We start from the raw sequence: 60948 nt of genomic DNA on the forward strand, positions 1-60948 counted from the left end.
GCCATAAGGCGAAGATGAATTCTCTGCTAGCTGCTCAGATAGTTCCTGAACATGATCCATTTTGAGGGACTGGAGCTTTGATGAATGTGGCTGTCACCCCAGAGGTGCCACATTCAGTATAATAAATGGATCCACACCACAATGTTTAGTCTCCTATGGAAGAACACAGAACACACTGATTGAAGGGGAAGCTTATTTCGCTTGGTGCTGGTTTTACCTCTGTGCAGGTAGGTGTGTAGTTTTGAAACAGACATCACCAGGATGCTCTAGATCAGCATTGCCCAGGCTGTGAAGAGGTGCATATGTATTGCGGAACCAGAAATGTCTGCAAGTTCTGTCAGTTCTGACTCAACAGGCTCTAAAGTAGAGGCAACAGTAGATCTAGAAGTACTAGCCTTTGCCACTCATGCTGCTGACTCTCAAGCAAAATAAACCAGGCTGAGTGAACATTTTTGTCACCTCTGATTCAGCAGCAGTGCAGCTTAATGGGCTGCTTCCCCAGGGAGAAGGAATGGACATCTGCTCTTAAAATGACTGACATTTTCCCCACCTCACTTTTTCTCGAAAGCTTTTATGCCATAGACTACTTAAGTATCATCTGAAACTTTTGAGAAGTCCTTGCAAAGAGTTAATGAGATTGTAATCTTCTAGTATTGACCAAGTACGTCTTCCTTCTAAGATTGTTTTTTGTTGTGATGAAGATTGCTAGAATGTGATGGCTCCAAGTAGGCTTCCTTTCAGTCCAGTGAATCTGTAAAAATAAATTTTAGTGCTCCCAAAATGTGACAGACAAGCATGTGACAGACAAGCATCTTCTGCCTTGAGCATGCCTCAGAATACACGTTAGATTATTCTGAAGGTCCATGCCACCCTTTCAAGCCTTCCATGAGGCTTTTTCAGGAGCAGTGTCCTGCCACTTTGAGCATAGAAATATGGCTGAGTTCAGACAGAAGCCTCTCCAGAATAGCTGCATCCTTTGAAAGGAGGCAGCAGATTATATCCCAAATCATTGCAGGTCTAAGGTGAGCCCTTGCAACATTGGAGGGATCCTACAGTGGGCCTCCCACAGTGATCAAGAGCCACCACCTACAAAATACGTTTTCAAAAAATAAACAACTTTCATTGCTTTTAAATAGGCCTTCTCAGATCTTCTTTCTTTTTTGCATCCACTCTCATATTTTAGAGTGCATGTTGGGAGCCAGGCTAGGGACTTTGGGTTCTACACAAAACCCAGAGAGCACCAAAATAAGCCCTTCACAGGCATGAAAGTAGGTGGTAGTGAGCAAAAGTTTATGAAGGTGATAGAACCTTTTTTTTTTTTTTTTTGAAAATCCATGGATATACATTTCCTCAAAAGCAAGGGCAAAGTCTTATTCATTTGTGTATCCCTCACGTAGCTAGCAGTGGCTTCTATATGGTTGGCATTAAAAGATATTTGTTGAGGCCATTGATCATTCATAGAGCAAGACTTTATTTATATATACACTGTGAGAATCTCCATGGAGCTTAGAAAGGTGAATAAAACAAGGTCCCAATTCCAGTTCCCACAGAGGCATCATTTGGTCCAGGCTTCAGATTCACAAAAAGCCTAAAACAGACACTCTTCATTTCTCCATATGAGGTTATTTATGTCTTCATAGAGGTAATACTGACAAAATTGACCCAGTTGGGGGTTGAAGTTGTTCATCACGCAAACTAACTCACAATTTATGTGACTCTCTTGATTTTTTTACCTTTAAAGATTTAATTAGTATATTATCCCATATATGTAAACTCATCTATCTAGGTAGTTAACAAGTTAGCCATCAAATATCTATTATCTATCTATCTATCATTTTTCTATCTGAAATAAAAGATTGATGAAGGAATGATTATTATTAATTACTAGATATAAGTATTGCAGTAAGGTGGGATTCCATGGGACTTTTACCCTCTCACTTTTCTGTATGTTTAAAATAATTACATTGAGCACATCATTATATATGACTTGTATAATCAGAGAAAAGCAACAAAATTATATTCATTATGTAAAAAAAAGAAAGAGTGGTTCTGTTAGTAGACACTGAGGGTTAAAGAAAAAGAACTAATTTGGGAGAAAACATCTTTTGCATCCAGTTGTGGACTCATTGGGCTGGACGTGACAGAGGAGCCTCTACATTGGAAATGTGGAAGAAAAAGCTGGTGCTTTTTGGGGGAAATCTGGTGCTTGGGGAAAAGCAGGTGCTGCAGACTTAGGGGTCATGAATGGGAGTGAAACTGCAAAGGGAGAGATTAGTCCAGGTGGGCAGGATGGAACTTGCACATTTAGAAAGTGAAGGAGTACACAGAGTCATGGTAGAAGGAACCGATAATGAGAGAAGAGGAGGACCAGGAGGTAAGGGTCTCACATCACCAGGGCATGGAGGCAGACACAAAGAAACGTCATCCCTCATACCAAAGGCAAGAGTGATGATGAGGAGGATGGCTGGGAAATCTTGTGGTATTTGCTGATTAGGCATTTTTCTACATTCAAACAGAGGAGTAGCTAGGCATTATATTCTCAAAAATAGTTAATATTAGGAGAAGCTCAAGAAATAATAACAAGTCAACAAAGCAGGGCATATGTATAAAATTGTAGTGTGACTTTAGTTTTGTAAAACATAGATACAAATAAGCATGGGAAAATTATGTACTCAACAGTAGTCTTTGAGCAATGTGCTAAAGACACAGAGATAAACAAGACAGATACCCCTGAGTTCTACATTTTCATTAGGTATGATAGTTAATAAAAAACAGAGATAATTTCCACTAATGATAAAGGCTGGGGATAAAATATAGATGTGATGGAGATTCTTGAGGAAGAGGTGAGTGATAGCTTCTCTGAGGACCTTACACTGAAGTAAAGAAAGAAGGAGCCAACTCTGGGAAAATGGAAGGTGGGGGTGGGAATTATCCCAGGAAAAGGCACCAGCAAGAACAGAGTCCCCAAAGCAGAAAGAAGCTGGGTGAATTCTGGGGACAGACAGACTTCCAGTATGTCTGGAGCTGTGTGGTGATTATCATAGAGTTAAGACCTGACCTGTGCCCTCAGACAGCTCACAATCATGACATATAAGATGATAACCCCCAGGACAGAGATAAGTACGAAGTGCTGTGAATACACAGCAAAGGAAAAGAGTCAGTCCAGGAAGAAGGCAGATCTGATCTTTGAGCTAAGGCTTCTGAAGTTTGTGTGTGGGTTTCTGCCAAGACTGCTGATGGCTGAGTGAGAACTATTACTAGAAGGAGAGATCTTTGTAAGGAGCAGGGGGAGCCATCACTAAGGCCGTATAAATATATGCTGTTAAATTAGTAAAACAGGAGAAACTGCCTAGTTTAGACAGATCTGAAAGGAAAAGGGAAAAACTTCCGGGAACAACTGACCATTGTTTCTGCTATAGTTTCTTCTTCTTGACCATGAAAAGTGACCAATCCCATAGCTCTATGCTCTCATTGTCTTACCAGGTGTCCTAATCAGCACTGCTGCCTCAAAGGAAACACTAGAAATCCAGGACCAATGACTGGAGGATGTCTCTGTTCACTTTCCTGGGATCCCTTAGGTTGCGGAATAATCTTGGCTGATGGGGTTATTCTTCTTCCCCTAACCATCAGCTTTGGGTGAGGAAACAGGCCACAACAAGAGGTGGAGGGTTGAATAGACAAGGAATCAATAGTGGAATGCTGTCAATGGAGGGCAGAACTGAATAAAAAGAAATAGAGTACACAAACACACAGTAGTGTAAAGGCGAATGAGGGGAGCATCACTAGTATGTTATGGTGGCAGTGTGTGGGTGTATATGTGTGTGTGCATGTGCATGTACGTGCACGCACACAGTGGTGGGAAACAAGGTTGAAAAGTCAGATGAGGGCCACCTTGTGAAAAGTCTGATATGATTTCCTTGGGACTTTCTGCTTGATTGTGTTGAAAGTGAAGTATCATCAATGTGCTAAGTAGAAGAGACATAGGATAAGTTGTGCATTTTAGAATAGCTCTGAATGCAGTATTGGAATATTATTATGGGGGATTAAACCAAGAGGAGGAATGACAATTTGGGAAATGACTGTGGTCAGTGAGGCAAGAAATGGTGAGACACTAAATTAGGATGGTAGCAATTGAAATAGAGAGGACAAATTAAAATGGAGAAGAATTGTAGGTAGCATCACTGAAAGATTTTGATGGTCACTGAGGTAGGAAGGATAAAAAAGAGGAACCAAGGTTCAAGGATAACTTCAGTTTTAGAACATGTGCCTGAGTGGCTAATGGTGCTGCTAGCCAGTATATGGAACACAAGGAAGGGGAAATTGAATGTAGTATGATATGTATTCTATGTATGTTGAGTGTGTGATGCTTATCCAGGGGGAGTTGCAAATCCAGGCATGAAGTCTAGGAAAGAGGTTGAAGTTAGTAACAATAATTAGGTATTGGTAGGAGTTAGTTGAAACCAAGAGAGCTGATGAAATAATTGTAGCTTTTGACCCAGCTGTTAGCTGTCACTCAGGTCATATGGGAACTCTTGAATAATAGGGAAGAACATTCTTTGCCAGAAGGTAGAAACAACCCCCCAGGTCCCAGAACCACAACCATCTGAATCCTCCAGCTATGCACTTGGCAGAAGCTGAACAAACAGTATCCACAGAGAAAATATATTTTGTCTTGTAGATGCAATTTTCCTTGCCCAAAATTCTTAATTTAGATACAAAGACTGTGTGATATCTGCCATATGGTTGGTTCAGGAATTCCTGTTTTCCTCAATAATTTGATCATATTTGCATATGACCCATTTGATCACTTATGGCAACCAGTTGTAAGCTTAGTAAGTATTAGACAAAAATCTAAACAGCTGACATAAACAATAAAATTAGATGAGCTATGAATAGGGACTTGGAAGCAGAAGCACAGATTCTTTCTGAAGTTTTCTCTTTCGGGGTTCCTTCAGTTCTCTCTCTCTCTCTCTCCTGGATCAGCTTGACTCTGTAATTCAGTATGAAATTCCTCTCTGGCTTGCTTTAGCTGCATAAATGTCAGGGAGTATGAAAGGGTCAGACTGACCAAGGTAAAGTGGTTCCCAAAGAGGTGTTCATCAAGACCCAATGAGTCATTTCAATCAATTTGATTTTTCCCGGTTCTTTTAGATCTCTTCATTATTTCATTTCCCAAGATTTAACACTTCATAGGGCAAACAGAATTTGACATCTTTTAAACCTGTAATTTATCAAATGCATCTAAAGATTATCTACATTTTTGGTGTCAAGGTCTTTATTTTCTTAGATGAAAACCATTGATGTGTGTTTATTTGCAAAGTGAAATGTACATGACCACAATGATCTATAAGTTGGTGAGATTTCTTATTAATAATTGTTTTGGAAATTTCCGCATGATACAGGTCTCAGCTGCGGCAAGGATTCAATCCCTGGCCTGGGAACGTTCACAGGTGTTAGACAGAGCCGAAAAAAAATATTTTAAGTTACAAATGTAATGTGTACTTAAAACGTTCAAATCATGGAAAGTATTAAAGTAAAAAAAAAAAAAAAAGGTGGGACTTCCCATGATCATTGGAAATTTGAGTATCCTTTCATCCATTTACTCATAACATATAAAAGCATAGATAACATTTTTAAAAAGCGTGAAGCTTACCTCATGGTTTGCTCTATGACATTTATGTAATAAAATACCAAGTGTTTATTCCTTATCACACTTATGGATCTACTTCATTCTTTTCAAAAGCTATATGGTTTTATGTAGTACAGCTGTTCCATTATTTAATGATGGCTCTATTGATGGACATGATGCTGCTACTATGGAGAACACTGCCCTGAACATATCTATGCACACACATTTATCTGTAGGATACATTCTTAGAGGTGAATTGCTGGCTCAAATGAGTTTTTAATTCTGACAGATATTGCCAAATTGTCTTCCAAAGCAGTTGTACCATTTTATATCCTCACAAGCAGTGAGTAAGAATGGCTTCTTTCTTTGATCCCCTCCAATATGGCACTCCAAACATTTTTTAAGACTTCCCATTGGGGCTCAGTGGATTAGGAACATGACATAGTATCTGTGATGATGCATGTTTGAGTGTAAGTGAAAGATGCAGCTTGGATTCAGTGTTGCTGTGGCCTGCAGCTGCAGCTCTGATTCAATTGCTAGTCTGGGAACATCCATACACTTCAGGTGTAGCCATAAAAAGAAAAAAAAAATTAAAATTTTTTGAAGCTTTGCCAACCCGCTAATTAAAAAATGGTATCTTCTGGAGTAATCTCCATTTGAAAAATGATATTTCATTGTAGTTTGATTTACATTTCCTTGACTATATCTTTTGCATTGAATTGTGTACTTAACATCTTTTGCTCATTTTTCCAAAGAGTGCTTGTGGGGTTTTTTTTGGTTAGTTTTTCTTTTTTTGTTTTGGGGGTTTTTTGTTTGTTTGTTTATAAGAGCTGTTTGCTCTTTAAGAAAACTAATACTTTGTTATATTTGCAAAAATAGTTACCCAATTTGTTGTTCAGCTTTCGAATTCACATAGTATTCTTGTGACATAAAATTTTAAATTTTACAAGCTGAAATTTATGATTTATCTACAGTTTCTAGGTCGTATCTTGCTTTGAAAACATTCAACCATTGAAATTGTGAAAGCAAAGTTCTCTATGTTTTTTTATCTTTAATGTTTAATTCTTTGATCTATCTGGAAAGGTTTGTTTGTTTGACTTAATTCTTTTTATTGCAAGGATAAAATCCACAGAATTTTTTATTCTTTACATTTGCATGCTCTTCATTATTTTATTTTATATTTTTTAAATAATGATTTTTTATTTTTTCCCTTATAGCTGGTTTACAGTGTTCTGTCAATTTTCTACTATACAGCGTGGTGACCCAGTTACACATACATATATACACTCTTTTTTCTCACATTATCATGTTCCATCATAAGTGACTAGACATAGTTCCCAGTGCTACACAGCAGGATCTCATTGCTAATCCATTCCAAAGGCAATAGTCTGCATCTATTAACCCCAAGCTCCCAGTCCCTCCCCCTTCCCCTTGGCAACCACAAGTCTATTCTCCAAGTCCAAGTTTCTGTGGAAAGGTTCATTTGTGTCATATATTAGATTCCAGATATAAGTGACGTCATATGGTATTTGTCTTTCCCTTTCTGACTTACTTCATTCAGTATGAGAGTCTCTAGTTCCACCCATGTTGCTGCAAATGGCATTATGTCATTCTTTTTTATGGCTGAGTAGTAGTCCATTGTGTATATATACCACTTCTTCCTAATCCAATCATCTGTCGATGGACATTTGGGTTGTTTCCATGTCCTGGCTATTGTGAATAGTGCTGCAAGGAACATGTGGGTGCATGTGTCTTTTTCAAGGAAAGTTTTGTCCGGCTATATGCCCAAGAGTGGGATTGCTGGGTCATATGGTAGTTCTATGTATAGTTTTCTAAGGTACCTCCATACTGTTCTCCATAGGGGTTGTACCAGCTTACATTCCCCCCAACAGTGCAGGAGGATTCCCTTTTCTCCACACTCCCTCCAGCACTTGTTCTTTGTGGACTTAGTAATGATGGCCATTCTGACTGGTGTGAGGTGGTATCTCATGGTAGTTTTGATTTGCATTCCTCTAATAGTCAGGGATGTTGAGCATTGTTTCAAGTGCTTGATGGCCATCTGTATATCTTCCTTGGAGAAATGTCTACTCAGGTCTTTTGCCCATTTTTCCAGTGGGTTGTTGGCCTTTTTACTGTTGAGTTGTGTAAGTTGCTTGTATATTCTAGAGATTAAGCCCTTGTGAGTTGCGTCATTTCAAAGTATTTTCTCCCATTCTGAAAGTTGTCTTTTTGTTTTCTTTTTGGTTTCCTTTGCTGCAAAAGCTTGTCAGTTTGATTAGATCCCATTAGTTTATTTTTGCTTTTATTTCTATTGCTTTGGGAGACTGGCCTGAGAAAACATTTGTAAGGTTAATGTCAGAGAATGTTTTGCCTACGTTCTCTTCCAGGAGTTTGATGTTGTCTTGCCTTATATTTAAGTTTTTCAGCCATTTTGAGTTTATTTTTGTGCATGGTGTGAGGGTGTGTTCTAGTTTCATTGATTTTCATGCAGCTGTCCAGTTTTCTGAGTAATACTTGCTGAAAAGCCTGTCTTTTTCCCATTTTATGTTCTTGCCTCCCTTGCCAAAGAGTAATTGACCATAGGTATCTGGGTTTATTTCTGGGTTCTCCATTCTGTTCCATTGGTCTGTATGTCTGTTCTGGTACCATTACCACACTGTCTTGATGACTGTGGCTTTGTAATATTGCCTTAAGTCTGGGAGAGTTATGCCTCCTGCTTGGTTTTTGTTCCTCAGAAGTACTTTGGTAATTCTGGGTCTTTTATATTTCTATATAAATTTTTGGGTTGTTTGTTCTAGTTCTGTGAAAACATCATGGATAATTGGATAGGGATTGCATTGAATCTGTAGATTGCTTTGGGTACTACGGGCATTTTTACAATATGAATTTTTTCCAACCCAGGACCGTGGAATAGCTTTCCATTTCTTTACATCGTCTTTAATTTCCTTGATTAATGTTTTATAGTTCTCAGCATATAAGTCTTTCACCTTCTTGGTCAGGTATATTCCCAGGTATTTGATTTTTGGGGGTATAATTCTAAAATGTGTTTTTGTATTCCTTTTCTAATATTTCGTTGTTAGTATGCAGAAATGTGACTGATATCTGAATGTTAATCTTATATCCTACTACTTTGCTGAACTTGTTGATCAGTTCAAATAGTTTCTGGGTTGAGTCCTTAGGGTTTTTTATATATAGTATCATGTCATCTGCATACAGTGACAGTTTTACCTCTTCTCTTCCTATTTGGATGCCTTTTATTTCTTTTGTTTGTCTGATTGCAGTGGCTAGGACTTCCAATACTGTGTTAAATAACAGTAGTGAGAGGGGGCATCCTTGACTTGTTCGAGATTTTAGTGGGAATCCTTCAGCTTTTCTCCATTGAGTATTATATTTGCTGTGGGTTTGTCATAAATGGCTTTTATTATGTTAAGTTATATTCCCTCTATACTCACTTTGGTAAGAGTTTTGATCATGAATGGATGTTGGACTTTTTCAAATGCTTTTTCTGCGTCTATTGAGATGATCATATGGTTTTTGATATTTCTTTTGTTAATGTGGTATATGATGTTGATTGATTTGCATATGTTGAACCATCCTTGTGAACCTGGGATGAATCCCACTTGGTCATGGTGTATGATCTTTTTTATATATTGGAAAGGTTTTGGACATAGGAATTGAGGTAGGGATCCAAGTTGATATTTTTCAAAACTGAAGCTATTTATAATACTCTCTCACCCCAGCCCCATGACCTCTCATATATCAAACTCTTTGTGTATTTCTGCTGAATTCTTGCCTTCTTTGTGGTCCATTTTTCTGCTTGACAGAATCAAATTTTCTTACTGCAGCTCTTTAATACATTTAAATATACTGAAAAACACTCTCTTGTTTTTCTTCCTTTTAACATTTTCCAGCTATTCTTTCATGCTTATCATAAAATCTTTGGAATCAGCTTATTAACATGTTACTGATGTCATTATGCAAATTGTATTAAATTTATATACTAATTTTTAAAAATATCAAGGCTTCTTACCACCCCCCAATAGAATATATCTATTAAATTTTCATTAATGATCCTTATGGGAGTTCCCATTGTGGCTCAGCAGAAATGAACCTGACTAATATCTATGAGGATGCAAGTTTGATCTCTGGCCCCTCTCAGTGGATTAAAGATCTGGCATTGTCATCAGCTATGGTGTAGGTCACAGATGTGGCTCAGATCTGGTGTTGCTGTGGCTGTGGTGTAGGCTGGCAGCTGTAACTCCAGCTCGACCCCCTAGCCTGGGAACTTCCATATGCCACAGCTGGGGCCCTAAAAAAAATCATTTTAATGTTTTCGTCACATGAATCTTGACATTTCTTATTAAGTTTATTCCTATATATTTTATGGTTTTAGTTCATATATAATGGAAATCTATCATTCAAATATATATTCTATGTGAAGTTTGTATATATAAAAGCTACTGATTTTTGTGTGATTTTACACAAAATTTTTGTGTAATAGTTTCTTAGGTTTTTCTATGATTTTCTTGGATACTCAAGACTCAATCTTCTATAAGTAAATGACAAATTTGACTCCTTCCTAATTTCCATACCCTTCATTTCCCTTATATGGTACACTGACACCTTTTCCCAAAAAAGAAATTGATGTGTTCATAATACTGTTTGCCATTTAGAAATTTTAAATCTTTACATAGGAAAATCTGTCATTATTTTCTTTTAATAGGGTTTTATATCTTTCTTTGAAAGATATTTCCTACTCCGCAGATGCTAAAGACACAATCTATTTTTCTTCTAATATTTTATAGTTTTTGCCTTTACATTTAGATCTTTAATCCATCTGGAATTTATTTCTATATATTGTACAAGATAAAAATCTAACTTTATTTTTTCCAGATGGTTCTCAAATTTCCCAACATCATTTATATAAAATTGGTCAGTCTCTCCTCACTAGTTTGAAATGCCACTTTAGTCATAATCTAAATAGATCAGTTTTTTTAAAACCAGAACTTAAAACTAAATAAAATGAATTACAGTGGAGAACAAAGACAGGAAATACAGGCAAAAAATAGACATTAAGATAAAATTGTACACAAACTATTTAATGTACATAATATAATACAAATGTCATTCATAACAAAATAGTATAATTATAAATAATTCAGAGAAAATATTCTTATAAAATATCCTACTAAGAAAGATTCAGGAAATGGACACCCATAAAAATAAGACTGAAGGAGTTGATTATTCAAACAATGTTTAGAGTTACTCCGATCATGTGGAAAGTTATTTTAAGCTTAAAAGTTATCAACATCCTCCAGGTGCTTCATTTAACCCCAAATCAGATGTTTCTGAGAGTGGCAGAGAATGTCCATTAAGTAAAAAGCAAAGTCTGAAATTAGAAAAAAAAAAAAAAGTAATTGGCTCATCTGCTCCTATAATTCTGATTGTTTGTTTTTTCTCTTTCATCTCTGAGGCTCTCAATGTATGTCAGTATATACGTCACTTTTCTGTCACTGAAAAAGTGAAGGTGGATGGTGGCCCTGTGTTGTCCTTTCCCTCTTTTAACAGGGAGTTGAGAAGAGTCCCTGAAATAATAAGAGTCAGTGTGAAACTCTGAAACTTGAGTGGAAACCTTAAGGCATATGTACTGAAAGGTGTGCCTTCCCAGGGCTTTGAGAAGTTTCTATGAAATAACAAGTCAACAATATTATGGTAGTGAATGCTGATATTTCTGAGCCACATCTTTTGGTCTTAAAAGCTGAAGTGCTGCTCTATGTTAGTGGAACTACAACAGAGCCACCAGATGAATTTGTGTCACAATCTTCATTTTAGAAGACTAGAAAGATTGTTATCAGCCAATCCAGATTTCCATTTTCTTATGTTACTGGTTTCAGCTTAAATAAAAATTAATAAAATAATCAAAGAGACAGCTCACTAATCTTGCAATGTCAAGTCATGTCCTTAGAGACTTCTCTGGTAAGTAAAGAAAACCCACAAGATGGTTGTGAGCTGTTTTGACACAGCATCACTACAACATGCACACTGTGTTTTCTCACAAGTAGAATGGTACATTTTTAGGAAAGACATTTGACTGAGCTTTAACAAAGCAATTAAATAACAACAACGACAATAATAATAACAACAGCACCAATAACCACAAATAAGCCACTTTCTTCAATAGTTGGAGAGTGGCATGTTCCGTGTCTGGGGGTGGGGAAGCGATGTAGAGATAGGGTCTATATGGAATTATTCAGATGATCTGAGTCAGTTAGGTTATTACAAATCAAATGGAAGCAAGTCCCAGAATGTCAGATTATGGGAAGTAACTTCTGCGCAAGGCACTTACAGCAACCACTTGGATATGTTCGAACAGGACAGTATTTAGCAATCTACAATAATAACATACAATTAACTGAATAGATTTTTAACTTTTCCTTGGGGGCCCAAAGCACATAACCTGGATTTATGGGGATTTTGAAAAAAAAAAAAAAAAACCTTAATTCTTAATAGATTTTTTTTGACTATAAAAACAGTCCAAGAGAGTGGGTGTACTGGAAGTGAGGATAACAAGCACTGCCCTTAGCAGATTTTCCTGGAAAACCTTGCAGAGTACGTGTCTATTTTTGCCACCACTACTTGTCAAGACAGTTTTGGGTGTACTTTGCCTTCCTGGCCCTATAAGTAAAACTAGATTCTGGACTTTCTATTTGCCAGGCTCTTGGACAGGCTCTTGGAGGAGTACTAATTAAAAAAATACTTCACTTAAGTACTAGAAACCCATTCACAGAGCCAAGCCAAGTCTCAGATTCAAAAGCATTTTAAAAATATCCTTGCAACAGCCATACTACTTTATCTATTTTTAGAGGCCCCGTATTTGTTTTGCTGGAAGAAAAAAATTAAAACATAAAAAGTATGCCCACGAGCAAATCTGCAATAATAAGCAGCACATACATGTTGTGGAAGAAAACACTCAACATAAAACAGTCAACATAAAAACAGATTCTGCCGAGGCGTCTTTATAAATAGCACTTATTATTTTGCTTTCAATCGTGAAGTGTTTTAAATAACATGCCCTTAAAAGTTGTCAAATTCTTTATATCATGTAACTTCCTGATCTTCTCTTTCATAATATTATTATGGAAAATTATAAATGTAGTCCATTAGCTTCATGTGCAATTTAACAATCATCATATTGGTAAAATCGGAAACGCAAAGAAGAAAAGAAAGAGATAGAAATGTTATTAGGCAATGAAGAAGTTATTAATTGGAAAATATAAATTTTTCTGTATACAAACAAAGTTTGCCTATGAAACTTTTTATTAAATGTTCTGAACAGATAGGTCACACAGATTTATAGATCAAATTGTCCTAACTGCCTGTTGGAAGGTCACACTCAATTTAAGGCTGATAGCTTGTCCTAACTTCCAGTTCCTCAACATAGTAACAAGGAGGAATGTTGCTTTGAACCCTAAAAGAAGAATTTTGGAGCGGTTTGCCTCATATAATTACTGCTGTAAGGCCAGGTAAATTTTCACACTGTACCTTTAAAAGCAAAAATCATTTTAAAAGGTTCTGAATTGCCTTCATCTGGAAAGTGCAGAGGTGTATAAAGGGAAAGTACAACTGCTTCAATACTGGGGGACCACAGTCTTGATGCAGAGAAGAAAAGCAAATTTCCTTATTTCCATGATGCTGTGGCATTTTCTGACCCCCGTCCCTAATCAAGGGCTGTTGGCCATGAGTAGGGCACATGCAAGCTTCCAGCATCTTCCCAAGACCAAAGGCTGGCTCCAGCAGTGGCAGTTCAGAGGAACTACTACTGCCTGCGGACACCAGCAACTATGGTAACACTTAAAGGGCCTGAGATACTTTTATTCGCTGCTTCAGTGCTTTCCTGCATCAACCCACATAATTCCACTTGGCAATATAGAAAATGGGGAAGTGGAGTTCAGAAGAATCCTGACGAATACTGCAAATCATGTTGGGAGGGGGGATCTGTGACTTTGCTAGCCTTACCAGTCTTTCCTGCCTTGAAACCAGTAGATCTGTAAATGAAATGGCTTGCTGTAGATTTTGCGGTACCCAAGCCAAAGCAATAAAGTTTCTGTAAGAGCATATGTGCCAGGACAGAATACCACATCAGCCCAGAAAAAATGATTTTCCCAGGAAGGTCTGTGCAGCAATGAAGAGGGCTCTTGATGCCGTGACAGCTGGGCAGAGAATTCACTGCTTCCAACCCACAGTGAGGTAATTTTAAAGGCACTTTTCCCTTCATTTGTTCTGCATTCATGGAATGTACATTTTTTTTTTTTTTTTTAATGTCAGAGGGACACTGCAGAAAAGATCAGAGGAGATAGTCTGACAATAGAGCCGAAGTTCAAAGCTTCTCTATTTTCAGGTAACAGCCGCGACAGTTTGTCTGCATTAAATCTCTTGAGGGCATGTCACTGTAACCCTGTCCATAGCTTTTCAAACAGTTCAAGACAAACAAATCACTTAGTCGTGGAACAACTGTAATGTCTGATACCATCACACAGAAGTGGGAACGATAGCCACTAACCAAAGTTCTTTTCATTCCGTCAGAAAAAAAAAAAAAAATTCCTCAGCTTTGGTTTAAGATCATTCTGTATGTTGTTCTTTTGAAAGTTATTATATGCTGAGGTTAAAAAGAAAGCGAGAGAGAGGACGGTTGTGAGTGTAAGAACCAGTACATCAAAACTTCTAGCTGCATGCTGCTGTCGGTGACTGACTATGATGTTGGGGGGAAGTCTTCAGAGGTTACCAACGAGGCCTGTAAAGGAATAGCCAGGCCCTCCTTAGAACCCCCTCTCCCGTCTCCAGGCGAGACCCCAGTCTCAGCTGGTTCTCCTGGGCACCTGTGCCCTCCTTTCGGGCCTGCTGGCTTACTTCTCAAGGAAGTACGGACATCCAGGGCCAACACCATCAGGCGGTAGAGCTGTAACACCACCACAAGGAAATTCTTGGCTGCAAAGAACACCAGCATCTGGTTGACCACTTTGAAGTAGGTCATCAGTAGCAGGCGCACAACCAGGAAGGGACCGTCTTGTATGAAGACGCTGATTCCGATGTTCCACAGGTCAGCGCTGTACTGGCAAAAGAACTGTCTGGGGAACCCCCTCGTTGTCATGGACAAAGGACACACGACATGCTGCACTGAAAACACAAAGGAGACCACTTAACATCACCCTCTAAGACACAGAAGAGGAAGACAGACTGGAGTGGGGACAAGCCTTCAACAGTGGGTGCTATGCTAGTTCATGATCGGGATTGATTCTGTAATTTCACTCCGGGGCAAGCAGGTGAAACCACCCTGCCATTTCACATGCTTGGTCATTTTATATTCAAAATGGACCATCTGGTAGAAGTCCAATAAAACACATAAAAGAAAGCCAGTCCTCCAGTTTCTATCCACATAAAAAATTTCAGATCACCTTCAGGTCCTCATGTGAGGCAGAGCACAATTAACTAGACTAGAAAGGATAAAGAACAGAAGAAACCACCCTGTGTGTCTTTTAAACATTTTTTTATTGGGGTATAGCTGATTTGCATGTTGTATTAGTTTCAGGTTCACAGAAAAGTGAATCAGTTATACATAGACATATATGGATTCTTTTTTCCCCTATGAGTTATTACATAACATTGAGTAGACCTCTCTGTGCCATCTGGTAGGTCCCTGTTAGTTATCTATTCCATATATAGTAGTGTGTATGTGTTAATCCCATCCTCCCAGTTAATCCTGACCCCTACCCAGTTTTCCCTTTGGTAACATAAGTTTAATTTTGAAGTCTGTGAATTTATTTCTGTTTTATAAATAAGTTCTTTTGTATCATTTTTATTAGATTCCACATATAAGTGATCTCATCTAGTAATTGTCTTTCTCTGTATGATTTACTCCACTTAATATGATAATATCTAGGTCTACCCATATTGCTGCAAATGGCATTATTTTGTCCTTTATGGTCAAGTAATAGTACATTGTATGCATGTACTGCATCCTCTTTATCCATTCCTCAGAGGGAATGCCCATCACCTTGTCTGTCTTTGAAGTCTGCAGCTAGGGAGGCAGCACGACACGGTGCTCTTGGCCTCAAGTCAGGAGCCTGGCTGCCTCTCTTGGTGTCTTCATTTTTTAATAGCAAGATACTGGCCAAAGTACTTAACCTGCCTGAGCCTCAGTTTCCTCCCTTGAAAACAGGAGAACAACAATATCTATGAGGTGAGAGCCCCTCACTCACTGACTCTTTGTGTTTCCATCAGACCATCACCCCCAGTGGCTGTCTCCTTTCTTGCTGTCTTCCCCTTATGGTAATGTGTGGCTTACCTGGCTGCTAAATTTGGGGGATGAAGCAGAGTGTATGTGGCCCAGATCCTCTGCATCCTCTCATTAGGATCTACCTATTTACTAAGTGACTCACGAGGCCTTCTATATAAAGTATGTTGTGAAAATTAAGTGCTTATGTTCAAACTCAAACTTAAGTCTTGTCAAACATATTTCTCTAATGGTGGTGCAAAAAAAGGCCCAAATAAATGCCACTGTTATTTTATTTTGTCTAATTCTTTATGGTTTTGTTTCACAGTTTACAAGAAAGACTGGATATAATTATTGATTTTCCAGTTGAACAAAAGGAGGTCCAATCAACAAGTGAACCTTTTTGTTTTAATTTCTAAAATGTAAATTTAATTCAAGGTCAAGGGCAGAAAAAAATCCTTTTATAATAGTGAAGTCTTCCATTTGGAGTTTTCAAACAAAGAATGCCTTCATCTATTGGAGCCTGCAAGTATTATGAAGCTGCTTTGAGATGGGTGCACATAATGTACTGTTTGTTGGAAAATACAATAGCGATTTAGTGAGAAGTAACATTTGGTCTTTGTTTTTCAAACAGCTGCATGACATTATCACCCCTGAAAGTTTACAATTTTTTTTTTCTTAAAAATTGTCTAAGCAAGGCTATAAACCAGAAGATATGGGAGGGTGAGCACCCGCAGAGCCAATGACAAGAGAAAAATCAACATAAGATCAATAATAGCCTTTCCCAAGAAGTTAGGGTCAGGAAATGACTCTCCAGAGGACCTCCTAAAAGTATTATTTGACATCTAAAGTGATAGTGCCTGATATCCTGTCAGAAGACACCAGCTAATCAATGCCTATAGAGTACCTTCTAGGACACATTACTACAAAATCAGTGTGAGTAAGTGAGGAGTGTGTGTGTGTGTGTGTGTGTGTGTGTGTGTGTGTGTGATTGGCATGAACTTGTTGGCAATTACTAACTAGCAATTAGGTTTAAAGTAGTCCTCAAAAGTCACAGCCACTCTTTCCACCTATTCTGTTGACAATTTTGTTTTGGAAAGTGGATGCTAAAGTCTAAAGTAGTCCCTGAAACCTCTGGGCCTATCAAAGTGAACCCCAAAAAAGATGCATAAAAAAATTAAATGTCCCTGAACCAACTAATTCCAACCCCAAGGCTACCAAGTAGGGTAACACAAAAATGAAGTCAGATGTAAGGAAAATGTAACTACTAAATTAGAGTCAAGAAATAACTTCCAGAGGACCTTCTAACAGTATTATTTGACATCTAAAGTGATAGTGCCTGATATCCTGTCAGAGGACACCAGTTGATCAATGGCTATGGAGTACCTTCTAGGATACATTACAATAAAATCTGTGTGTGTGTGTGTGTGTGTGTGTGTGTGTGTGTGTGTGTGAGTGAGTGTTACAAACTTGTTGGCAATTATTAACTAGTAATTAGGCTTAGGGTATTCCTAAAAAGTCACAGCCACTCTTTCCATCTATTCTGTTAATATTTTTCTTTCAGAAAGATGCTAAGGTCTAAAGTGGTCTCTGAACCTCTGGGCCTATCAAAGTGAACCAAAATAAGATGCAGAAAAAAAATTAAATATCCTTGTACCAGGATTAATTCCAACTCTGAGGCCACCAAGTAGGGTAACATAAAAATGGAGTCAGAATTAAGAAAAATGTAACTACTAAATCCTAGCAGTTCTTCAGAGTAGGATGGCTTCCAGGAGAATTTCCAAATCAAAATCCAGGGCTCCTCCAAGTTGTGGGTTAACTCCAGGGGCAATGCAGGCCAGTGGAACCTTCTGGGGTAGGAAAACCATTCTATATTTATGCCATCTGATATAATAGCCATATGCGGCCATTGAGCTGACTGGTGTGACTGAGGAACTGAACTTTTCATTTTACTTAACTTTACTTAATTTTAATTTTAACAGCCACATGTGGGTACTGTACTGGGTAATGCAGCTCTAGACCATTGCTGGTATGGAATGCCTGGGAACTGTTTACTTTTTTCAGGCATGGGGGTTTCTTCCTTTATTAAAATAAGCTCAAGGGAATGGTAAGGACCACTCTGAAGAAAACCTAATTTTCCATGTGACCCTGAAACTGCTCTTATTCCCTTTGAAGTTCTAATAAAAGGGTCTCATGAAGGGATGAAAATGACCCCTTAAAATAATCATATTAAGAGATAGCATTTATATGCCAGCAACTGTGCTAATAAGCACATGACAGACTATGTCTTACTTTGTCGTCACAAGAACCCTCCACAATAATTATCATACCCATTTCATGGGTGGAAAAACTGAGGCACAGGTGTGTTAACTACTTGGCAGAAGGTTTTTCAGATCGCAAGTGATGGACCCACTGAATGAAAGGTCTTACAGCTGTGTTCTTATCCTCTCAACTCTCTTGGGCTTACCCTGTGGATCTACTCATGGCTTTCCTAAGTTTCAATATACTTTTCCTCTAAACTAAGCTTGAACTAACATGGAGATATCAAAGTGATAAAAAAGGATAATTCTCTCCTCCTTAGCATCATTCCAGCTATAATTTTGTTCCTTTGAGCAAACATCAGACACTTACCTGCCAGGTCCAGGGGAAACTGCAGCATGCTCCAGGTCCATATAATAAGGATGGCGTAGACCAGGGCAGGGCTCTTCCTTAAATGCAGACAAAACTTTAAATCAGTGATAAAAACATAAGATCACATGCAGAAAAGAGAAATCCTCTTTTTTCCCCCTCATATTTGACTATCATAATAAACCTCTTGAGAGTTGTCAAAATATCTTGATGATATAAGACATCCATGAAAAATCCATGCCCAATTATAATGAAATAATCGAAAATAAGTTTTAAAAAATCTGAGACCTAAAACTCAACTTGCACATGTGCCAACATCTGTGTGAATTATGGCAAAGACACTTGGTTCCACATTGCTATATTTAGTATTACAAAATTATGGAGACATTATGGGAGGGAAATACTAGGACAAAAGTTAGACATTAACCTGGAAATTCAGAGGGCTGGTTTCAAGAATTTTCAAGGGGAAAATGTGAAAATTTTTCCAAAATCCCAAGACTCTAACTTAAGAATACATCTCAAAAGGGCTAGATGAGCTTAGCATGTAAGCTTAGCATGTAAGAGAAAGCACGCCTCAGTTGGAAAAAAATGTAGGGAGATAAATCCAATAATCAAAGATTTATACCAGGTACTAGGATGTAAGTCAAGGGATATGATTCTTTCATTCACCATTGTATACTTAGTGCCTACAACAGTGCCTGGCAAATAATAGGCACTCAACAGATATACTTGTGGAAGGAATTGTTGAACGTACAAAAGAAGAACTCATACTTAGAAAATATGTCATAGACCTGGGAGAATGGTCTCAAAGACTAAAGCCAGAAAGAACAGAGGTTACAAAAATATAAAGGATATTAAAGAAGTGTCAAAGTCACTTTTTTATTAAAGTATACTTGATTTACAATGTTCTATCAGTTTCTGCTATACAGCAAGATGACCCAGTCATATTCATATATGACATATATCCATATATATATATACACACACACACACACATTATTTTTCTCATATTCCATCATGTTCTATCACAAGTGATTCGATATAGTTTCCTGTGCTATATGGCAGAACCTCATTGCTTGTCCATTCTAAATGTAATACTGCATCTACTAACCCCAAACTTACAAAGTCACTTTTTTTTTAAGCAAAAACACAAAGGAAGTTATCAGTTTGAGGTTAGTGGTGTAATAACAGACTTTGTTGCCAACTTCTCTGTCAAGAGGGATTTTTCAGATTGGAGAGGGATAGAAAAACATTGTGGAAGAGTAATTGAAACCAAACTAAATGAGGTGATTGTAGGGTTATCTTTAAATGTTTCAAGTATTGAGGCCCTGAAAAATTAGATCTCAAGACTCTGAGAGAATTTTGTAAATGAGATTTTTAAACCATCATTATCTGTCCTTGGCACTTAATGGTGAAGACAAGATTGGTGACAAACAAAACAAAACAGAACAAAACCTGAAGTCTTAATTTTCAAAATGAAGCAGAAGTATGTCTTAATCTCTAAAATGCACATTCACTATTAATCCCTAGTTATTTGAAAGATTTCTGAGGGCCCTTATGGAAGGAGACAGTAATAATCAAGAATTAGCACAGGTTCTCTGAAAACAACAGCACTCAGCTAAGATGATTTTTTCTCTCTCTCCCTTCCTCACTTACTCTTTCTCTCTTTCTTTTTAATAGAGTTACGATTACAAAGCAGGTAATGATACATAAATTAATAATAGACATTTGGATTTACACAAGGCTCATGAAAAAGCCTCCCACAGTGTTCGTATTAGCAAAATTAAGAAATGTTCTGTATAAGAGTACAGTTTGGTGGATTCCTAACTGTAAATGACTACCCAAAGGGAGCTTCCCAATGGGTCCCTGCAGGCTGTGCCTTCAATTCTGTTCTAATTCACATTTCATCAAGGAGTTGGTTGCCAGCATTGATGGAAGGCTTCTTACATGCACATGATCTGTGAAAGTTGGATGTAAAACAGGTACCCCTGAAGATAGTTAGGATCCCAAAAGATCATGACAGGATGTGACTGGATGACCTAGAGTAGGCTAGAAGTGGTAGCACTTCACAGCAGCAACCATTAAAAAGGCTCAAGGATTTTCCCTATTATCTAATTAAGAGTCTGCAGTCAGTGTGACACGATTTATGATCATCTAAAAGCAAATGCTGGAGTTCATGCTATGGCTCAACAGGATCAGCAGCCTCTTAGAAGCACTGGGACACTGGCTTGATTCCCAGCCGGCTTAGGTCACAACTGCGGCTGGAATATGATCCCTGGCCTGGGAACTCCATATGCTGTGGGGTAGCCAAAAAATTAATTAATTAATTAATTAATTAATTAAAAAAATAAAATAAAATGCAATCATAGGTCGCTTCCCAAGAAGTATAAAGTCTAGAATTTTAAGTGAAAATGCCTCAGTAATGCAGTCTATCACTTTTCCCTCTGAAATGTCAATGTCTGTATAGAGTAGACCTTCAGTAAGTGCCTGAATTTTTAAATAATCTTACCTGCAGTTTCTGAGCACATCTTATGTGCCAGGCAGTTTTCTAAGTATTTAGCTCTGTGATCACACTTAATCTTCATACCAGTTCTACAAAATAGGTTCACTTATTATCCCTATTTGACCAGTTAGGAAACTGAGGCACAGTGAGTTGGAGAAACTTATCTAAAGTAATGTGGATATGGGAGTTCCTGTTGTGGCTTAGCATGTTCTGAACCTGACTAGTATTCATGAGGATGCAGGTTTTATCCCTGGCCTCACTCAGTGGGTTAAGGATCTGGCATTGCTGTGATCTGTGGTGGAGGTTGCAGACACAGCTTGGATGTGGCGTTGCTGTGGCTGTGGTGTAGGCCAGCAGCTGAAGTTTGATTCAACCCCTAGCCTGGGAACTTCCATATGCCACAGGTGAGGCCCTAAAAAAGCAAAAATAAACAAACAAAACAAAAGTAATGTGAAAGTAATGTGGTTATAAGTGTTGGGGGCAGAACTAAAAACTAGACAGCTGATTTAGGCATCCACCCTTTAAAAAATTTTATTGGAGTGTAGTTGACTTACAATGTTGTATTAGTTTCAGCTATACAGCAAAATGATTCAGTTATACATATATATGTATCCATTCTTTTTTCCCATAGCATCCACCCTTTTAACCTTACATGACACTATTTCCATGAAGGAAATGGAAAGTTTTAACCCTGCTCTATGCTGCAGTGTTCAGAGTATATCTGAAATATCTTTTTTTCTAAAACATGTTTTAGAAGACACATTTAAAATACTCTTGGTCCAGAAGAGAGAGACTAGGACGGTAAGAGAACTCAGAGCCATGTTACATGTGAAATAGTTCAAGAAACTAAAACCTAGATAAGATTCTTTAAAAACTTTTATACATCTAAAAGATTATCACGTGGAAAAGGAATTAAACTTAGGTCTTGTGACTTCAGAGGGCCAATTCAGGTTCAAAGCGTTTTAGTTGCACCTATGAGAATCCAAATTTCATCACAATAGAGGAAAGTACATTCTAATAATATTAGCTCAAAATAGAACGAGTTGCCCCTGGGGTTAGTGTATTCTCTATTAGTGAAACTTTTCAAAGAAAGTCTGGACAAGAACTTATGGAGAAATTCTGGAGAGGATTTTGCAACAGATGTAAAATAGATTTTTCAATAGATGGCCACTTTTGAAGTCTCTTCTAATCTCAGACTTCAATAATTCTCCCAAAAACTCATGTGCATTTTGTCTGCAAGGCAGCAGAAAGAAGTGGCAAAGCATGAGCTCTGGTACTAGGTTGCCAGAGTTCAAATACCAGCTCTAATCCTCACCAGAGAGATAGGATGTGGTTCATTTACCAGCTACATGAATATGAACAGGTAATTTAATACCAATGTGTTTTGGTTTACCCACCTTCAATGAGGATGACAATAATAATAGATATTGGATTTTATGATAGTTTTATTAAGTATGCTCTTTAAATATGTTAAACCTATAAAGCTCTTAGAACAGCACTTGATAAAAGCTAAGTATGGTCAACCACTACAAGTTATTATTTTTATTCCCATGTAACCTTAAGACTTTCACAACTTCTCTTGCTTGTCACTGTTCAGCTTATAAAATTGTGATAATGAGAGTAACTACCTTATAGTTTAGTTGTAAAAACTAAATAACTTCACAACCAAAACCCTTAAAATATTACTTGGAACACAGAAAAAGTCAAATAAACATCCACTACTACCATGAGTAGTAGTAGTGGTATTTTTATTTTTATTTTGTGAGCATACTTCTTAAACTCTTTTTTTAAATTCATTACTATGTAAAATATGGATAAGAACTAAACTGACCTTAGCCCTAAATAAGTGAAATTTTAACCCTGACTACACACAATATGAGAGAATGTGGATATTGAGAATAGTACAATTATCAAAAATAACTTTGGAAAATATGGTCAGAAATCTTTGGAGCAGACAAATTGTATTACTAATTCAGACAGTAAAATTTACTCAGGAAGGCTAAACATGGAAATACAAAGAAATAACTGAGCTTAAATGGCAGACACTCCAAATTTGCAAAGGAATTCTGCAGTGAGTTTATCCAACATAGTCTATTATGTAACTGTCTTACCCAACTGTCTTGTCCCATTTCCTCACGTGTAATCCGTCTTCATAAACGTCAGCTGAGAAGCATGTAAGCAGACAGTGGACTATATTCATAAAGAGACAAAAGATCTTTTGAAGTATAATTATAGATGTGAGTATCATTTCTCTACTTGGAAAACTGGAAAGATAAAAGACTGGCACTTGGTAAATCAGTGCACCAAATCTATTGGGTGAAAAAGTAAAAATAAAGTTATGCATTGCTAACTTGCCTACTTCTTTTTGGAAGTGTAAATATTTCTGTAAACAGGAGATAATCAGTGGATAGAATTGCTCTAGCTTTTTAAAAAGCATCTGACAAATCTCTTCAGAGGAGGGAAAAAATAAAGGAGAGAGAGAAAAAGAAAGAAAATGGAGTATTAATCTAACCTGGAAGAAATGTTTCACCAAGCTAAAAGAACTAAATTAAAAGAAAACACAATGCAGTCACAGAAAAACTCTCCTTTGTTTGGTCATATATTCACAGTGAAGTAATGGTGGCACTACAAGAACATTTTGCCAAATGTGTTTTTTCTTTTAAATAAATTATATATGTCCAAAAAAAAAAAAAAAGAGAGAGAGAGAGAGAGAGAGAGTGCACAGAGTAGTCCCCAAAGGTGTAAATAACCACTTAACTCTTCGTGGTGATTACTTGAAATTCAGACTTGTTCAAAAGGTTGTAGGGGGGTTCCCATTGTGGCTCAACAGGTTATTAACCTGACTAGTATCCATGAGGATGTGGATTCGATCCCTGGCCTTGCTCAGTGGGTTAAGGATCTGGCATTGCCACAAGCTGCAGTGTAGGTTGCAGATGCAGCTTGGATCTGGCATTGCTGTGGCTGTGGCACAGGCTGGCAGCTGCAGCTCTGACTCAACCCCTATCCTGGAAACTTCCATATGCCACAGGAGCGACGATTAAAAAAAAAAAAATGTAGGGTGGCTGTGGCAGAATGAAATGGTCAGCAAATCCTCTCCTCAGCAAACATACATAACACTGGACAAAGTGTCAAAAACAAGCACTTCAAATCTTTGGAAATAAACTAAAGGCAAGTAACAAATTGAATAACACGTATTCATGAAAAGCTGGTGGAACTTCAGTTAAGAACAGTGAGAGTCTAAAGCATTCTTGACCATGGGATGATCCCCTATACTTCCAACCTGGCTATGTCAAAGAAAAATTGCACAGATGGTTAAATAGGCAATGAAGACTTTATTCAAGATTGTTATAATAAGGGAGAGCTACTGAATTCACACCCACTGAAACAAAAGGCAAAAGAATCTTTAAACACTGCAATCAGCTAATGCAAAAGTACTAGAGGATGTTAGAGAGGGAAGTTGATCAATGTGATGAGGCCATCTGTGTTTGCTAATTGGCACTGATCCTATAATCCCAAACAGACTGAGGTATAGGGATGCCACCTTTTTTAATGATCATATTTCAAAGGGATGGCTCTTACATCCTTGAAAAAGATAATGCCCTCTCAGCAAGTCTTGCTGGGAAACCTGGACAGTGGCATCCAAATCAATGAAACTAGAACACACCCTCACACCATGCACAAAAATAAACTCAAAATGGCTGAAAAACTTAAATATAAGGCAAGACAACATCAAACTCCTGGAAGAGAACGTAGGCAAAACATTCTCTGACATTAACCTTACAAATGTTTTCTCAGGCCAGTCTCCCAAAGCAATAGAAATAAAAGCAAAAATAAACTAACGGGATCTAATCAAACTGACAAGCTTTTGCACAGCAAAGGAAACCAAAAGAAACCAAAAAGAAAACAAAAAGACAACTTTCAGAATGGGAGAAAATACTTTGAAATGATGCAACTCACAAGGGCTTAATCTCTAGAATATACAAGCAACTTACACAACTCAACAGTAAAAAGGCCAACAACCCATTGGAAAAATGGGCAAAAGACCTGAGTAGACATTTCTCCAAGGAAGATATACAGATGGCCATCAAGCACTTGAAACAATGCTCAACATCCCTGACTATTAGAGGAATGCAAATCAAAACTACCATGAGATACCACCTCACACCAGTCAGAATGGCCATCATTACTAAGTCCACAAAGAACAAGTGCTGGAGGGAGTGTGGAGAAAAGGGAATCCTCCTGCACTGTTGGGGGGAATGTAAGCTGGTACAACCCCTATGGAGAACAGTATGGAGGTACCTTAGAAAACTATACATAGAACTACCATATGACCCAGCAATCCCACTCTTGGGCATATAGCCGGACAAAACTTTCCTTGAAAAAGACACATGCACCCACATGTTCCTTGCAGCACTATTCACAATAGCCAGGACATGGAAACAACCCAAATGTCCATCGACAGATGATTGGATTAGGAAGAAGTGGTATATATACACAATGGACTACTACTCAGCCATAAAAAAGAATGACATAATGCCATTTGCAGCAACATGGGTGGAACTAGAGACTCTCATACTGAATGAAGTAAGTCAGAAAGGGAAAGACAAATACCATATGACGTCACTTATATCTGGAATCTAATATATGACACAAATGAACCTTTCCACAGAAACTTGGACTTGGAGAATAGACTTGTGGTTGCCAAGGGGAAGGGGGAGGGACTGGGAGCTTGGGGTTAATAGATGCAGACTATTGCCTTTGGAATGGATTAGCAATGAGATCCTGCTGTGTAGCACTGGGAACTATGTCTAGTCACTTATGATGGAACATGATAATGTGAGAAAAAAGAGTGTATATATGTATGTGTAACTGGGTCACCATGCTGTACAGTAGAAAAAAAATAAAAGGTTAAAAAAAAGGAAAAAATAAAAAGATATTGCTGGATTATAAAACTGGAAAGAAGCTGAGAACAGAGTACGAATTATAATTCCATCTTTTCTAAAATAAATTGCTCTTTGGGAAGTGAGGTCAAAGGCCCAAACTCAGGAGTAAACCATTTAAAGTTTAGTCAAGCTGAAGGGAATGTTAGGGCTGTCTTGGTCAATCAAAGTGTTGGTTTTACCAGGGAGAGCTTGCTGATAAAAACCAGAGGCCCCTGTGTCTAGAATACAGTGACTTGATTTGGAGTGAAGTATGAAATCCCATGGGAAAAGTGTCGTCAATAAAAGTAACAAAGTTGGTTGGAAATGAATAGAAAATCCCATGGCTTTGCTACTTTGAGATTGTAATCCCAGCTGGGCTGAGTGGCAGACTATCTTGAAATTTAATGGAGAGATTTCAAAAGAATGAAAAAGAGAAATAAGGAATGGATAATGTCTCTATGTATGCCAGACATGTGCAGGAATGATCCAAGAAGGCCCAGTAGAATTTAAAAACTGAGATATGGAGTTCCCATTGTGACACAGTGGAAATGATTCTGACCAGTATCCATAAGGATGCAGGTTTGATCCCAGGCCTCTCTCAGTAGGTTAAGGATCTGGCATTGCTGTGAGCTGTGGTGTAGGTCACAGATGAAGCTTGGATCTGGCGTTGCTGTGGTTGTAGCATAGGCCAGCACCTGCAGCTCCAATTTGACCCCTAGCCTGGGAATTCCATATGCTGTGGGTGCAGCCCTAAAAATAAAAAAAATAAAAAAATAAAAAACCCACCTGAAATATATGAAAACTTTCTGAACTTTGAATTGAATGTGCTACCCAAATCCTACAGAGATCCATCAGCAGAAATTGGAAGTCATAAGGACTCAGAATGTTTGATCACAAACCCTGCTTAAATTATTGGCTGACCATAAACTGTGGAGTTATAGGTATGACCCTAGTAGCCATGCTGCAATCCAATGGAAGAAAGAATCCTCAGATTAAGGTCAGCAATTTATTGAGACAACAAACACAACAAGAAGTTGCCTGAGGCATGTGGGGGGAAGCCTGAGGATAATATATTGCTAAAAATATAAAATGTCCTGTTTTCACTAAAAAGCAAGATACATGGAAAGAAAGAGAAATACATGATCCATACTCAGGAGAAAATAACAAGAACAACAATCAATCATTAGAAACTGATTCTAATGCGGTCCAGGTACTGGACTGAGCAGACAAAGACATCAGCAAAACTATTACAAATATTTTCAAAGTGTGAAAAAAAACTGTTTCATAAATTAAAGAAAATTGTAATAGTGACTCAAATAACTAGTTGAAATAAGAAATGTAAACTAAAAAAAGAATTAAATAGAAATTCTAGAGTTGAAAATATGGGAACTGAAATGAAAAATTCAGTGGGTGAACTCTACAGTTTAATGCTACATATAGGTTTGAGATGGTAGAAGAATCAGTGACCTGGAAGGTAAATCAGTGAAAACTATCCAGTCTAAAGACTAGAGAGTAAAGCAGGAGCAAAATGAAGAGCCTTAGAGGCTGAGAAATTCAACTAAGCCTATATATTTATAATAAGAGTCCCAGAAGGAAAAAAAAAAAAAGACAATAGAATGGAAAAATTATTTGAAGAATCGATGGCTAAAAATTCCTCAATTTGAGGAAAAACAGGCATTTATATATCCTAGATCAACAAAATTATAGTGAGATTAAAGACAACAAAATCCACACCTAGACACATCATAGTCAATCCACTGAAAGTCACAGAAAAGAGAAAAATCTTGAAAACAGCAAAAGAAAAATGACTTATTTGTACATGGTAACAACAGAAAAATAGCTAATACCTCATCAGAAACAATGAAGGCCAGAAGAAAGTGGAGTGATATATATAAAATGCTGAAGTAAAAACCATTGACCATGAATTCTGTATACAAGAAAACTATTATTCAAACATGAAGGAAAAATAAGCAGCTTTCTGCACAAAGACTAGGAAAATTTGTTGCTAGATTTGTCTTAGATGAAACCAACAGGAAAGACTTTCAGTCTGAAAGAAGATGAGAATAGAAAGTTACTCAAATCCACAAGAAACAATGAAGAGCATCTTCAAATATGTGCGTAAACATAAGAGGACATATAAATATAGTCATATTTTTCTTCTTTATTTAAAAAATATGATTCTATAAAACAATAATTATAAAACTGTACTGTTTGGTTTATAACATATAATGCAACATATATGACAATAATAGCAAAAAAGAGGAAGAGGAAATGGAGCTATTTACTTAGAAGATGAAGATTTAAAATATATATCATAGAGTTCCTGTTGTGGCTCAGCAGGTAAAGGACCTGACATTGTCTCTGTGAAGATGCAGGTTTGATCCCTGACCTCACTCAGTGGGTTAAGGATCCAGCATCACCACAAGCTGCAGTGTAGGTTGCATATGCAGCTCAGATCCAGTGTTTCTGTGGCTGTAGCCTAAGCCTCAGCTGAAGCTCTGATTTGACCCTCTAGCCTGGGTACTCCATATGTCACAGGTGGAGCCATAAAATGGAAAATAAAATATATATTGCAATCCCTGGAGTCACCACTAATAAAAAATGTAAAAAAGCAATATAAGAATTAAAATTGCTCATTAAATATACTTTTTAAAGCAGTAAATAACACAGGAACATAAAGGAATGGAGACAGAAAAAACAAAAACAAATAGCAAAAAGACAGATATAAATTCAACCAAATCAATAATTACATTAAAATTGATGGACCAAACATGTTGTAATAGGTTGAAAAATGTCCCCCTAAATTCATGTCTACTGAGATTTCAGAATGTGATCTTATTTGGAAATGGGGTCTTTGCAGATGTAATCAAGGTGAGATGAGGTCATAATGGATAACATATGTCCTAGTCCAATGACTGGGGTCCTTATAAGAAGGGAAAAATTTGGATATACTTATAGACACTCTAGGAATAATGCCATGTGAAGACAGAGAGAGACTTGGGTGAGGTGCCTACAAGCAGGAGGATGCCAAGAATTGCCATAAGCCCAAAGAGAGCCATGTTAACAGATTCTCCTTGAAGCCTGCAACAGAAACCAACCCTGCTGACACTTTGATTTGGACATTCAGCCTTTAGGACTGTGAGAGAATAACTGTCTTGTACTAAGCTACTCAATTTGTGGTATTTTGTCATGGCAGCCCTGGAAATTTATACACACCCCAATTAAAAGACAAAAATTGTCCAACTGGGTGGGGAAAATGCAAGATCTGACTATATGTGGTATAGCAGGAACATAGTTTAGATGCAAAGATACAGAGTTTGAAAAAGATATCCCATACCAACAGTAATTTGAAAGTAAATGAGTGCTTAGGTTCACATGAAGTAAAACAGACTTTCAGAAAAGAAATATTAGTGGAGAAAAGGAGTGGAATTTCATGATGAAAAATGGTTACTACATCAGGAAGATGTTTTAAAAAAAATTTATGTGTGCACATCTAAACAGAGCCTCAAAATACATGAACCAGCACTTTCAGTACTGAAAAAAGAAACAGACAATTCAACAACTAGAGCTGAAGATTTCAACTTCTCACTCTCAATAATTGATAGAACAACTATATAGAAAATTAGTAAGGATATAGAAAACTTGAACAATCCTATATCAGCCAACTTGACGTAGCTGACATAGCAGAACACTCAATCAAACAACAGGCACATAACAGAACACTCAACTTGACATAACAGAACACTCAATCAAACAACAGGTAAATACACATTCTTTTGAAGCACACATGGAGCACTCCCTAGGAGAGGTCTTTTGCTAGGCCATAAGTCTCAATTAAAGGATTAAAATAATTTTGTATATTCTCAAAGTACAACAGAATTTTAAAAAGAAACTACAGAGAAAGTTGGGCAATCCCCATACAGAAGTTAAATAGCGTACTTCTAAGCAAACCATAGTCCAAAGAAGAAATTGGAAAATATTTGGAACTATATTAAACAAAAAACTTATCAAAGCTTATGAAGTGCAGCTAAAGTAGTGCTTAGAGGAAAATGTATAGCTTTGAATACCATCTTAGAAAAGAAGAAAGTTTTCCAAATAACCTTCCATCTTTAATTTTCTCTTTTTTCCATTTTTGGAAAAACAGAGAGAAAATTAAATCCAAAGCAATCAGAAAGAAGGAAAAGTTGCACATCAGAACACAAACCAATGAAATAAAAAACAGAAGAGTAATAGAGAAAATCAATAAAGCAAAAAGTTAATTGTTTTAAAAGACTGATTAAATTGATAAACCTGACTGAGAAAAAATAAAGACGACACAAATGACCAAACTCAGAATGAAAAGGGTACTATAATAAGTTGCCCTATAGAAATTGGCATAGCATAAAGGAATAATATTATGGAGAACTTTATATAAAAAATTAGGCAATTTAGATAAAATGAAAAAAAAAATCCTAGAAAGGAAAATATAATTAAAACTGACCCAAGAGGAAACAGAATAACTGAATAGACTTACAAGAAATGATACTGAATTAGTAATAAAATATCTTTCAGCAAATATAAGCTTAGGTTTAGTTAGCTTCATAAGTGAATTCCATAAAATATTTAAAGAAAATATAAAACCAATCTTGTATAAAGTCTTTCAGAAATATAAAGAAAAAAGGGATGCTTCCTGAAGTATTCATTGAGGGATTATTACCCTGATACCAAAGCCAGGAAAGATATTAGAAAGTTTTGCTACAAATCAATAGGCTTTATGAGTATAGATGTAAAAATTATTAACAAAATGTTAGAAAATTAAATTCAGCAAGCTATAGAAAGGATTATACACCATAGCCACATGAGATTTAGCCCAAAAAGTCAAGGTTGATTTAACATCTGAAAGCTAGTTAATATACTGCATCACATTAATTGTAATAAAAGACAACATCACATTATGATCATAATAAAAACAGAAAACCATTTAACAAAATTCACTAGCCATCTAAAGTAAAGAAGAAAGAAACTCTGAAAAACCTGGATGTGGATTTCTCCAACTGATAAAAAGCAGGTATAGCACATATCTGAGAAAAACCTATTGCTAACATTGTCCTTAATAGTGAAAGACAGAGTGCTTATCCTTTGAGATTGAAAAGTCCACTCTTGGAGTTCCCATTGTGGTGCAGCAGAAACGAATCTAACTAGTATCTGTGAGGATGTGGGTTTGATCCCTGGCCTTGCTCAGTGGGTTAAGGATCTGGCATTGCTGTTAGCCATGGTGTAGGTCACAGAGGCAGGGAAAGGGAAAAATGATAAATGGTATTTTATCAAAATTAAAAAAATTCTTCAAATGGCAACATTACAAAATGAAAAATTATATACTGGGAAAAAATATTTACATGTATGTATCTAATACTAGACTTGTATATGGAATATATAAAGAATGATTACAACTCAATAAAAAATCAATTCAATAAAAAATGGGCAGGAGTTCCCACCATGGCTCAGCAGTAATGAACCTGACTAGTATCCATGAGGAGGCAGGTTTGATCCCTAGCCTTACCAAGTGAGTTAAGGAAACAGCATTTCCTTGAGCTGCGGTAGGTCACAGGTGTGGCTCAGATCTCATATTGCTGTGGCTGTGATGTTGGCCAGCAGCTACAGCTCTGATTCAACCGCTAGCCTGGGAACTTCCATATCCTGCAGGTGTGGCCCTAAAATAAAAAAGAGAGAGAGACAGAAAAGAAAAAAAAGAAAAATGGACAAACATTTGAACAGCTATGGCACCAAGAAAAATATATGAATAGCCTATCAGCACATGGAAAGATGTTCCACTTCATTAGTCATTAGGGAAATGCAAATTAAAACTAAATTAAACTAGTATCCATGAGGACTTGGGTTCAATCCCTGGCCTTTCCCAGGGGGGTTAAGGATCTGGCATTGCCAAGAGCTATAGTGTAGGTCAGAGACAGCGCCCAGAGCCCGTGTTGCTGGGGTTGTGGTGTAGGCCGACAGCTGCAGCTCTAATTCGACCCCTAGCCTGGGAACTTCCATATACCACAGTTGTGGCCCTAAAAAGCAAAAAAGAAAAAAAAAAGAAAAAAAGTTAAATATATAATTTAACATAAAACCCAGACATTTTACTTCTAGGTATCTACACAAGAGAAATGAAAACAGAGTCATACAAATGCTTGTAACTGAAAATTCATAGTAATATCATTCTCAGTAGCAAGAAAATAGTAAGACGTGTATATACACTGAATAAATAAATAAAACGTAGTGTATGCATGGGATACTATTCAGCAATTTAAAAATAGCTAACTACCCATACATGCAACAACAGAATGAACCATAAAAACATTATGCTATATGAAAAAGCCAGACACAAAGACCACATTCTTTATGATTCCATTTACATGAAAATTCTAGAAAACTCTGTAGAGACATAAAGTAGATCAGTGGTTGCTTAGAGTTGTGAGTGGGAGTGAGAATTGACTGCAGACAGAGGAAATCTGGACTGTGGCGATGGTTACATAAATCTATGAATTTACTACATATCATTGAACCGTAGAATTACAGTAGATGGATTTTATGGTGTGTAAAATGAAGCTGTTAAGAAATATTTGCACAAATCCATGAAAATTCATAATTAGGCAGATGAATTTCATGTGGGCATGTGGAAGGAAACTGATTTTAGGTTAAAAAACAAAACAAAACAAAATAAAACTGGATCTGAGATATCAACCAGGATGTGGGAAAAAGATGATCATCCTGATGTAAAGAACTTTGTAGGTTTTCTCCTAAACCTATCAGCTCAAATTATGGAATAAAACAAAAAAAGAAAAGAAAAGGTTATAATAATAAGCAATGCTAGGTAGGTTATAATGAAGTAACTCCCTTTGCTGTATTAGATGTAAATATTTTTTCTATGTATATTAAATTTATTCTTCATGATTGTCTTTTTGAGGTCAAAGGGGAAAGCTACACTGCAATGAGAGGGGTTTATGTCTTCCCTTTGAAGAGACAGAAATTTGCAGTGTTAATTCTTGCAGTATAGGTAGGGCCTGAGATAAAATCAGAACTTGAGAGGTGGGTCTTAGGAGGGAATAAAAACTCTCAGTTTTTTTCTGGGCCTTGATGTTGGAGTCTGTAGATAGTGATGGAGCCATGCAGGAGTAGAGTGGTGACTACAGAAGGTCACTGACACATTGCAGTTATACTAAAAATGAAATGTTTTCATCTGAGACCATGAAGCCTGAAAAGAATTTAAAAACAATAACCATAGAAGAATTTATTTAGTTATATTCTTAGGACATGACTCAAGTGTAAAATAAGAAAAAGGAGATATATGAAACATACGGATTAATGTGTTATTGGCAGAAAAAATGGCTGAGTTGCAATGACCTGGGCTGGGATAGGATTGTGTGTCATCACTTGCTCACTATTTGCTACCCAATATCCACTAGCCCTAGCACATTGCCTGGCCCATACTAGATAATCAGTCTAGAGTTGGTAAATTAATGATCCTTTGTGATTTTCAAGGTGTTTCCCAGCCCCCACTCCCTGGGCAATTGACATCTTAATCATTAACTTATTTAACATCTACTGGTAAACACCAATCTATAAAGTGCCTCTTTGTGCCACATATGGGCCTAATAAATAGTGCCTCTTGGTGCTACATGGACCTAATAAACAGGACGTTAAGATAGCTGAGATGGGCATTGCTTAACATTTTTGTAACCAGCTCCACAAAACATTTTCCTCTCGAATCCCATTCTCCTACCCTGCATCCCTTGCCTCTCACTAGACATTTAGCATTTATGTGTTTATTTCTATATAGCTGTAGTTAGTCATTCTCTATTTTCACATCCTGTCACTTTGTCTGTAGTTATTGCTTTCATGTGCTCTGCCATGATTTCTTCATGTTTTCTTTGTAGCATCACTGTATTATAAGTGTTTTAATATATCTGAAAATGAAAGACAATGTAAAGCATTGGCCAAATGTAAGGTAATCAAGCTACAAATCTAAAACCCAACGTTCTGAGGACCATGGGTCAATGGAGATTGGATTCTCTTAAAAATTCTAGGAGTTCCCTTTTGCTGTAGTGAGTTAAGGATCCAGTGTTGTCACTGCAGAGGCTCAGGTTATTGCTGTGGTGTGGGTTCAGTCCCTGACCTGGGAATTTACACATGCCATAGGCGCAGCCAAAAAAAAAAAAAAAATGGGGGGGCTACTTGAGGTATAGGAAAAATGAATACAAATGAAACAGGAAATGGTCATGTAAAGGTAACCTATGGTTATAGAGATACTTTGTGCTATAATTGGGATATTAAGTTTACTCAGTAAGTTAGTGTATTTTGCTCAGCTTTATGTTTCGTTGTTTGAGAAACACAGCATAAAGTAAACTGTAGCATTAAAAGCCAGCCCCATTGCAATTTATTTTTATAGCATAGTGCAAAACAACCCAAGCTGAAAGTACATTCAGGCACTGAGACTTAAATCCCTAAAGGTGAGAAAATAGTTCCGTAAACAGATGTGATCATGGATTCTGAGTTTATTTGCTTGTGGCAAAAATAAAAGTACCAACTCAATAAGTTTTAATTTATAGGCATCTACACCAGATAGCCTTTGGGCACTTCAAGCAAAAACAACTAAAAATAAAATTTAGTAAAATAAAACCCAATCTGCCCCATTCTCTGCTCACACCAGGGAATATAAATTCCTTGGCTGGGTAGGGCAGAGATTTCTCTATGTCTCCTCTAGATGCTTTCCTGGAACTAGGGCTATGCTCTGCTCTAGAAGAGAATCTTATAATTGGCTAAATTCCTGGATACTTGGGAATATGAAATAGGAAATAGGGATAGTCTTTCCTTTCAGATAACCATGGTTCTCCCTAACCTGTGGTCATACAAACAAGTAGTTTTTCTGCTCATACCCATGGGAAATCTTATTTGTCCCTTTTCTCTAGCAGCGACTTCCTTTATATATTCATATACGAAGTTTATACACATACACAAGCTGATCTGGTACCTAATATGTACCTGAATGGCAGAAAATTCTATGATTCTATCACTGGATGTATGATATATGAAAATCCTTATTCATGCAGAATGTAGATGATGGAAGAAAGAGACAGGTATGGGGGCCTAACCTTGACAAGAAAGTCTTTCCACTGCAGGGTCTCTGTTTACCTCACATTTTCTTCCTCCAGGGTCTCACTTGTGAATTCCAGGATGTCAGCAGCTGTCCCCACAAACATAAGGAGGAGTTGAGAGAGTTGATCCCGAGTGATCCCACCTCCAATGGGTAGAAGCCATCTTCCAATTATTAGCATTAGCAGGAACGTCTGATGGAGTCCCAAAGTCCAGACTTTCTCGCATACTGTAGATAGGTTATTGACAAAAACTTTGGCCTGTTTAACAGAAGTGTCATGCAGACAGAAGAATTATGGGTTACTGTGTTCGAGAGAGTTGCCTTCTTCACCATGGCTTTCAATCAAGAGTTAGCTTTTGTGGAAGGTCATTTTAAGAAAATGATTCTTCACTTAGTAAAGAAAGCAAAGCTCTCTTCAACTGAACTCTCCGGGGAGGAAAAAAAAGCTAATGTGGTCCTTAAAATGGTGCGGCCTTATAACTGGAAGTAATTTAAACCTCTCACTTACTGATGGGATTGTACTGTATGATATTTTAAAAGCCAATTTTACAATGTTTCATAGATAATCTTTCATTTTATGATTTCATCATACTGTGTAACAAGTATAACACATAGCAACATTTTTTTAAATGCCATATTAAAATTTCAAAACTCCTATCTTTTTCTTTTATTTAGGTTTTGAATATGAATTTACTAATTTGGGAATATTTTTAGCATGGTATAATTCTTCTCTTTTGATTTATATTACTGTAAAATACCATACCAGTGAGAAGATATATGATAATGTTTATTCATTACCTAAAAGTAAAGAAAGAGAATAACTATAAAGTAACTTTTATTCTGAATATGTAACACATCATTCAAAAATCAATAAGCTAGCAACCAAATTTTATGCTGCCCTCATTCTTGGACACTGAGAAAAATTTACATCCCACTTATGTATTCTGGATGACCTCTCTTGCTCACTTAACTTCTAGATAACTTTAAAAATATATTATTGTCCCTATAGGGGCCTTTAAGTCTTTAATGATCTTTTAAAGACTACAGGGATGTAGACCTTGAGTAGATTGGATAGTGATTCCAACTGATTTATTCAAGCGAATTAACTATATTTGTGCAAGACATTTACCCCTCTTGATCCTGTGCTTATGTTGAAGGTTTAGGGAGGATAAAAGACAAAGCTGGATGCCAACCTGATTGAAGCCATGGGTGAAGATCAATAAGCTATCACTTGCACATTTCTTTATATATCTTCTCTGATTATGCCCATAAATCTTCTTTAATTCTTACAGGAAATACACTAGCAGGACAAATATTAATATCTTCACTTGTCAGATGATAAACTAGAGGCAGAGAGGTCAAGCGACTTGTTCAAAGCTAGATGGCTAAGCTGTGATTGAAGCTTGAATTAGAACCCAAAGCTAGCTCTATTAAACCTCATATAGCCTATCGATAGCCTATCTTACTGTTGAAAACATGGTTCACCTGTAGGAATCTTGGCCTTGAATCTTTCCAGTATATCATTTTCTAATAGGCCATGGTTATTTTGCCAAATATCAAGCATTGAAAGAACAAAGGAACAATTTCATTTTGGCTGGAAACCTTCCCTATTTTATTAATATAAATGCTTGAAAAATATACGGGGCAGATTCCAATCTTCAAATTATATCCTTCCTTCACAAATGTATGTCTCTATCCTTGTACATGGATTATCTAAGTGTTAAAGATTCTTTAATACTTTAGTTTAATATATTTATTTATATGTAAGATATATATGCCAATCGTGCATGTTAAATACGTTTAATAATATACAAAATTACAAGTATTTTGTGGATTCCTGAGCCAAACAACTGAATTTCAAAGGAAAGAAGGAGCTGAATGATATGTCATGTTATCTTCACCAACTGAAAAGGCGATTTGCTAGATCCTTCAATATACAGTGAGGAAGCTCTCACCGTCTCAATGAGATCATCCGCTCCATTGGTTTGTTCAGCTGACATCAGAGTTTGATTGAAGTCTTCTTTGCTGCTGGTATTTTGCGACATTCCTTCAGATTGGCTGTTGCAGTACTAAGAAGTTTTTTTAAAAGGCAATATGTTAAAAAATATCACAACAGGTAGAGTTTAAGATGGCTTCAATCAATATATCAAAGAGACTATGAACAGATATGTTAAGTTTATATAGTATGCATAAATATTTCCAAAAATAGGACTATAGGCTAGAGATATAAAACCACATTCTAAATAATATGAAAAAAGTGTCAACTATACTGCTTAATTTTTCCACAAGTTTATGAGGATGTTGATGCTCTGAGTTCATTGTGGACAGCTGCAGCACTTATGGATTGATAATTGGGGTTCCTTTTTGAACCCCAGAGAAATCATAAAACAAACCAATGGCCAATGGAAGCATTAAAAAACATGTACGATCCTGGTGAAGGCATTCATTCTAAGATTTTGTCTCTTGTACAGAGCTTCTTTATCTAAAATACCGTTTTGCTAAGGTAGGTAGTCCACTTACTTTCAATCTTCCTGCTAAGCACTGTAACAACACAAAAAATATCAATATGTTCATGTACGTATATATAGTGTCACTTTAGAAGTCAACTTAGGTTTATAGAAAATTTAACAATAGACCTAAAATAAATAGCAGTTTCCCCTTTTTGTTCTTTCATCTTGCATGTAAATTTCTACAAGTGAACTGTGCATGATTTTTATCCAGTTAGATGCTGAGAACCTGAGATAAAGAGAAGAAAAAGTACATAAGAGAAGGAAAGAGTGGCACATAAAAATACCAAAGATTATTTCAAAAATGGGTAAAAAAAATAAGGTTGACTTTTTTAAACATCTGCAGGGCTAACTTTTGAAACACATAAACATGCACAAACACACACATGAATATGCACATGCACACACACCCCACCACCACCACAACATATCGATGATCACACATTTAGATTTAGAGTGAAATTATTTTTTTTTAAATGTTAACACTGGGAGAAGCATATTTTTCTTATTTATTCTGGATATTTTATTGATCATTCTATGAGCTACTTGGAAAAGTAGAAAAGAAAGTCTAGCAAGAAGCTATTTTTTTCTCCCCTCCATCAAAACAACTAGTGTTATAGGTGAAATGACAAGAATAATTAAGAAAAATGGCCATGCACCATATCTCTAAGAGCAAAAACACAGTTGTTTATACACTTTTTTTGTGGGCAGTTAAGGCTCCAAGAAAGGATAATGAAGATAACAAATTAAATATGTGTACCAAGCAACAAATCCTCATTGTAGAGTTTTTTTAAGTAGTTATCTCTACTGAAACATAAGATAACTTTGTAGCAATACTTTTGTAGTTCAAATTACAGTATAAAGACCTACCTGGCTGTCTCTCTATTGTTACAATTCTATTTATTATAAATTAATGTGACTTTCCCTTAATGGCCAGCTGCATTAGGGCCGCAAAGAGCAGTGGGTTTGACTCCTAAACCTAACTTGACTTGCATTGTTTTTATGGTGATATCATTTACATTATATAAGTGAGTTTTGTGGATGATCCTAGTGCCAAGTCACTTTTTCATAGGCTATGTCTTAAAAACTTTTAAGAGACTGAAGAATATTCCCTTGGGTCAAACAAGACTGTGACACCTTCAAGGCCAGAAAATTTCCATTGCTTTCATTGTGCCACTTCATGAATAGACTTGACCAAGAGTTAAGGGCATAGTTGTTATCAGAATGATTTTGTTTCCATTCATGTAGACCCAGCCAGATTCAGAAATGAAAGTAAAGAACTGATCATGTAAGAGAAACGTTGTCAGGAAATAGGTCAGGATGTTCTCCTAATGCCAATCATAGGTTAGAACATTTAAGATATAGAGTAAATGGAAAGTGTGAAAGGAAATGAAATTATCCTTTCCTATCATGAAAAATTCAGATGATTTTGACATAAATTCCTGTAAAACACAGAAGACATAATTGAGAAAGGAAGTGTGGTTTAATGGACTCGGGGTCAAGACCTAGGTTATAAGTCGGAGATCAGCTGTTGATTACCAGTGTGGCCTTGGGAAAATGATTTAACCTTTCTGAGCCTCAGGGCCCTCATGTGTAAAATAGAAATCTATATACCATGTTTAACATAAGGAGTTGCTGGGTCTATAAATGAGAAAATGTATCTGAGAATACTTTGAAATAAAGGGACTAGATGAAAAAAGTGATTATTATCATAACCAAAATTTTCCTACATGAATAGATTAAGAATTTCTGTACCTCCCTTTATTCTGCCGTTTCTTATTTCTTTAAATGCAATGCCAACACTTTAAAAAAAAAAATCTCTCTCACTTTTTTCTACTTCCATCTCTGCTCACCCTACCAAATTCAATCTTTGGGCATTCATTTTAATTCTCAGTGTCAAAATGAGTAAATTCATTACTACTAAAGGTCCAATTTTTTTTGTAGTATGAAAATTTGAGAGGTACTGCCCAGGGCTCAAAAATCTCTTTTTATTAAAAAGAGGGCTTTTGGTTGTATGCTATTTGTTGAAATGGAATTTGACCTGTATATCAATTAACTGTGCAACACATTTATATTATAAAAGCATTTGGGGAAATGAATTGTTATTGTGGAGGATAGCCATGTTATAGAATTGGATTGAAGGGAAAAAAATGATTCAAATCACCAGAGCTTATTTCCATACCCCCTGAAAGTAGTGAGTAGTAAGGAAATTGAAACAGTCCCCTAATTCTTATGGTACAGTTTTTAAAAGCTATGATAACTTGAACCAACCAATCTACTCTGACAAAAATACTTTGATACAATCATAGAGATAGCCTATGACTTCTGTATTTTTTAAACAGGAGATGTAGGCAGACACTTTTTTTTTCATGCCTGCATTATGGCCACATGCTTGTGGAATTCTTCAAAACTAGTTCACAGAGCTGAATTCCCCTCAGTGTGCCTAAAATTTGGAGCATGTATTTTCCAGATAAGGTTTGAATATCTGAAACATACATCAGAGGCTTAACTTTGCTATATGACCAACTGCCGCAAAGCAATTTGTGAGAGATTCTCATAGATTTTACCAGTAAAGTTACTAAAATAATATTATATCATAACTATAATTTGTAGTTTATAAACTATAGTCCTGTAATCTGAACCCTGAAGATGTGAAGTCCAGGCTGCAGTCTGATGGACTTTACTACCTGTCCCTCCCAGTGTGTCACAGGAGGAACAATAAACGGCTGGATCCAGCCTTAAGCCTACTACCTAGGGTTGCCTATATAAGCAGCAACCCACTTAAAAATCAGTATCTCTCTCTGGGTATAGATTAGGGACTCTTATTGAAAGCCAGTTTATTTTCTATTAAGACCACTGAAAGCCAGTGTGGTATTATGCTTCCTGACTCCTCTCTTTTAACTTTTTTACGGTGGAGGCAGGGGGGAGCCCTAGAGTGAAATTCCTATTTACTAAGACAGCTCATAGGACTCTCAAAAGTGAATCTTCTGAATCTGTAAAGCCCATATTTTAAGACAAACTATTTCAAATAGTCCCTCCAAGTGTGATTATATCTGTATAGTAAAGTACAGATGATGGGGTTTCTTTTTTGTTTTTCTTATTCCTGAAAGTGTCATTTTACAGGATGCTAGGTTATTGAACGCTGCCCATTCTTAGCACCATAACGCATTGAAGCTGCAAGGATTAAAACCAAATTTTAATACCCCATGTTAATTGTAGCATATTTGGAAGGGACGTCTTGGGAACAAGACCTCTAGCACAAATTGATAATAGTATCATCTTACATTTTAAATGAATGCACCGCTTTTATTGATTTCAACAGATCATGGATTCACTTCCTTTTTGCTGACAGCCTCTTATTTATTTAATTCTTGGTAACTCCAGTCTTTAGAAAAGTGCATTTCTGATAGAAATTGAATTATAATATGAATGTCATTTATTGCTGGATATTCCACTTTCCTACTTTCCAAAAGGACATACCTGGGTCCCATGGTGCATTTCAAGAAGCCATAATGATGGAACAATGCTAATCAGATATACAAATATGGCTGGTGAAAACCTGTGGGAGAGGGGGGAAAAGATAGTTCAGCTTTTACCAAATTTTTAAAATAAAGAGAACAAGTGCACATACCCTGACCATTTGAGTCAAAGCTTTTTATCTCAAGTGTTTATTTCAAAGGGGAAAGAAGCATTATGTGATTTCTGCCATATGGATTGTAGAGAAACAAAGTAACTGTAAAAGGCATGAGCAGCTGTCATTCTCGCTGAATTTCTAATCCAATTAATAGATGTTAATTTTAATATGGCTTAATGGGACACTGCCAATTCGTTTCAGGCACAAAACTGAATATTTTGTCTTTAATATGTTTTACAAAAAGCAAGTACACCAAGAGTAAATCTTGGATTTTTCAATGTCACCATTTCAGGAAGATTGGCTACATTTTTCAAAATTAACCTGAAATTCGGAGAGCTCACATAATTACATTCTGCTGGAACACAAAAATTGGATGATGGTGAAGAGAATTCAGCAAAATCAATTGGATTTGTGTGTATCTGATACATCTAGTAAAAATTAAAATACAGGAGCATCTCATTTTATTGTGCTTTGCTTTTATCGCGCTTCATGGATAGTGTGTTTTTTACAAATTAAAGGTTGGTAGCAACCTTACGTGAAGCAAGTCTATCAGTGCCATTTCTCCAGCAGCATTTTCTCACTTTGCGTCTCTGTGTCATATATTTCAAACTTTTTCATTACTATTCTATTTTTATGGTGATCTGTGGCCAGTGATCTCTGATGTTATTACCAGGACTCGCTGAAGGCTCAGAGGATAGTTAGCATTTTTTAACAAACGATTTCTTAATTAAAGTCTGTACATTGGGTTTTTTAAGACATAATGCTATTGCACCTTTAATAGACTACAGTTTAGTGTAAACATAACTTTCCTATGCTCTGGGAAGCCAAAACACTCATGTGACTTGCTTTATTGCAGTGGTCTGGAACCAAATCTTTAGTATCTCCAAGGTATGCCTATGCAAACAACAGATGAAGGTGTTTTTCGGAGAACTTTTTTTTTTTTTTCTTTTTACAACTGTACCTGTGGCATATGGAAGTTCCCCACCTAGGGGTCGAATAGGAGCTGCAGCTGAGGCCTATGCCACAGCCATGGCAACAGTGGATCCAACCTGTATATGCCACAGCTTGTGGCAATGCCGTATCCTTAACCCACTGAGCAAGAACAGGAATCAGACCTGCATCCTCAGAGATACCATGTTGGGTTCTTAACCCATTGACCCACAATGGGAACTCTGAGTTTGGTATTTTTTTAAAGGGACGCTATTTAAATTATTTTCAGATTCAAAATTCAGAGGCCAATCCAAAGAGATAGCTTTGGTTTGTAGTCAGACACATCAGGTTCAAAAGCCAGTTTGCTTCCAAATCCAGAAAATGAGAACAGTCAGCTTAGGCTGCCAGAACAAAGTACCATAGACTGGTGGCATAAACAACATAAATATATTTTCTCCCAGTTCTAGAGGTCAGAAGTTCAAGATCAGGGTCCAGAATGGCTTGGGTTTGGCAAGGGCTCTCTTCCTGGCTCATTGACAGCCACTTTCCATCATGTCCTCACATGGCATTTCCTAAGTACATGTGATCACAAGGAGAGAAGGAAATTTCTCTCTCTCTTCTCTTCTTATAAGGCCACCAATCTTATTGGATTAGGGCCTCACCCATATGACCTCATTTAACCTTAATGACTTCCTAAAAGCTCTAGGTAAAGTTACATTAGGGGTTGGGCTTCAACATATGAATTTGAGGGAAACACAATTCAGGCCATAGCAATCACGTTTATTGCACAGGAATTTTTTTTTTTCCCCTTTTTGGGCCATACCTGAAACATATGGAAGTTCCAAGACTAGGGGTTGAATCAGAGCTGCAGCTGCTGGCCTACATCACAGCCATGGAAACACCACATCCATGACACATCTGTGATGTACACCACAGCTCACAGTCATGCCAGATCCTTAACCCACTAAGTGAGACCAGGGATTGAACCCAGGTCCTTATGGATACTAGTCATTATTGCTGAGCCGAAATGGGAACTCCCTCACAGTAATTTTCATTATATCATTGACCTTTGAACACTGTGAAGATTAAGAGCACTGACCCTCTACACAGTTGAAAATCAACATATAACTTTGTAGTAGGCCCTCAGTATCCACAGTTCTACATCAACATATTTAACCAACCATGGGTCCTGTGGCACCATAGTATATAGTTATTGAAAAACATCTGCATGTAAGTGGACTTGTGACATTCCAACCCATGTTGTTTAAGGGTCAACTCTACTTTCTATAAAGCAGTGCCTGGCAGTGTTGTGTATTCTGTATCAAGTAGCTATTGCTAGTATAATTATGAGACATTCTGCAATGAAAACATATCCTTTGAAATTTGAAATAAGATTAAAAATTACAACTTTTCAAATTTATTTCTTCAAATTGCATTTTATTTTAGACTGGACTCATAAATAATCTGAAAGTCAAAATTATAAGTCAGTATAATTCTATTAAAACATTTTTAGTACACACATGTAATGGTTTGAAATGACCTGAAAAAAAGCAATGTTAATTGCTCAAAAATAAAACCATTTGAGACGAAATGCTAGTAAAATCACACTACTATAATTGGGGGAGGGGGAGTGAACAAACCTAAATGGAGGAGGCTATTTAGAACGGACTTTTTAAAGGCTATTAAACACTTCCACTAATATCTTTCAACTTCTAGGGACAGGAATGGAGAAAAGGCAAGAGAAAGAGAACCTTTTTTTAAAAAAAAAATCAATATTAAATAGACACTACCCTACCTACGACTTCCTACAAAAACTAATTTTGAAACAGTGGGTTATAGGTCATGATATTATTAAAATCTGACTTAGACAATGGCTAGGCAGCAGAAAAAGCCCTCATGTTGAACATCCTTTTAAAAAGAAAAAGAACACTTAATTCTTTGACCTTACATATCAAGGGAAACAGCAGGAAAGAATATTTCCTTTGTGAAATTGGGAAAGGAAATGAATTCTAGTTGGAGGGACAGTTGGAATATGTAAATATTTGTTTGGATACATCAAATACTTGGCTACAATTTTGTTGTCTCTCATTAATGTGGGGATTAACTCTGCTTATAATACTGTTACAATAATAATCTAGAAAAACTATGGACTGAACATATAATAGTTCTTGAAAGAGATTCAGAATAAAACAAACCATAACCCTTAGCATCTTCTATGCATAAGATTTATTTCTAGCATCAGAAAAAATACTGTCCTGTTTCAACATATTTCCCCTAATTAAGAATTTAGTTATATTAGAAAAAAAAGGAAAAAACTTTAAGATCCAAGATTGTCTGTGCTGCCTGCTACAGAAAATCTAAACCCCCTGTTATTAGAAGCCTCCAGTATCTAATCTTATCTCCACTTGTCCTCCCTCTTCCTTTACCACATCCTATCAAGCTGAACAACTCAGTACTTTTCCGCCTGCTGTGGATTCAAAATGAAACAAAAAGCCTTGGAAAGTTCCCCTCACTCTTGATCAGACTTATCTGACATAAGTGAAAAGGAAGTAGGAAGAGAGAATCACACCAAAGAGCCCAAGAGTTAATCACATTCAGTTCAACAGTCTGAGTCCATAGTTTTTCCTATTTCCCACCCTCTTACACCTACACCAAAGAGGATTTGCTGGGATCTCCAAAGGCTTCCAGGTGGAATTACCAATGAGATGCCTAGTCCCAAAGTGATCAATAGCAAATCAGAAAGCTTGTTCTCTTCTTCCTCCCTCTCTAACTCTCCAAGAGCAGACGGGGTAGTTATGCAACCAAAATTTTTACAAAAATTATAGGGAAAATAAGTCTCCATTCTCAAGCAAAGCATTAAAACATGTATAGATATATTTATCTCAGCCAGAGATAGCATATGTTTTGTTTGACCATAGGGCCCTGTTAAGAGCCAAGGGCTCTCTTGCCCCTTCAGTTTGGTCCATCTGAGAAGAGAGGTTCTGACCTGGCTTTTAGGGCCAGTGTCCCTTCAAATTATGACAAGCTGTTTTGGGAAAGCCCTTCTCTGACATCTCTGTCCATCAACATCCTTCCTGTATTTTAAAGGCATGGCAGGAATTAATCTGAACTTGTATTTCTCTTGGGACCAAATGCATTCTCCACTGTTTTAAAGATATGTGTATGTATGACTTCACTTTCCTAGTATAAGTTCCTTGAAGGCAGATCCTGAGTCATACATATCTTTATGTCCCTTCCCTCTTCCCTCTGCTTCATCTTTTTCTCTTTTCTGTGGTATCAGTTGTCTTATTAAGTCTTTAGTGAATGCTTAATAAGCAAATGCTTAAAGGCTTGCATATCTGAATTTATAAATATAGGGAGGGCTGAGCAAATGAAGTGAGTAGAGGCTGCTGGCATCTCCAGGGACCTCTTATTCCCATTCCAAGGGTCTGGTAGCAAGTATGCTTCTTGAGTTGTGTCTCTCCAGGACTTGTTACACTGCAGTAGAAATTTCAAAAACTCAAGTTTCGAAAACTCTTCCATTCATTTATCTTTGGAAAGTTACTACCTCTCCGGAGACTCAATGTCCTTGTCTATAAAATGGGTATAAGAACATCCTCTTCGTAGTTTGGTTGTGAGGATTAAGTGAGATCATGTGTATGTTGTGAGCCTGATATTATAAATGCTCAGAACATGTTAGTTGCCACCTTACCCAGGCTCAGCTCCACCAATATGCTCTTGGCCACACATTCACTATCTACACTTAAAAATACTTGCTTGGAAGATTGTTTCTTCAAGCCTATTTTTAAACTATGGTTCTCAAAACTAAACCTATGTAATGCTTCTTAAATGAAAGGAAGTTGTTGGCCCTGCAGAGGACATCATTGCCTAACTTTGCATTCAATGTTAAGGCAGTGACCATCATAGAGTCCTGGGTTGCCTGGGCTATTTGCCCACTGTGACTTATAAAATGCTACACAGTCAAGGCTCCACCAACCTCTTTGGCTCCCCTGCCTGTCAGTCTTCCTCACTGTGCTCCCATGAAGGTGCTTTCTTTCAGGTCCTGATAACAGCTAAGTGAGTTACGAACTTAACCCCTCATACATGTATTTCTCCTCCTTGAAATTCCTCTCTCCCTCAAACTTTTCACCTGATTACCTCCTTCTCAAGGTTCATATTAGCTTTAGAGCTGATTGAGGAACTCCACAGAAAATACTTGCTGTGTCCTTCCAGCCTAAATTTGATCTCCTTTTTATGCTTGTCCTAAATCACTCTACCCTTTTACCCCATTGAATTTCAAAATTTATAATTATATATGTGCACGTGTATGTGTGTGTGTTTGCTATCACTTGTCTCCCAGTGATTCTAAATGATACAAGCATGAGAACTATGCCTGTCTGCTCACTGCTGTCCCCTCAGATCCCCCACAAAATGCCTGGTGGGGCTCCCCCAAATATTGACTTTCCTAAGTTCTTAGCTGATTTACAGTTCCTGCTTTTTTGACATTCTCTTGCTAGTTTGACTAGAAATCTGTTTTTTAAATATCATAAATTGATTCATATCAGGAGTCTGAAGGAAACTAATCATTCTTTTCTTGTATGAATTTGATATTTTTTTGCTCCTATGCGAGATTTAATATTTCAAGGTGACATTTAACTGTTACTTATTATTTGGAAGGTTTGCCATATTCTTGATAGTGCATTGTCAGTGCAATCATTTTTGGAACCAAGGAGAATGTAAGGTCTCAAAATTAAAAACTAAGGCTGGATCCCACCTTTTTCTGTGTCACTAACCAAATTGCATGCCCTTTCTGAGGTGCTACCAAATCATTTTGCTCCAGTTTTCATGTCTGAATGGTATCAAAAGTAGATGCTAACCACGAGCATTCTGTATGAAGACTAATACCTTAGAGGGGTCTAGCCATCTCAGAAATAACTTAAATCAGGTTTCTGGATACTTATTTCTAAAAATAAGATATACTATTCATGGACTAACAAAAAACTGATAAATATATGATTAAATGAATAAGACATATCCAAGTGGAAACTTTTTACAAAATTTGATAATACCCTATTACTAATGAGTTATTTTCCCTTGGAAACTCAGATTTATTATAATACCAATCACTATTAACCTACCACCATATAGAGGGTACCCAACGCTAATACTTTATGCCAAAATTGCCTTGCCTTTGCTCAGCTGGTTTTTTTAAGTCAAAGCCCTCCTAAAGATGTTTTTTTCTTCACAGAAATTTTTGTTCGTTTGTTTTTTATTTCACAGTCCTTAGCCAACATACCCCTTGTTTCTAAATACACAGCAGGAGAACCATCTTAAAGGATTCCTTTCTTTATCTGTTTGGGTACTTATTTGTTTACTAATCAGATATGCTTGTAGGTCTTCCTATTGCTAGACTTTGCTCAGAGCTCTTAAGGAGCTATACTCACTGTGGTTTTTTTTTTTTTTTTTTCAGTTCACTTCATCCAAAAATAGAACATCATTTATCATTCGAAGTTGTCATTTCAACTTGACATAAGGTTTTTCACAAAATGATTATGTCATGACATTCAGCAGTTTAGCCCTGCAATGGATTATACCGACTTCAACCCACCATTAGTTTAGAGTTAGGATTCCATTTTCTTCTTCTGCAAATGACAGTTTTTATTGTGTTCTTATTGAAAAAGTAACACTCATTCATTTTAGAATCATAGAACAATATATGTAAGCAAAAAGAAGAAAAATTAACTGTAATAACACCCACTACCCTGTTTAGCTTTTCTCTCCGCAAACAATAATGATTCTAAGTTTCTAATTATATGCCTCAATCTGAAAATAGATAGTATTTAAATGAAGCAAAATTAATGTTCCAAAATTACTTTGATGTGAACTGCAATTTTATTTGTATTTCATATCTTAGTATTTCCCACACTACAAAGGCACAGTGGAGTTGTAAGGATACTAGACCCAAGTGTCAAAAGCGCACATTAAACTGTCTTGAGGATCCTCAAAATTTCTGGAGCACTTTAAATAATCGGCGTCTTTTCATGGAAATCAAGAAACTAGGTCGTGATATCCTTTCATGAGCCCCTAAACCCTATCTAACAACTTGAGGCCTGTCTGTCCTCCTTACATGTAGACCAGTTCCCTTAAGTGGCCCTTCACATCCATGGTTTCCATCTGGGCCGCCCAGGAGGGCTTTCTATTAGCACATGAGGGAAAGGGAGGCCAGTACGACAGCCCTCACAGAGCATCTACTTCCCTGCAACCCCCTCGAAATGGGCCCAAAGAATGCCCTTGCAGAACACACAACCCCCCAATGCATGGGAAGTCCCTGGTATGCCCCTTACAGTCACCTCCCTCCCAGAGCCCTTAGGGAGCGGGGAGGGGAGGGGGGGACCTCAACCAAATGGCCACAGGCTCATGAGAACTCCCCACACTCCAAAATTTCAATGGAAAATTGAATAAGGAGTGTGTATATTTTAAGAGGTACCCAGATCAGATGATAAGTTTGTTTTGTCCATGATCTTATGGGGAGGATGGGGGGGGGGGTGGACTAATGACAAGAACAGACAGGACAGGAAGAAATTTCCTGTGGGCTGGGAACACCTATTTAAATGGAATCTTTCTTTCTATTTCCAAACCTCTTGATGAATGCCCCCATTTAATGGTTTGTAAAGAAGAGAAGACTTCTGAAGGTGAATACCAGGGCTCTTAATTATAGTTTTCATTGTTGGCTGTTGCTGTTTTTTTCAGTAGGGTCATGTTCTGAAATCACAGTATAAACCACTAGCAAAATTAGTATCATATACTTCGCTTAAACCCTTCCAAGAGGATATCTGAAGCAAGAACAAGCTCTGTTAAAATTGAAGTTGCCCTTAGAGTTTTCATCTTGGTGCAGCAGAAATGAATCTGACTAGGAACCATGAGGCCATGGGTTCGATCCCTGGCCTCATTCAGTGTGTTGAGGATCCAGCGTTGCCATGAGCTGTGGTGTAGGTCATAGACATGGCTCAGATCTGACGTTGCTGTGGCTCTGGCATAGGCCAGCAGCTGTAGCTCAGATTAGACCCCTAGCCTGGGAACCTCCATATGCCGCGGGTGCTGCCCTCAAAAGACAAAAGACAAAAAAAAAAAAAAAAAAAGAAAAAATTGAGGTCGATTACCTTTACACCTCAGCAAAATGCCTCAGTATGGTTAAATGAGTTACAGGGACAAAATATGCAATGATTTTAGGATCTATGTACTGTTTTGCTCATAGACTTTCTGAGGCAAAGAAAATCATGACATCTTCCTAAAGGAATTGGTTCCAACTGAAACCCTAAGTATTGTCATCATGTTACCTCAACCTGAAAAGCCCTTCTCTCTTCTTGTCACTCTTGTAAAACCACCAGCCATTTCAAAGGCCAGGACATAAATCACATACCTGAGAAATTTTCCTGATCTAACAAGCCTCCTGTATAGACTGTATCTTTATTCTACAGCCTTTCTTTGCTCTTGGACTTAATCTGTGGGAAATTATTTCATTCTCAGAGTATTCTTTTGTCATGTTCTCATATAACTGCATATGTTTTATATTCTGTCCAGAACACCATCATAGCACCTACTATAAGAAATGATGGTTTAATGAACAAGAGAACTTAAGTGCTAATGACTACAGGAATTTTAATGGTCTCTCAGTGGATAAAATGTGTTATGGATGTTATTTATGTAATGCTTTAATTTATTTCCCTCTATAAAAGACAGTGGTATTTATCTCTATACTGTGGAAGAGATTGGTTCTTCACTTTAGGACTGAAAATAAAGACACTCTAGAATGTTTCCCCTCTTCTGTTTTCTTTTGCACCTGCTTTGCTGTTACAAGGGTGTCTGCTTGGGCAAGAATGTCTCTGAGCCAGGGCTGTGTGCAGTCTGAAATTTTCTAGACTGCTTGACCCCAAAGCTGTATGTAGTGGTAGAGACCACAGGCAAAACCAATATGGTTTTGAATTTGGAGCACAACAAATAGGCTGATGAAGTCCAGTCCAGTGTATGCATACTTCTGGGAGTTTCCCCTTCCTTGATTGCAAGTAGGAGCTAGAATACTAGCACCAGGGCTATTCTGAGGAGTGAATGAGTTAATCCATTCAATGCAAAAGCCTGGCTCCATGAAGGGGAAGGTTCACCAGAGGCTAGGAATTGGTTTAATGATTTATTATTACTAGTTGTGATCTTAGATAAGTGATCTAGCCTTCCTATGCAGCAGAATCCTCATCATAAAATGGTAATAAAGATGAAAACTAATTCATGGGGTTGTTGTGGGGATTACAGGAGATAATGGATGTAAAGCAAGCTTGAGGCTTGTCCATACTCGATCATTAATAACTGTTACCACCTCCATTATCACCATCACCCTCACTGTCATCATCATACTCATCATTATTAAAAGACTCAGAAAATGGCACAGCCAATTTATTAAGAGGTTCTTCCTAATAATAAAATAAGTGTGGGGGACAGGAGGCTCAATCATGGAAATAAGAAAGCAAAGGACTACTGCAGGATCAAACCAGGGCTGGCAGCAGCACCCATCCTGGAGAAGACTTCTATTTTTCTAAAGATTACTAATTTTTATTCTAATAAGCATCCAACATTAAGTCAGTCATACACGAGCTACCTCTTAGAGGTCATACAACCCAAAGATAAAATATAAATACATAAAAATATATATAAGACAATTTGTATGAAATATAGAACAACAATGATAAGTTTATGTTCAGAAAAAATAAAAAAAATCAGTCCCCACCTTGGCATTTATATGAACAATTGTTAATAATAAACAATCATAATGTGATTTTCAGAGAAGTTTTATTTTTTGATGCTGCATATTTTTAAAAAAAACTTTTTTATTAAAAAAAAAAAAACACTAGTTGTCTTAACAAAATGATTTACACACCCTAACACACCTGATACTAGTACTTCAGCAGAACTTCCAGATTAGAGAGGGACATGGGTGTAGGGAAAATAAACCTGGATGTCAAGGGCAATTTTCCATTGTTGGAAAAGTTAAACTATTCAGATTTGTCCTGATGCTGTATGCATAATGTCACTGCTGTGAGAAGGAGAAATGTGTGAAATTTAGAAGTAGGGAGATATATATATACTGACTCATGGGAGCTGCCCACACTAATTTGCAATTTGCTTTTCTCCCAGTCAAGTACAAGAAGTTACAAAATATTACAACCATAAATTTCAGTTCTAAATGTCTCAGTTGAACATACTCATGGAGAGAAGCATGGACATTATTCAGTGGTACAGTTTCCTGGGGGTCCCATTCTAAATGCAGACATAATTATTGCTTGGATCCCAAGTCCATTGTAAAAATAAAAGAAGAAAATATGACTTTTTCTTGGGTGTGAAGCATAGTACTAATTCAAGGTAAGATAAGATTCTTCTTCCTAAACCATGATTCAGATGACTAAAAACAAAGTCATTTGCTAGGACTATTCAGTATGTGCCTACATAAAGGATGCAAATATAAGTCACCCTTTTGCATTAGCTCAAGGCTCAGGGTATAAAAAGCATACACAAAAACTCATGCAAAGATAATGAACATTATAAAACTCTGGATATACACTGCAGGCAGTGCTAAAAAAGCCAATGGACAGTACAAAGTGTTACTAGCATCGCTAAAAAGCTGAGGAGAGATATCAGGAAATATGGACACCAAATGTGAATGAGGATAGAAAAGAGTTTATTATCTGCTGGGACAATTTCCAGTGCCCCCATGGGCCATATGGAAATCATAGTACCTCCTTCTAAATGCCTCCATTTCATCCTCTCTGATATCCAACAAAATCAGAAGAGTGCTTTTACTTTGCAACTTTCTCTGTGGTAGTTACCTAAGCAATTTTGGTAGAGGAAGATACATAGTATCAGGTACTACAGAATTACATTTTATGGAGCCCTTCTACACTATTCAAAACTTGTTCAAGATCAGATTTCACATGGTATCTGTCAAGTCTAGCTGTTCATTTCTGCTGTTGAACCTTCTCAATACAATTGAGTAATCAAAGCATTTCACTGAAGCTTTTTGTTTGTTTTGTTTACAAAATTGGTTTGAACTTGCAGTCAGTTCAGGATAGAATCCCTTTTGATTCCTAGTTTATCTTTCCTGTTTTCAGTTGGGGGACCACCCACACATCTTCTAACACATGATGTTTCAAATGAGATATGGTAACAGTACATACTACTGTGTATGAAACAGATAAACAACAAAGACCTACTGTATAGCAGAGAACGATATCCAATATCATGGAATAACCTATAATTGAAAAGAATCTGAAAAAGAATATAAATATATGCATAACTGAATCACTTTGCTATATACCTGAAACATTTTAAATCAACTATACTTCAATAAAGAAAAACAGATGACATATGGTAAAATATAACATTTAGAAGGAATTTTTCATTTGGAAGTGGAGGACATGGGGAAGAGACAATGAAAAGTAGAAGAGAAAGTCATTATTTATCTGTCTTCTGGGAGGATGTCAGAAGTGTCCCAAGGCACACAGAACTAGCTCTTCTCTCACTTCTTTCTTTGTCTTCCTGGCTCTTCCCATACCTGACTCCTTCTCTAACAGACTCAGCTTGCTTGTTGCCTCTCCAGCAGAACCTTCCCCTGTTACCCCATTTTTCTGTAACCCATACCACTTAGGCCTTTGTAGTTCTGATCACTCATTAGCTTACTTGTTTATTGTTACTTTTCAGTGCACCTGTTTTTTTTTCCTTCTCATTTTATTGAAATGTAATTAACATACAGCACTGTGTAAGTTTAAGATATATAATGCAATGATTTTACTTACATATATCATTAAATGATTACCACTATAAGTTTAGTGAACTTCCATCCTTTCACATAGATATAGCATAAAAAAAACAGGAAAAAATATTTTTCCTTGTGATGAGACCTCATAGGATTTATTCTCTTAATAACGTTCATATCTAATGTATAGCAGTGTTAATTAATCATGGTGTAAATTATATACCTAATACTTAATTATCTTATAACTGGAAGTCTGTATCTTCTACCACCTTACCCCCCAGCACACTTATTTATTATTTACTTGTTTTCTGCCTCCCTTGGCTAAAATGTGAGTTCTTTTAGGGCAAGATTTTACCTGTTTTATTCACCTCCATATTCTTGGTGCTAAAAAGAAATCTAACACATATGAGATGTTCCACGTGTTTTTAGTGAATGAAGAATGGTAAGGCTCTGTGCTTCCTCCAGAGAAACCTGCTCACTTCCCCACACTCACCTCTCTCAGGATGGCCTTTACCTATCCCACCCTGGTACTTCTCTCCCTTATCCATTTTTCCTGCCACAGCTCAAATGCTGAAAATCCCCCTCTCCCTCATAACTCCTCATCACATCCTGTCTCTACTAAATTGTAGGAGACCTAATATCCCTGCTCCCCCAATTACCAACGAAGTGGACTTAAGTAAAATGGCTTAACTGCTGTGCCTCAGCCTCCTCATCTGAAAAATGGGAGAGAACAGAGAAACACAAAATAATTACATCTGCTATCAGGATCACGTGGGGACATATCTGTAACACACTTGAAAGAACCTGAACATTACTAAATACTCAATATTCATACTTATTCTCATCCCCACACACTGAACACTTAATTGAAATGCTCCCTTTTCTTTCAAAATCTCAAATGTTTTTGTTTTCAATTTCTTCACAATGTCTATTGTGTATCATGCTTACTTACTACACAAGTCAACAAATAGTTGTCTGAATCAATTTAATAAGGGAAAAAGGAAAGAGCCACCATGAAGAAAGGTGACCAAATAAGTGAGGTATTTATTAACTCAATGATATTTACCTTGTATTCTTAAAATTCTGATGAAGAAAGGTCAGAGCTTAAAATTCTATACTTTTATTAATACAGTATAACAGTATTCTTTAATTCAACTTAGATTTATGTTTATTCTCAGATACTGCCTGCTTTTAAGTGAACAGCCTTCAAATTTGTCCCAAACTTGGTCGTTTTTTTCTATCCTCCAAGGAAGATTTTATCAGTATTGGCTAGAAAGCAACTGGAAATCTTCTGTTTGTCTCTACCTAAATGATAATTCACAGATCCTCTGGATAGTTGCCCAGATAACAGAAAGTAAAATCAAGAAAAAAGAAAAGTGATACTAATTTCCATCTTATAGAAATGTAAGTGAATAAGCAGATGAAATTAATAAATACTAGGTAGAAAGGGCAAATTCCACCAGCACACATTTGTTGGACTTAATGAGGAATGTGTTGTTGGCTTCCCCTCTTCATCCTATAGGATTCCAACAAATTAAGCTTCTCCAACTGGCATGTTCTTAGTGTTGATGTAATGCTGCCTGTCCCCAGACAGCTGAGCTCAGCAGCTTTAGTTCCATTTTTCCTTTCCAAAGAATAGCTAAAGAAACATTCTTTGGAAAAGTGTAATATGTTTGCTACATTTCAAGAAATTTTGTTCACATTTTCCTCTATAGCTTTGTTTATTGCCCCATGATTTCTGTTGATTTGATTTATTTAGGACCAGGTACAAAATTTTAATAATAATAAAAAAAAACAATGTTTAGACTAGCCTAGAGCAGTCTAAAGGAGGTTCATGGATCTGATGTCCCAGAAAAGACATTTTTGCTTCAGGTGTATACAGAGTTTAGTCCACAATTTAGGCCCTGATTGATTGACTGATTTTCAGTATAAAACGATGTTCCATCCTCCTTCTCCTCCTCCTCTTCCTCTTTCTCCTTCTTCCTCTTTTCCTTTTTCTTCTCCTTCTCCTCTCTTTCTTCCCCTCCCCTTTCTCCTTCTCCTCCCCCTCCTCCTTCTTCTATTTATTTGACAAGTACTTTTTAAAAAAATTGAAGCCAAAATATACATAAGTCTGTAATTTTATTCTCCTGACAATGTATCATGGACATTCCTCTAGGTCAATAGCTAAAATCTAGCTCATTATTTTTAATACCAGCAAAATATCCCACACTATGGGTAAATCTGTTGATGAGTAATCAGGTTGCTTTTAGATTTATTTTCTATTAACAAGATGGAAATTTGTATTTTATATGTATGTCTTTACATATGGGTACATTTGGTTCTATAGGATAGATTCAAAAATGTAAGACCATTGGATTAAAAGATATATATAGTTATACTTATATGGATCTACATATAGATCTCTATAGTAACATTTTCCTACTTAGAGGTGTGGATATTGCCATAATATTTACTTTATCTTTTTTTATTCAATCAGCCTTGATTTTCCAATGAAAACTTTTTTACCATTCAAAACAACAAAAAATTACACTTTCCCTTACTCAGAAAACTTCAACCCAGAAATGGAATATGTCCCAAATCAAACTTTTCTTAATTGTCACCATGTTCTATCAGGAATAATTTTTTCACATTCCATTTTCTGATTTTTTTTTTTGCCAACTTATGAAAGAATATCATTTGAGCTTTGTCCATCACAAAAATGACCATATTTATAGACTCAGCTGTATTTGGTAATATCAGTAGAACAAAGCGTTACTATACACATTTCTATTTAGATCTTTTTACAAGACTCATTTGTTCCTGAAATTTTATAATCAAAACCTATCAAGGTTTTTTTGCTTATTCTCAAATATAGTCTAGATATTGAGGTAGCAATTTTTAAAATTAGTGCTGTAACATAACAATATACATCATGAGCCTGTTCTAAAATAAAGGTGAGAATTGTTTTCTTCTTTTTGACTCTGAACCAGCGGTTTATTAGCCAGTCCCTCAACTAAAGCTTTTTGACTTATACAGACATAAAATATGTTCACTTGACACAGAATATTTTTAATAAAAAGAAAAATAAAAACTCTAAGATCTATATAAGACCATTTCTTGTGTATTCTTCGATCATCAATATATATTATCTCATTCATTCATAACAACCCATGAGATAAATATTTATAGATGAGGAAATTGAGACTCAAAATGGTTAAGTAACTTGCTCAATGTCTCACAGCAAGTAAGTAGGAGAGCCTAGATTTTACTCCATTATCTGACTGATTTTGAGGCCACACTCTATACATAAACATGCTCCCAGTTTCCCATTTAACTTGATGCATTGACTATCATCCTTTTTGCCCCAACCTTTTTTCCCTCTCTCTGGGTTTGAAGTTAGATGTCAGTCTGAGTCAACCAGTAATCGGTGGTGATATAGACGTGAAGGATCCTTTGTCTACAGGATTCCTGCACAAGTGGCAAGGAATTCTGACTTAATGTGAGCTAAGCCCTCTGGTCCACTCTTTGAGAGGGAGGAGAATATTTCAGGGCTGGCTGAGTGAGTCCCTCTTCTGAGGTTGACATTTCTCCCAGAAGCTCTGGTGATGGTTGCTAGCAGGACTACTTCCCATGGAACATTTTGCAGCCTCAGACTTCATCCTCCTGAAGATATTTTCTACCCTAGCATGTTAAAGCTAGTGAGTAAAAACCAAATCAATCTCATATGACCTGCTTGCTAAGTGAACACTTTTCTGCCTTTTGTTTCTTTAACCTTAAGGCTTCTTTGGGGAACTAATACCATTTTTCTTTCAGACTTCCAAAAGGCACACTGGAAAGTATCTCAGATCTGTCCTGCTTAATAAGCTGTTAAGGGGTGGGGGGCAGTGACATTCTACTTTAGATTCTACTTGAATAGTTTTTTTCATTGATAATTCTAGCAATTTTTTGTCAGTGGCAAATTCAAGCAAAATTCACATCATATTAAGAGACAACATATTCTCTCCCTTGGATTGTCATAAAATACACAGACTTTGTAGTTAATATGTAAAACTGCTGAAGGAATTTGTTTTTCTTAGTATGCTGGATAACTATAATGCTATAGTGTTTATAATTCTTGAATTGGCTAATAGCATTTTCCTCTTTCTCATAGCATTGGATTTTTAAAAAACATTGATATATATGAAAACATAGATTCATTGTTTTAAAAAATAATACAGGAAAAGCCCTAACTTGGAGAAGTTGGGGATGAAAACCTCCTGGGAGTGGAGCAATGCAGATAGAGGCTCATTGTAAATGGCAAGGAATCCTTTTCTCAATTCTTTGATTGCCATTCAAGTCTTTAGGGGAGGAAATAAGGCATCAGGCAGAGCCTGTAGTGTGGCACGTGGAGGTTAAGTCTGAACCACTACCAGAGAGTCCCTTCATGAGCAGCGCAGTCCATCTTTGAGAAGATTGGCTGACCATTATCAAAGGCTCTAAAGCAACCAAGTCCGGAGGACACCTGAGGCCGGTTCCTTGCCATGGCGCGCGGGGCTAGAACCAAACAAAGCAGCTTAAACCAAGGCTTCTCACCCGGGAGTATGTGGGATGAGCACAAGCTCTTGCCCAAGTCACTGATGCCCAGCGACGGGCATTCCCACAACTGCATGCCCTCAGGCTAACCCCTGCACAACCACACACACCCAGATTCAGGACCTAGGGCGCACGACATCCCTTTTGCCCCCAAGACTTTCCCACTTTGGAGCACTTTTTGCAGAGCAGGGAAGCTCTTCCCTTCTTTTTTCTCCATCTTCCAAGTTGCCAAACCTGGGACTGGGCGGCGCGTGGCTGTGACTCGAGCCTTTCCCCTGTTGCCCTGGGACCCAGGGGCTCTCCGGCGTGCCCAAAAGACGCCCAAGCATCTCGCGCTCTTTCGAAGCTCCCAGCGAGGACAAAGGGGGTCCGAGTCCCGGTAAAGAAGCCGCGGACTGCGGGGATTCGAGCTCTGAGGCTGTCCGCGAGTGCCACGGCGGACAGTACCCAGGGCTTGACGCTCCCTCCCTTTCCCAGGGTGCGCTCACCATTTGTAGCCTCTGCCGCTCTTGTATTTGAGGGTCAGCGCCATCTCCAGAAAGAGCAAGAGGTTGAGCAGCGCCAACAGCCAGTACCATGGCTCCTTCTTCACCTCGGTCACTCGCCAGACTCCGACCAGCGAGTGCAGCACGAAGAGCAGCCGGGTGGCCAGGGCGTTGAGCAGGACCAGTCCCTCCATGCCGCCCGCGCGCTCTGCCGGCCGCCCCGCACCCGTGCCCGGCGGACCCGCCGGGAACACCGGAGCCCGCCCGTGGGCGGAACGTGACAGCTCGGAGACCTGCGGCTGCTTTCGTCCTCCCTCACGCTCCCGCCGCCCGCGGAGAGCGCAGCGCCCCTCCCCCAAACTTCCTGACAACTCTGGAAGGCGAGGAGATTCTAGACGTAGCTTTTCGGGCTTTCCGGGGAGTCTGGGACTATGCGGCTCTGGCTCCGCACCTTTTACCTCGTCTGCCCATCCCCCTCCCAATCCCGGGGAGGCCACTCTCCATCCCTGCCCTCGACCCCCATCCCCAGGCCTCTGTGGGGTCCCGGAGGAAACCCCCCTCCCACTCGAGGGATTTGAAAGAGGAGAGAGGTAGACTGAAGGTCATGGGGCTGTAGAGCCAGAAAGGGGGAGGGGGATGCCTGGGGGACCGTACTGCTTACTTTGCTGCTGAAGTACTTTAATTCACTCACTTCTTACAGAAACAGGCTCTCGTGGTTAACTCTAAGATGGGAAGCGGGAGAGCCAAAGAATCCGCTGTCCTGTCTGGACAGTTTTAGAAATACCGGTTCCTGCCCAATTCCAAGAATTAAAAACTTCCCAGGACTAGAGGCAGTATGGTGCTCTGGGCTTTCTGAAAGCTCCTTGCACCTCACTTTTACTTTTTGGAAAAGGTGACGTTAAAGCAGAGATATTCTTTATTATGTCTTCCCCAACCCCCACTATTTTTTTTTTTTTTTTTTTTTTTCTGAAAGGAAATAGGGTGGCAAGTCAAAAAGGCAGAGGGGGCAGTGCGGAGGATATGGAAGATACAGCCAGGCGTTAGATTAGAAGGAGAAATTCATGGAGGGGAGAACTGCACCCTTGAGAGCAATGACTGAAGAACTGAGCGCTGTCTTTCCAGCATCCAAGGCAAAGAGGAAACTGAAGTCACGGTTTCCCAGAACACCTTCATGATTTTTGTTTCCTTGTTTGGTATCCTACCACCTGTACCACTATTTATTTAACATTTTCTCTTAAAGGGACTCAACTTTTTACTGAAATAATTTTTAAAGGAAACTTTATATCATTTATAAATGGAAAATCAGTATAGTCAGCTATAAATGGAAGGTAATTACAAAAATAAATAAAATGAGGCTAAGTCATTGAGCTCTTGCTTGATATTATTATTACCTTCTAAGCCTCTGTGCCTCAGCCTCCAGCTTTCCGAAAAAATAAGCAGTAGTCCTATTACTACCAAGTGGGAATGCTCTTTTGGCCACATTGGTAAAATTGAAACTAAAACTCAAAGAGAATATGTTTCTTGGTTAGGTTTGACTTAAAATCATCCTGTACTTTTCTTAAAATGAGGTAGAAATCTCTGAATTATATGATTGCTGCCTTCACTAGGGTGAAAAAAAAATCCAACTGCTTCACAGAAGCTCAGTTATTTCTGGTACTGTGATTAGAGAGATTTTTTTTTCCTGTGGGTGTGCATTCTCTGATGGCTTACAGGAAACCCAGCAGTGATATCCTGGGGCCGTTTATTAGAGTGCCCTTCAACATAGCCTAATGGCATAGTGACCAGTGACTGTATACCAGTGATGCCTGAAAGCATGTAGACCAGTGCCATGGGAGGCAGCACGCTGTGGACATTGGAACCCTCACACTGGCTCAGCTGGCCATCTTGGACTCCTGGCTCAGCCCCTTAGTTGTGTTGTGACCTTTGTTGAGTTACTGTAGGAGGTCCTTTGTGGTACAGCAGGTTAAAGATCTGGCATTGTCACCACAGCAGCTCAGGTGTGTGCTCTTGTGTGGGTTTGATCTCTGGCTGGAGAAATTCCAAATGCCAATGGTTTGGCAAATAAATAAATAAATAAATAAATAAATAAATAAATAAAGTGCATCATTCATGTAAAGCACCTGGCAGGTAGTAAGAGCCTGTTAAGCCTTGGAATTTATTGCTGGGACCAGGAAAGTTAGTCCCAGGAGCTGCTTTTTGACCATCTTGACATGTAATGATAGGAGTGGAGAGAGAAACATGACATTCCAAAGTCTTTTCAAAATCCTCCAGCCCAACACCATCAGGAACACATCTGTTGTTGAACACGTTGGGTTTATTACTTCTTTAGGGCAGGAGAACACACTCCATGGACAAGTGTGGGGCATCGCACTAAGAAGCTGTTAGAAAGATTAGAAAAGACTAGAAAATATTGGCCTTGTGTTAGGTGATTTTGAAAAGAGCTTAAGAGAGTGGTCTTTAAATTGGAGGTTATCAGAAAGTGAGGTTAATAATTCTATGATTCAGTATCTTAAAGCTAATTTAGGTAGGTGGGAAACATTTGATCATTTTTGTGGTTTGGACAATGTTTATGTTTTGTCTGTATTCAGGCATGATTGCAGAATGGTCCTATTTTTAACTTGATCCATCACATTCACAGAGTGGCCTTACTTGATGTCAATGTTTTATGAAATTTTTAAGTTCAACAAGAGGAGACCAAGGCTTGCCTGAAGGTGATTTCAGTCCACTTTCCTACCTTAGGAGGTTGCTTTTCTCTTTCCCAGGCTTCCTAGGAAGGGCTCTCCAGGAGCAAGAGTTAACAGAAAAAGGAGGGAGGTCAATCTGACCTCCACAGATCTTTGTTTTTCTCAGTTTTGAAGGTTTACATTTAGTATAGATTCTATTGTTTCTGGATCTGAAAAATAAGGCTATCATTAATGAGAACTTAAAAGTTATTTCTTTTTAATTTGCTCCTAAACTTGTTTTAGAAAACTGGAGGTA

The 60948-nt window shown here is 37.5% G+C and overlaps 1 protein-coding gene across 7 annotated transcripts; it reads right to left on the reverse strand.

Annotated features, from left to right (window-relative positions):
• Positions 1–10712: 10712 nt before the first annotated feature.
• Positions 10713–58248, reverse strand: TMEM26 (transmembrane protein 26). Of its 7 annotated transcripts, none has more exons than XR_014825597.1 (7): positions 57973–58248; positions 41070–41148; positions 37038–37151; positions 35121–35341; positions 23142–23220; positions 18531–18607; positions 10713–14803 (listed from the first exon to the last, which is right to left on the reverse strand). XR_014825597.1 is itself a non-coding variant. In XM_084992960.1 (7 exons), exons 4-7 carry the CDS (start codon positions 37125–37127, stop codon positions 14379–14381), a joined length of 813 nt encoding a protein of 270 aa, XP_084849086.1. In that variant the 5' UTR covers positions 37128–37151; positions 37719–37818; positions 41070–41148; positions 57973–58248; the 3' UTR covers positions 10713–14378.
• Between the last annotated feature and the right edge of the window lie 2700 nt (positions 58249–60948).

Source organism: Sus scrofa, chromosome 14, assembly GCF_054392235.1.
Source record: "Sus scrofa isolate SSC_HxYL_T2T_F1_AM1 chromosome 14, Sscrofa_HxYL_maternal_Yorkshire_Landrace_v2.0, whole genome shotgun sequence".
Lineage (NCBI taxonomy): Eukaryota > Metazoa > Chordata > Mammalia > Artiodactyla > Suidae > Sus > Sus scrofa.

What these genes read in the sequence shown, in the direction of transcription:
- TMEM26 (XM_084992959.1), bottom strand. Translation starts at nt 37,656, where the DNA reads ATGAACATATTGATATTTTTTGTGTTGTTACAGTGCTTAGCAGGAAGA. An exon ending in CGGATGATCTCATTGAGACG is followed by an intron (nt 35,342 to 37,037) that starts GTGAGAGCTTCC and finishes TCTGTTAAACAG; the next exon opens with GCCAAAGTTTTTGTCAATAA. An exon ending in CTGGAGGAAGAAAATGTGAG is followed by an intron (nt 18,608 to 35,120) that starts GTAAACAGAGAC and finishes TCTGCATTTAAG; the next exon opens with GAAGAGCCCTGCCCTGGTCT.